The 72,089-nt window shown below is 40.1% G+C and overlaps 2 protein-coding genes across 9 annotated transcripts; both read left to right on the top strand.

Annotated features, from left to right (window-relative positions):
• Positions 1-31,791: 31,791 nt before the first annotated feature.
• On the top strand, positions 31,792-35,574 carry LOC131221110 (uncharacterized). Of its 2 annotated transcripts, XM_058216234.1 has the most exons (5): positions 31,792-32,120; positions 33,193-33,241; positions 33,642-33,724; positions 33,901-33,985; positions 35,347-35,574. In XM_058216234.1, exons 1-5 carry the CDS (start codon positions 32,061-32,063, stop codon positions 35,349-35,351), a joined length of 282 nt encoding a protein of 93 aa, XP_058072217.1. In that variant the 5' UTR covers positions 31,792-32,060; the 3' UTR covers positions 35,352-35,574. The 2 variants fall into 2 exon arrangements, with proteins under 2 accessions (XP_058072217.1, XP_058072216.1); XM_058216233.1 differs by lacking the exon at positions 35,347-35,574 and having other exon boundaries at positions 33,901-34,466.
• A 7,612-nt stretch (positions 35,575-43,186) lies between these two features.
• LOC131221107 (vegetative cell wall protein gp1-like) lies at positions 43,187-44,853 on the top strand. 7 transcript variants are annotated; one of them, XM_058216229.1, is made up of 3 exons: positions 43,187-43,989; positions 44,020-44,073; positions 44,104-44,853. In XM_058216229.1, exons 1-3 carry the CDS (start codon positions 43,248-43,250, stop codon positions 44,442-44,444), a joined length of 1,137 nt encoding a protein of 378 aa, XP_058072212.1. In that variant the 5' UTR covers positions 43,187-43,247; the 3' UTR covers positions 44,445-44,853. The 7 variants fall into 7 exon arrangements, with proteins under 7 accessions (XP_058072212.1, XP_058072211.1, XP_058072210.1 ...); XM_058216228.1 differs by having other exon boundaries at positions 43,187-44,184; positions 44,215-44,241; positions 44,272-44,853; XM_058216227.1 differs by having other exon boundaries at positions 43,187-44,073.
• Positions 44,854-72,089: the final 27,236 nt, after the last annotated feature.

Here is a 72,089-nt window from a genome sequence, read left to right as displayed (position 1 = left end):
ATGTAAAGGAATACATGTGGAAGTAAAGTAAGTGCAAATTCCATAGAAAATAATATATAGTGCAAAGTCTTTTTGGACAAATGTAAAGCATTGAAAATTTAATAGCTTGAGCAGATTTTTTTTTTTTTTTGAGAAGCTTTAATTCGTTAAACTGAAAAACCAAATACAGCTTTTCGGGAGGGACCTTACAAAGAGAAAGAGGACCCGCCTATCGTATGCACCTACGGATGAGCTAAATATGAACAGGGGAGGGAGTCCAGCTCAAAGGAACCTCCTGAGGAATACAAAACAGAGGAAAACTAGGGGGGCTATTAGTTCTCCCGGGATCTCCTGACAGCACCCAACCCAACCTTATCCAAGAATAGGAGGCCGCGGATAGTTGCAGGAAGGTTGTCCAGACTTTTCCTCACCATAAGCAGTTGGGTGTTACTCCCTTCATGGGCCATCCAGTCAGCCGGGCCATTCCCTTCCCTTGGGATAAGCTGGAGAGTGGAGGAGCAGCCTTGCCTCAACTTGCTGATTTTGCAGACCCAATAGTTCCAGATCCAGAGGGTGCGGGACTTACCCGAGAGAAGATCAACAACAAAATTCGAGTCGGATTCTATTGCTATATTGTCGAATCCCGATTGCAAACACAATGAGAGACCGTCGAAGATGGCTCTAAGCTCAGCTCTGTTGTTTGTCCCTGTTCCATACCCGAATGAGAAAGCAAATATGACGGACCCGTTCTCGTCCCTGCAAATCCCACCACCTCTCGATAAACTTCAGTTACCTCTTACCGAACCGTCGACGTTCAACTTGATCCACCTGCTCTCAGGCCTGCTATATTTGATAATGTTGGAGCCGAATTGCAGAGGAGGGGCTGAGAGTGCAATACCCCAGGAAGGATCCCGAAAGCGCGGGGGAGAAGTGTAAGACCCGTGTCCTAATCCGTACCATTCCATTGGCTTCCGCGGTTCTCCCGGTCAAATTCCGGCAACCTTCGCACTGTATTCGGTGTTTGCGCACGATCCTAAGCCAGGTCCCGCGCACCGATGTCGGCTTGATCCGAAAGTTGTATCATAGCGACCGCGTCGTCGCTGCGGTTCCAACGCCGTGACTTGCGCACCGAACCGATACCCAGGTAAGAAGATGCTGATCAGCGTTTATTCCGAAGAAACACCGCGCATTGTGGATTTCGAGGGAATCTCTACGCAATAAGTCCCATCAATCAACCATTAAATACAACCTTATCTCAAGTACAACAACCCATCCCTCTTTCTCTAAAGTCAACTCTCTCTCTCTCTTCACCCATCCTTCTTTTACACACTTTTCAAACAAACCCATGCTTCATTAATTACACCCATCACTCCATCACCTCATATCACTCCCATCCTCTCATTTTCTCTCTCATTTTCTCAAATCTCTTCAAGCAACCAAGCCTCATACGTCCAAGCTCCCATCTCCCTCTCAAGTGTGGTCCACCTTCCATCATCCATCTACACCCTCCCATCTCTCATCCCCACCATCAAGAGTCCATCAACCTCCATCAAAGTTGAAGCTAAGGTGCTAAGGAGTTCAAGGGAGCAAGGAGAAGGAAGATAAGGTGGGTGATTTGCCATTATTTTAAACTTTAGGGCCCACTTGTTGGTGGGACCCATTTGGATGTATGTGATCTAATCAAGAGGGCCCATAGTGGTGGGGTTCCTCTATCTCACCGTATATCTCTCTTTCTATCTCTCTCTTCCTTTGTGATGGTGTGGATCCCACCAATACGTGTTGCATCTACCCGTCCATCTACATTAGACGATGTGGCCCATCTTATTGTAGGTGATGATCCACACCATCCACCGTTTAAGTGGGCCAAATGCTTTATATATATAAATATATGTTATATTTTATATAATATATATAATATATATAATATAATATGTATTATATATTATATTATATAATATGTATTATATATATAATATAATATAATATATATATTATATGTATAAATGTTGGTGGGCCACATTTGCGTGGGACCCACCAATTGATGTGATTATGTATGCCGTCCAGCGTCCAGGGACGCTGGACGTTGGCGAGCAGTGCAGTTAAAATTGGCATGGAGTGTACTAGTGAGCTAGCAAAAGAGAAGTTTTTGGGGTAGGCCATTCAAGTAGGCCCCACCTTGATGTATCAGTTAGATCCAAGCCGTCCATCCTCTTCCTCAGATCATTCTAAGCGTTGAACCAGAAAATGAGATTGATTTGGTTTCCTGGTGGGCCATGGTATAGGAAACAGTGTTCCTACCTTTGATTTACTCCCTGATGCTCCTGTATATCTGAAAAAGGCTCAATATTGGACCCTATGGGTTTGTATCGAGCCACAGGGACCAATGGATGGAGTGGATCTTCTTGATACGGGCCCCATCTACTAAAAACCGTACAAAATCATAAAATCAAAAAAAAAAAACAGCAACGTCAACGAGCTGCAGCAGCGCTGCTGCTGCTGTCAGTGAATGCAGGCGCTGCCTGCGCTGCCTATTGACGGACGACCGGGCTGGGGCTCACGGCCCCAGCTGTGGGCCCCACGTGATGTGTTTCGGACATCCAAGCCACGCATTCGGTGGGTCCCCACGTGCCACCCATCCATCTCAAAAATCAGCCGTAACCAGAACTCAGGCGGGCCATACCATCTAAAATCATGTGAAGATATGTCTAAACACATAAAAACCCTTGGTGGGGCCTACCTGGAATTTAGATACGGTTGAAACTTGGTCTGAACCCTCATTCAAGTGGGACACACATAATGGGTGGGCTGGATTGTGAATCACATCTCGGTGGGCCCCAAAACAAAAAAAATATATATATAATAATTTTGACGAGCGGACGGTCACTGGGGCCTCACGGCTCCAGCTGTGGGCCCCCACGGTGATGACTCTCGATCATCAACACCGAGAATTCGATGGGTCCCCTTTGATTATGGTCTGTCCCCAAAAAAATCGGCCGTATACTGATCTCAAGTGGGCCACACCATCCAAAAATCATGTGAATATATGCCTAAAACATATAAAATTAATTGGTGGGGCCGACCTGAAATTTGGATACGGTTGAAACTTGGTTTGGATGGTCAACCAGGTGGGACACACATGATGGGTGGACTGGATTTGCAAATCACATTACAGTGGACCCCCAGGTCCACGTGACCTTACAAACAGGTTGGCTGGCAAATAAATATTACCGTGGGCTAGGCCCACGTGACCCTATCCACGGGCTGCATGGCAAATAAACATCCTGGTGGGCCCCCTGGTCCCGTGACCTTATGAATAAGTTGGATTTCAAATGAACATTTCAGTGGGCCTTATCCAAGGTCCAAGTGACCTTATGAATAGGTTGGATTTCAAATAAATATTATGGTGGGCCCTAGGCCCATGTGATGGAGCCATATTAATGTATTTCTGGCCGTTAGGGAGGCCCACCTTGATATATATATAAGGCCCATGAGATTAGGCCCATTCGACGTATTGGTGGCCCGTTGTCGAGGCCCATGTTACAAGACCCATTGTGATGTTTTCAAAGGCCCATGGAGTATGACCCATTGCAATGTACATGAGGCCATTGATGCGGACCACTTGACTTATATAAGGCCCATATGAGGCAGCCCACTTAATGAACCTAAGGCCGTTGGGACGAGGCCCAATAAGATGTAAATAGGTCCATTACAATATGTGATTCATGGAAGGCCATTCCTTGGGAGCGATGTTGGTTTGACGTCCACATTGATAATGTTGGTTAAATGTCCGCATTATAGCTCTCCCTAAGGCCCTCTGATAGGCCCAAACTTGTGGTAAGTAGGCCGTCTAGGCCCATCTCCATTATACCTAGAACCCATCTCTTATTACATGTTTAGTATAGATGCATGAGTCATGATTATTCGCACCATATGTATGCCTGATGTGAGGAATGACCGATCATAGCATATACCTTTGGATAGACTGTTTAGGGACTCCCTGATAGGCGGAGTTGCCTCATATAAGTGCATGGTATATACAGGGCTGTTGCATGATTGATAAGTATGATTCATGCACTTGCATTTGTGTGATTATAGTTACTGTATGCCCTAGCGACATCAGGGCCATAGCCTCCACAGATACATCGTGGATGGCAGGATTGGAGACCGGAAACATTTGGTTCTAGCATACGGGCACCATAGATGTCCCTGGGTGAAAATTCCTAAACCTAATGGTACCAGAGGATGACTCCAATGTCGAGACCGAGTGGATATATGAGCGCACGAGGGCCAAATACCAGGAGGCCGCGTCTCCCACTGTGTCGTGGTCGGTTGGAAAGGGGTGTGGCCTTACTCGCCCGAGGGTAGGGGCAATACTAGGCTGAGTTTGACCAGCTCGTGAATGGGTCCGCTATCGACGTGCCGGATAGGTATTGGCAGACTATTGGCCAGGCGGATAGTGAGGTTTCTTACGCTCACTTGGACTGTGCGGCTAGGAGAGCGACAGTGCCATTTGGAGTGTATTGAACCCCGGTGATTATCCAGAATGAGAACTGTACTGATACATGATGAAGATTGGCATGCTTGAGTTGCATCTCGCATCGCATGGCTGTGTTATGGCCGATAGCATTCATATCTTGCACCGCATAGCCTTGGTACGGCTGATTGCATTCATGTGCTCATCACCATGATTCCGCATCACTCTGACCTTGCATTTTGAGCACGTTTATATTGTGCACACACTTACACCACCCTCTAAGCTTTCCATAAGCTTATGCACGATTGATGCGTGCAGGTGACGCCAGGACGCAGCCGCAGCCATAGTCTCACTGTAGTTGGAGCGTGCAGCTGAGCTTCTGGAGTTTTGCTTCTTTTGTTACATTGTATTTCCCCTTTCTGTCGCATTGTACTAAAAAGTTTTTGATCATAGTGGATTTTGTGGTGGTGTTCTTGTGCTTATTGTTGTGGGTTATGCTTTTGGTTATGCTCATTATGAATCAGACTAATGATTTGAAACTCTCCTTGTAGTATCCCAGGATCGGAACCTGGTAAATGGGTGTCGGGACCCGAGAATGGGATTGCAGAGGGGCTGAGAGTGCAATACCCCAGGAAGGATCCCAAAAGCGCGGGGGAGAAGGTCTGTCCCCAAGGATCGCCTGGCTCTACTTAGCGATACAAGCAATGGATTTTTGAGGGCTCATGGGGCTCTCACTATATTTAGCATTGTTCCTGGATCTCCATAATTCCCAGAGGATAAGGATGGGGAAGATCCGGCAGGAGAGGGTTGGCGCACATCCAGCGGCCGTAACACTACGCCAGTATGACAATCTTCCTTCGATAGAGAGGTGGGATAAAGGGGCAATACCACATAAGCTGTTAAAGTGATGCCAGATCCTGTTGGCGAGACGGCCATGGAGAAATAAATGCTGAAGAGTTTCCTGCGCAAGTTCTGTTCACGAATCTACCTCACAACAGTTACATTTAGAGGCCAGGGAAACTCCCTTGGACTATGCTCTCTCATCCACTGGGATTGCTCGATGGATTAATCGCCACAGGAAGATTGACAGCTTGGGGTGAATCAGCTTATGCCAGAGCCAGTTGGACCAAGGGGAAGCCGGTGACGGGTTTCTGAAGATTCTCCAAGAAGATTTGAACGTGAAACAGCCAGAAGAGTCATAGGGCCAGACTCGGTCCGGTCTGGTGTCAGATGTAGCAAAACCTCCCTGGATGATGAACTGCATGACATGTTGAGGAAGGATGGAAGACACCACGGAAGGAGGGAAGGGACCTGTCGGCCCTATAAAATCTTTCACTTAAAGGTTACGCAGAGAATCAGGAATGGGGCTGTCAATCGTTTGAGAGAGGGGACCAAGACCGGTCTAGTTGTCCTGCCATAAGTTGAGATCCCCATTACCAACTATCCATTGAACCTCCGAGTTAAGAAAAGGAAGGAGGGCCTTGATCTTCTTCCAGATGGGAGAGGCCTTACTGGGCTCTTGAGTAGAGGCATCGACCGCCAAGTCACGATCATATTTGGCTCTCATAAGAGTCACCCAAGGGCTAGCCGAATCTGCTTTTCTGACATCCCAAGCCATTTTCAGTCGGAGAGCAATCAAGACTTCTTTGAAACTTCTGATCCCCAAACCATCTTCCTCGATGGGAGCGGTGATCCTATTCCATGCAATCCACTAGAATTTACGACGACCCTCAGCCCATCCCCAAAAGAACTGGGCGAAAATACGGTCCAACTGCATAAGGATCAGGGAGGGGACGAGTGTGGCAGCCATTACGTGGAGGGGCGTTGAACTGAGGACATGCTTTATAAGTGTCAATCTACCGGCTTGAGATAGATATCTGGCTCTCCACCCACTGATTCTACTGTTGACCTTATCAAGGAGAAATTGAAAGTTTACCCTATTTGATCTGCGTATAGAGAGGGGAACTCTGAGATAAAGAGCATCCTCACGAGCTCTGCCGAACCCCAGATGACGTTGACTAGTTTTGACTCTGGCGGCTGGCAACTTGGCGGAGCATAGGAAAGCGCTTTGTTGTTGTTAATTTTTTGGTCCGATGCTTCCTGATAGGAGGAGAGGAATTTGTTGACTATAGAGAGATATTTCCTGCTACCATTGACAAAAATGAGGGTGTCATCAACAAAAAGTAAGTGTGAAATCAGCGGGCTACCCCGGTAGAGCTTAAAGGGTTGGCATCATCCTCTTGCAATCAGTTGCTTGAAGCTTTTAGAGAAAGCTTCTGTCACTAGAATGAAAAGCACCGGGGATAGGGGGTTGCCTTGTCTCAGGCCTCTATAAGATTTAAAGAATCTTATCGCTTCACCGTTGACCAGCATGGAAAACCAGTTGTTGCCCCAGCAGGCTTCCATGACGGCCACCCATCATTAAAGCCGAACTTGAGAAGGACCTTTTTTAAGAAAGTCCAGTCCACTCTGTCATAGGCCTTCTCTAGGTCTAACTTGATGATAACATTACCCCCACGGACCTTTCTATTGATTTCTCACAGAGCCTCTTGAGCCAGCGCAACATTCTCAGTGATCAACTTGCTCTTAACGAAGGCACCTTGCTCGACAGATATCAGTTTTGGAAGCAGGTTACTGAGTCTGTTAGCCAGGACTTTGGCGAGGATTTTGTAGACGACGTTACACAGACTGATCGAGCGGAAGTGAAAGAACTTGGAGGGAGAGGCAATTTTCATAATTAGGCAAATAAGGGTAGAGGTAATTGCCCTGGGGAGGGCACTGCCTTCCACTAAGAATTTGTAGCGTTGAGGACATCAAGTCCCACCGTCTACCAGTAGGCCACAAAGAAAGCGGCGAAGAATCCGTCGGGGCCCGGAGCCTCGTCAACTGGAATGAAATGGACTGCCACCTGCACTTCTACGAGACTGGGCATGGACAGGTGGTCGGCATTGTCTTGTGGGGTGAGGATAGACGGAATGGTAGCAATGAAGTCATGGTGGTGGGAAGTGGGGGCAGCAGTGAATAAGTCTTGAAAAAAGGAGACCGCCGCAGCTTTGATCTCACCTTGGTCGGAGATGAGGTTCTCGAGCTCGTCTTGGATGGAGGAAATTGCCACTCGTCTGAATTTTTTGCTGGCTGACGCATGAAAGTGCTTGGTATTTCTGTCTCCCTCTTGGAGCCAATGACATCTCGCTTTCTGCTTCCAATATACCTCTTCCATGATCTCTAAATTGGCTAGACACTGTCTAGCTTCCTGGCTTTGTTGGAGGAGATCATCGCTAAGGGAATTCTGCATTTTGAATTCAATGTTCATTAGGTCTTCTTCAGCTTTCTTGGTCTGTTGGAAGATGTTACCGAACACCTCTTTGTTCCAGACTTTGAGTAGTTGTTTCGCTTTCTTTAACTTGAGCTGGATGTTGATCATAGGTGGCTGGAATAGGAACCTTCCCAAGCATGATTGATGACTTGTTGGATGGATTCATGAAGGGTCCACATCCTGCGAAAAGGTTTGATCGTTGGGGGGTGTTGAGAAGGGAGAGACAGCAGCAGCAGAGCATGGTCCGAGTTGGCCCTGGGTAAGTGCTCTACCTGAAACGATAGGAACGAGTTTGCCTAATCTGCATTAATGAGGACCCTATCAAGCCTGGCCCAAACGCGGGTTGATCCCAGACGATTATTGCTCCAAGTGAATTTGCTACCGGCAAAACCCGCGTCCAACAGGGCAGCTAAGTGGATAGCATTGGCGAATTCTGATATACTAGAAGTATCCAGAGGCCTGGAACCTAATCTTTCATCAACAGCAGCTATGGCATTGAAATGTAACACCCCGTACTTTCAGTACTCGGGTGTTACCTTTTAAACCCATACTAAACTAAAAAATTACTTAGGTTAACCAAAACGTGAACTCGACATACGCAGGATGGGGATTCTCGTCAACATTAGAGCCATCCATCAGGGTCTCCAGGAGCCAGAATACTCCCTACGACAGTCGGGAAGGTGAGACCACTCGAATACTCAAAGATTTATGTAACGGGCCACCTAGGGCTCACTATCAACCCAAAATGAACTAGGATCCCTGGGTAATGTCCCCCAATACAAATGAACAAAGTAGATCATGGTAATCACATTTCAGTGGGCCCCTACACAATGCATGTACACAAAGAGTGCTTAGGCACGAGGTGTACTAAACCCAATGGCTCAGTCAAACTAGCCTGACCAAGCATTTCACAAATATCTTCCCGCCCTTCCTCTCTCTGTTTCAAACCGACCCACTTCAAACCTATAAGTGGGCCACCACGATCGTTTTCCGAGCATTCTAAACCATTCAAATCATTCATGGAACCCACACCATCAAAACGGTATAGTCGTTTGACCCGTTGTATTCAGAGAAAGGAGATTGAATGCCACCGTCCATCTTAGCCTAAAAACCGTCCGACCAAGAACCTGCAGGTAAAGAGAGAGAAACTGCCCTTCCTCTCTGGGAAGGACAAATCTCAGCCGTCCATGGTGAGGATGATCACAACCGTCCATCCCTCTCTCATTGACTATAAAAGGAGGGCACTGTAGCCCTTAAAATCTACGCCAAGAGAAAGAGAAAGAGAGTGTAGGAGAAACAGAGAGTTGGGAGTTGAGAGTGTGAGAAGGTGAGAGAGACAAACCTGGTGCCGCACTGCGTCGACCCGACCCATGCAGGTTGAGTCGAGTCAGTGCAGTCCGGTCGAGTCAAGTTAAGAAAGAGAGTGAGTGAGGGAAGAAGAAAAAAGAGAAAAAGGGGAACCGACCCAGGTGAGATAGGCTGTAACTGTTCCAGGGGAAGACATTTTTCTTTTACTCGTTTCTCATTTCTTGATAGCCCCTCCTCTAGTTGCTTCTCATTTTTCCTCTGTAGCATTAGATAGTGGTAGATAATGTTCACCTGGAAACAAATGGTGGCTGTAACTCGGGTCTGAGATCAGCCAAATAATGGCTGAAATTCGACCGAGAGAGAGACTGGAAGACGACCCAGTCTCAAACCGAGATCGAGCCAATCAATGGCCGTGGGACGGTCTGAGGAAGTGGTGTTGGTGGGTCCCTGTTTTGGGCTAGGACTGAGCCAATGAATGGCCCTGTTCCGGGCTGAAATCCGACCCAACCAGAGCCTCTATTTCGGGTTGAGATCCAGCCAAACAATGACTGGGATCGAAGCCAAACCAAAGCTCTGTTTAGAGCTAGTAGCACGTGTTGCAAACAGGCCATGCAACGGCCCTGTTCGGGAGCTGAAACCGACCGAGCAATGGTTGGGTTTCAGTCAGGCAACGGACCTAAATGGTAACCGTATGCCAGGCTAAGGTCGAGTGGTGTGAAGCTCTGCTTTGTGTTGGAGACAAGCCAAGCAATGGCTGCCTTTCGAACTAAGAAGTCGGGCTAAACAATGGCTAGGAAGATGGACTGAAAATAGCCCCCTCAGCTGCTGCAAAGTGCAGTCCATAGCTGGCCTTCATCAGGCCCTACTTGGGGCCGAACCATGATCTATATGGTCCCAGCTTGGGGCTGAAAAACGGCCAGGATCGAAGCCAGGAATAGCTCCTATAACGTGCAGCAGAAGGATTGTTTCACGTCTAAAACTGATGGACCGTGGACTGTCTGGCGCCGGGCCCTGCATAAATGCAGGTGGGCTGCTCTTGGGCTCCGCAAAAATTACAGGTGGGCCTCACCCAACGTTAACGGGCTGCACCTTGCATTCGGGCCAGGTGCTGCTCAATGATTTGGTCTTCCATCAGACCAGGTGGACCCCACCATATAAAGGTTATGGGCGGCATCAAGCCACCACGGTCCAGCATCCTTGCTGGTGGGCGGCACCAACCTCCAGGTGGGTCGTACGTCAGGGGCTGTCCAAAGTCAGGACGTGGTCCACTTTGATGCTTATCCACACCGTCTACCTGTGTGACCAGCTAGGTGGGACCCACCCTGCACCTGGTACACTATGTACGTGGGGCCCACCAATCACATGGGACCCACCTGTGAAGGAAATACACGGTGCATGCATGCACCAGAACGAACAGAGGACGCCGAACGCTCCTCTGTCAATCAGTTCACGTAAACTGATTGCAAAAAGTTGAGATCTCATCTGCTATGATGAGTCTAGGAAATCCGAATGGTCCACATGAAGCAACACCTCATAAAACCCCTTGGTTTTAAATTTTACTTTAAACCGAAACTTCGGTGGGCTACAAGGAATGCAAACAGTTTCTTCCTTTAAAATTGAAATTATTCTTGCTATGGCCCACCAGAATCTTGGATCATGGTGAAAACTCATGTCCTGAGGTTTCTTGGTATTCTACATCTTATGGACCGTTCGGATTTGACACCCATGTTTACGCGGGACCCACACGTGAAGTAAATTGGCGGTGCATGCATGCACCAGGGAGTGAAGACATAATATGTCACAGTCCACGTAAGCCACTGCAAAATTTTGAGATCTCCCCATAGCTGATGAATCTGGAAAATCTGAATGGTCCACTTGGAGCAGAACCTCATAAAACCCCCTGGTTCCCATTTTTACCTTGAACCAAAACTTGGGTGGGCCATGATTAATGCAAACAGTTTCTTCCCTTGAAAGTGCATTTATCTTTGCTATGGCCCACCAGAATCTTAGATCAGGATGAAAATTTACCTCCTAGGGTTTCTTGGGATTCCACATCTTATGGACCGTTTGGATTTGACACCCATGTCACAAGTGTGAAGGAGCGCACGTGTATTCATGTCTGCATGGTGAGTCCTACACGTGTCGAACCCACTTTTGTGCTCTGGACATAAACTACCCAGGGGCTAGACGTGATGCACCAGGACGCTCGGTATTTATATACGTACCATATAATATACATACTGTAAACATAAATATACTATGTGATATATCTATAATGTATATAATATATACATACATACCGTATGGTACAAATATAATATGCATACTTTGTACATAGATATACTGTGTGACGCACCCATATTGTACATAATGTATACACAGATATACTATGGGATGTATATAGTGGGCAAGCTCATCTATATGGCAGTGGGCCATATATGGGGGCCCCTCCATGATATAAATGCTTATCTTCCCATCTTGAAATGGACCCCACCAACTAGGTAACTATATATTGTGCTCACTTATTGGGACAAGTATTGTCGGGCCTGTACTCCTCTCAATAAGCACCAAACCATCACGATTTGGGCCTTTCGACCAACCATGGCGTCCTGGAATCTTAAAACTTATTAGCTAATGCAAGGGATTACTCTAGAAATCTGTTCAAGTGACGTAGAGACGCTAGCTTCTCAAGAGGGCTCACACCAAAGGATGCCCTACAACTTGTCTGGTGATGATTCTTCCCTTTGAGCTTTCCATCTTCTCATTAGCTTAAGTTATAGTTTTTATTTAAATTCATAATTGATATCTCTCTTTATAATCACATGTGTTAGCTGGTGAAAATTGAATTGTTGTATTATATGCTTTATGATTATCCTGTATAATTGTTCATGCTTGTGGATTGCTTATGGAACTTAAACTGGTACATTAGTGGGAAATTCCCACATATGAATGTACACCCATACTTGGGATGTAACTTGACTAGTTGTGATCGTAATGGACCTTCGACTTGGGGGTTATTGAGTGGTGATCTAGATGGATCATTGATGTGGGCTTACCATCTAGGGTTGTTGTGCCCAATGGTTTTTAAGGATGATCTTTATCGTATGGTTTTGATATTGGCCCTATGTGGCATATTTTGATACTCGCCCTACGTGGTTTTGTTTTGGTATTTACCTAGATGGGTTCGATGTTTTATATTGTCCAACCATGCGATGGTAAGCCCCATATATTGGAATATGATTGGCCACTAGTAGAAGGGGTACCATTAAACATCCTAAGGTGGTAGTCTCATGGGCCGGGGATGGTAGTCATGGGATACTATGCCAGAGCCGTCGGCCTACGCTGGGCCATGTACTCCCCGTAGTGACCTTTGAGCTTACCTAAATTGGCTGGTTGTAAATGGATTAATAATGACTTGGCTAATCATGCATACATGGCATATTTCGATGACTTGGATTACTCTGCCCTGCGATTATGCTGAATGTTGCGCTTATGACCAGTCATTCGATGATGATGTTGACTCGGATTATCATGCCCTGCGATTACACTGAATGTTGCGCTGATGACCAGTCTTATCCCTGGGTGACGACCCCAATGTCCGTCCGGATGTTTTTCCCGGGACATTGCCTGTCTGGATGTTTTACCCGGGGCACAGACCGTCTGGATGTTTTACCCGGGTCGATCATTACATTCATGCATCCATGTATCTAACAAGACTGCATTTATTTTGTTTTGGTTGTCTGTATGTTTTATACTATTTCTTACCTAATGCGGCGGTGTGTAATCTTGAGGGAAATTCACACTGAGTTGGTCACTCATCCATCAAATATAAAATCATACAGGTAGTACAGGTGACTTAAGGAATTTACATGTTCAGACTTGATAAGGAGCAGGGTACGATCACCAGGAATACATGACTGTATGCTTGGAGGAGTTATGTGATCTCGCGGCTTATATTTATATGCTTTCTATTATTTTTCATGTATTAGATCATGTAATTCTTGTATTTGTAAATTTTGGAGACATTGGTTTGTATAAGTCATTATGGGCATATTTGAATGATAATAAAATTTTCCTTTATGTCGATTTGTCCACACTACGCTCATTTGCTTACTCTGATGAAAGAAAAAAATATATATACTCGAATTTAACCATCCTTTAAGGTTAACACTCGGGTTTTTAGGAAACGGGTCGTGTACTCGGGTTCTGAAAAGTCGGGGCGTTACAGTTGGTATCAGAGCATAGTTTGGATAAACTTGGCCTTGGGAAATGTTCTTATACAAACTTCAAATGTCTCAAGTTAGGATGTTTGGAACTAGAAATTTGAACTTAGGAAAATTTCCCTTAAGACTTAGAAGAATGATTGAGAATGTAAAGACCCAAACTTAGGTTCCCTTAGAATTATTAGAGCAACTATTGAGAATTTCCTCTATAGCTAGGAGGAATTGAGAACATAGAAAATCAAAATGTTAGGCCCCCTGAACAGTTGTTTGGATAACCATGGAACTTAGAAATGGACTTAAGTTCCCTTTGAAATTGTTGGAGTACCATTCAAACTTATGTGAGAGTCCCTAGAGATTAGAGGAGGTTGAGAACTTAGAAACTTAAAACTTTAGGACATTTGAACATCTCAGGTTTAGTCATACCTTGATTTCCATGAAAACTACCAGCATCGTTGTTGGACTTAGAAATTAAACTCATGCACTGTGGAAAAACGAACACTCAAAGAACACTTTAGGAATTTAGGATCCAAACCCTTTCTTTGATCTCCCTTAGTCAAAGATGACATGGACATAACATTTGGTAAATAAAAAGAACTTACGCATTGTAAGAATTTCCGTGATCACCAGATGGTACACTCGATTGGACACAGGTGCCCTCTAAGCTTAAGAACTGCAACGGGAAATGTAGTTTGAAATCCTTAAACACATCTCTTTGCTTAGAATTACTATTCCCTACAAATTCTGGCACATGAAATTAATTAGAGGTGAAGTTTTAGGGTTTTGGGTAAGTGGTTAAGCCTAGATTGAACATATTGAGCCTAGATTCGAGAAATGGGATAAGTTTAATGGCATTCAAATAAAAAAAATTTATGTTGAAACTCTGGTCTTGAAATTTGTGTGAGTACTTGGGTACTCAGAGTGTGCGCCAGAAGCATGATGGTCATTCGCGTCTATTCACGTAGATCTTGGGTGCTCTCATTTTCAGGATAGGAGATTTCATAGTATTTCCAGTGAGTCTGGAATAATCAGGATTATGGACTGATGCAATAATGCATATGCGATGTGTACACGGTTTGATCCGAATTTCATATCCTAGTAGATTCTAATGGTCTCAATGCCCTGATCAGGCAGAAGTTCGGGATTTATTAGGACTTGGAGATGATACGGTGGGCCCTCTGTTTTGCACATACAGATGGTCGATGTATCGGGCTCAAACCTATTATGACAATCTATTTGTGTCACTCGGAACGCTACAAAAATAGAAATTAGTAATACACTTTGGGCACCTAAGGACTATCATTAGAAGAAAAAAAAGAAAAGAAAAAGAAAAAGAGAAAGGCAGGATGTTATCATTAGTGGTCGCCTAACTCTTAGTGGAGGCGATGAGACATTTGATATAGGTAAACCTTTAAATAAATCCTTAGTATTGGTTAATGCTAGGATGGTTTCAAATGTTTAGTAGGAATTGATATGCTAAGACTAGATGCTTAGGGGTATAGTACGTTGGAATATGTCTTGTTGACAGTGCAGGACGTGATTGCACAAGTGAGAAGTAGAATGCACTATTAAAATGAAATTACTACTTCTAATGTTAACATTTAGGGATACACATAACAAATCTCGGGATGAGATTTCTGTTAAGGGGGGTAGATTGTAACACCCCGTACTTTCAGTACTCGGGTGTTACCTTTTAAACCTACACTAAACTAAAAAATTACTTGGGTTAACCAAAACGTGAACTCGACATACGCAGGATGGGGATTCCCGTCGACATTAGAGCCATCCATCAGGGTCTCTAGGAGCCAGAATATTCCCTACGACAGTCGGAAAGGTGAGACCACTCGAACACTCAAAGATTGAAGCTATTATGCTAGTTAATTCTGATGCAACACACTTGTCACCAACACTTTAGAATCCGTTAGTGACAAACAAAGCCTCCATCATAACTAATACCCTATATTAACCGTTGAAAAAGTCTATCAGGCCCACCTGATCAACGGATCTCGACATATGGGCAACTGACGGCCTAAGGATTTATGTAACGGGCCACCTAGGGCTCACTATCAACCCAAAATGAACCAGGATCCCTGGTTAATGTCCCCCAATACAAATGAACGAAGTAGACCATGGTAATCACATTTCAGTGGGCCCCTCCACAATGCATGTACACAAAGAGTGCTTGGGCACGAGGTGTACTAAACCTAATGGCTCGGTCAAACTATCTCTGACCGAGCATTTCACAAATATCTTCCCGCCCTTCCTCTCTCTGTTTCAAACCGACCCACTTCAAACCTATAAGTGGGCCACCATGATCATTTTCCGAGCATTCTAAACCGTTCAAATCATTCATGGAACCCACACCATCAAAATGGTATAGCCGTTTGACCCGTTGTATTCGGAGAAAGGAGATTGAATGCCACCGTCCATCTTAGCCTAAAAACCGTCCGACCAAGAACCTGCAGGTAAAGAGAGAGAAACTGCCCTTCCTCTCTGGGAAGGGCAAATCTCAGCCGTCCATGGTGAGGACGATCACAACCGTCCATCCCTCTCTCACTGACTATAAAAGGAGGGCACTGTAGCCCTTAAAATCTACGCCAAGAGAAAGAGAAAGAGAGTGTAGGAGAAACAGAGAGTTGGGAGCTGAGAGTGTGAGAAGGTGAGAGAGACAAACTTGGTGCCGCACTGCGTTGACCCGACCCATGCAGGTTGAGTCGAGTTAGTGCAGTCCGGTCGAGTCAAGTTAAGAAAGAGAGTGAGTGAGGGAAGAAGAAAAAAGAGAAAAAGGGGAACCGACCCAGGTGAGATAGGCTGTAACTGTTCCAGGGGAAAACATTTTCCTTTTGCTCGTTTCTCATTTCTTGATAGCCCCTCCTCTAATTGCTTCTCATTTTTCCTCTGTAACATTAGCTAATGGTAGATAATGTTCACCTGAAAACAAATGGTGGCTGTAACTCGGGTCTGAGATCAGCCAAATAATGGCTGAAATCCGACCGAGAGAGAGACTGGAAGACGACCCAGTCTCAGACTGAGATCGAGCCAATCAATGGCCGTGGGACGGTCTGAAGAAGTGGTGTTGGTGGGTCCCTATTTTGGGCTAGGACTGAGCCAATGAATGGCCCTGTTTTGGGCTGAAATCTGACCCAACCAGAGCCTCTATTTCGGGCTGAGATCCAGCCAAACAATGACTGGGATCGGAGCCAAGCCAAAGCTCTGTTTAGAGCTAGTAGCATGTGTTGCAAATAGGCCATGCAACGGCCCTTTTCGAGAGCTGAAACCGACCGAGCAATGGTTGGGTTTCAGTCAGGCAACGGACCTAAATGGTGACCGTATGCCAGGTTAAGGTCGAGTGGTGTGAAGCTTTGCTTTGTGTTAGAGACAAGCCAAGCAATGGCTGCCTTCCGAACTAAGAAGTCGGGCTAAACAATGGCTGGGAAGATGGATTGAAAACAGCCCCCTTAGCTGCTGCAAAGTGCAGTCCATAGCTGGCCTTTATCAGGCCCTACTTGGGGCCAAACCGTGATCTATATGGTCCCAGCTTAGGGCTGAAAAACGGCCAAGGTCGAAGCCAGGAACAGCTCCTGTAACGTGCAGCAGAAGGACTGTTTCACGTCTAAAACTAATGGACCGTGGACTATCTGGCGCCGGGCCCTGCATAAATGCAGGTGGGCTGCTCTTGGGCTCTGTAAAAATTGCAGGTGGGCCTCACCCAACGTTACCTAAATTGGCTGGTTGTAAATGGATTAATAATGACTGGGCTAATCATGCATACATGGCATATTTCGATGACTTGGATCACTCTGCCCTGCAATTACACTGAATGTTGCACTTATGACCAGTCATTTGATGATGATATTGACTCGGATTATCATGCCCTACGATTACACTGAATGTTGCACTGATGACTAGTCTTATCCCTGGGTGACGACCCCAATGTCCGTCCGGATGTTTTTCCCGGGACATTGCCCGTCTGGATGTTTTACCCGGGGCACAGACCGTCTGGATGTTTTACCCGGGTCGATCATTACATTCATGCATCCATGCATCTAATAAGACTGCATCTACTCTGTTTTGGTTGTCTGTATGTTTTATACTATTTCTTACCTAATGCGGCGGTGAGTAATCTTGAGGAAAATTCACACTGAGTTGGTCACTCATCCATCAAATATAAAACCGTACAGGTAGTACAGGTGACTTAAGGAATTTACATGTTCAGACTTGATAAGGAGCAGCGTACGATCACCAGGAATGCATGACTGTATGCTTGGAGGAGTTATGTGATCTTGCGGCTTATATTTATATACTTTCTATTATTTTTCATGTATTAGATCATGTAATTCTTGTATTTGTAAATTTTAGATACATTGGTTTGTATAAGTCATTATGGGCATATTTGAATGATAATGAAATTTTCCTTTATGTCGATTTATCCACACTACGCTCATTTGCTTACTCTGATGAAAGAAAAAAATATATATACTCGAATTTGACCATCCTTTAAGGTTAACACTCGGGTTTTTGGGAAACGGGTCGTGTACTCGAGTCCTGAAAAGTCGGGGCGTTACATGAAATCTCCCCCAATAGCCCAAGGGCCAGAGATGGTTCGACTCATGCCAGCCAGATCATTCCATAGGGATCGTCTCTGGATTTTGGAGCAACGGGCATACACAATGGACATGAAGATGGGATACCTGAGGTGCTGCATACAAATACTAAGGGAGAGCATTTGTTTAGATAAGGAATGGACTAATATGTTGAGGAGGTTATGGAAAAATATCCAAAATTTTCCCCCTGAACCGCTGTTGGAGAGAAAGAGGAGTGGAAGCTAAGTTTTAAGCCCACAACAGTCCACTGATCCTCCCGGATCATTGGTTCCAGGATGGCCAACAAAAGAGGGTTGTGTTTCCTGACCAACCTCTTGACATGATGATTGGTAGGAGAGTTTCCTACCCCACAGGCATTCCAGATGATGGCATTATCCATTAGTAAAACAACCTGAATTTATGGCCCTCCGCTTCAACTTGTGAAGTCTATTGTACCATTCCCCATTTTCCATCTGCTTGGGAATTTTCCTGCAAATTGTCTTACTTCTCTTGATTTTTTTTTCTCCCTTTTCTGTCTCCTTCGTAAATGGGACTATGTTTCTGTTGCTGAGGTGTACTCCTAGAAGGAGTTGAGGGTTGGGGGCCATAACATACATAGCTTGCCCCAGGGTTGGAGAGATGGGGGGGTCCAGGGGATCTGAACTTTGCTCACTGTTTTTTTCTGGATTATGATGTAGCTGGCTATCGTTAATGGAGTGTTGAGCAAAGTAAGGGGATAGGTCAATACCGATGTGCCTTGCTCTCACTGAATTTTTTGGGAGCTCGGAGTGGAAGCTCCTGGCCACCCAAGGTCGGGTAGGTGTTGGGACTGGGATGATATACCGCTCTGTTTCGAGTAAGCTGCCCTGGTTGTCATTCATTGGCTGCAACGGAGAGCATCCCACTGAGCGGGCTTTCTTCTTAATGTGGCCCCTGGTGCTAGACATGTGAGATAACATCCTTGATGCAATGGGCTAGTGGAGATCCATACCTGTTAGCTGTTCAGAGGGCTCGGGGGGGCTATCTAAGTGTTCAACAGGGCTTGGACCATGGGCTGGCTGGGGACCGATAGGAGTCTGATAGTTTCATGGAAGTTGAGCTGGGCGGAAGTTGGCAGGAGTGTCGTTGGGCTCCTCTTGAGCCCCAGGAGATTCTTCACTACTAGTGATGTCCAAGGCTCGAGACGCACCGAGGGATCGAATTTCTTCGGTAGCAGGTACCCCCGAGTATTGGTTCTACCCTTGGGGAGATGGGGAGATGAAGGAAGTCCTTTCAGCTATAGCATAGGAAGAAGGGCCTTCAGGCTGACCTCGGATAGGGATTAAAGGGGTGAGGTTAAGACGGGCTGGGAAACAACAGGAAAGATGATCGAGGTTCTGGGTGAGGCTAAAAGGCTCTACTGTGAAACGGAGTGGAGAAGGGGCTAGGGTATCACTACAGATGATCTGAGGGTCAGGGTCCAGTGGAAGAGGATTGGTAGAGGTGGTTACATTAGAAGGGTCAGGGGCAGAATTGCAAACAGGTGGGATGCAGTCCGGGATCGGGTCTTGCTAAAGAGGGACATTGTCGCTGGTAGGTGGGATATAGTCAGGGTTAGGCTCAGGGATCGGCTTAGAGGTATCATAGCAAACAGGTTGAATATAGGCTTGGATCGGTTCTTGTTGAGGGGGGACATTAACACAAACAGGTGGGAGACCAACAGGGATCGAATCAGGCTCAGGGGCATTTTCGCGAACAGGTGGGATACAGGCCGAGATAGGGTTTTGCTTAAGAGGGAAAGATCGGAGAACCCAATTTTTGGTGGATTCCGGTTCTTTGGAAGTTACTTCTGAGGGCTTTGTGATGTAGCCTGCTCTGCATTGACTCTCCAGCACCCCAGCGATCGGGAAGGAACGACCGTTGACCAGAAGGATTCTAGGGGTGAGGAGATTTGATCCCGGTTTGGGATTGATTCTAACTTTGGCAAACACTTGAAATGCCCCCCGAAGAGCCACGTTGTCGATCTCCATCACTTGGCCAAAGGTGCTAGCTGAATCTGCAATGGTCGATGGGAACCAAGAGTGAGCCGGGATGCCCATGAGGCGGATCCAGACACCTTGGTGAAGAGGGGGTGAGGTAGCGCACCACGGAACAACACCAGATACCCCCATTTGGGCGAGAAGGAGATGGTCAGCCCTGAAAGCATCTCTTTCTTGAGGGGATTTGAATCGGAGGAGAAAGTGCTGGGGACCGATTCTGGTGATGGACACCTGTCTAGCGGAGAAGGTGGATTCTCGGATAGCCTCTTGGAGGTAACGGATCGAGGTCGATTCATTGATGGTGGTCACAATGAGAGCCGAGGTGAGGGACGACTTCATCTGATCAACCTGTCTGTAATCTGCAACGACTGTGAATGGGGCCAGAATGGGGGGAGGGGGTGGAGGGGTGGGGTTGATCGGCGCGGCAGCATTTGAATGAGTCCAGGTCGTCGGGATCAGGGTATTGGGCTTTATTGCAAGGGATATGTGGGATGAGTTAATGGGGATTTGGGATTTGGTCTTCTCAGCATAGGAATCTCGGGGTGAGATTTTGGGGATTGGGTGGTGGGTGAGGGTTTTATCTCCCATTAGTGGGTTGCATTGTGCATTTGCTTTGGCAATGACGACGATGCGCCCGTCGATTATACGCCCGTTGAGGTAGTTTATCGCATGGAATGCGTCTTGCTCATACTGGAATCGGATGAAGCCATAACCCTTAGACTTGAGGATAACTCGCTCCCGAGGGATGTAGACGTCAGTTACTTTCCCAAACTTTCTGAAGATTCGAAGGAGGTCTTCCTCGTTAGTGTCATATGCTAGGTTCGCAGTGAAGATGGTGAAGTAAGACGACGAAGATCGGCAGCGGCAAATAGTCTGCCACGCTCGCTCACCTACCATCTCACTTCTTCAGCATAAGCTCACCTCACTCGTTGCCACTACAAGGTTCAATACTGATTTTTTTCACCGATTCGACAACAACTCTCCATTCCTTACTGTAGAAAAGGAAAGGAAAATTGCTTCTTTCTAGCTCGAGCAGATGACTTGGCTAGTCTATCATTTATGTATTTGTTCATTACCTTCACAGCAGGGAAAGTTCTCTAATTTCTATAATTCTAGTTGAAAAGGGAATGCATAATCTACCGTATAACTGTTTGTTTGAGCAGATTATCAATTTTGACTCATCACCATCTTCTTAATAGCCTTGTCCGAGCTATTATAAGGTTGGCTTGGGTATCTATTTTGGCTAAAGAGTAATTGTGAATATATAAGTAGAAGGAACGGGTTCCTTTTTTCTATTTGGGCAGTTGGGGATCTATTTTTAACCCATCACTGTAACCTTGTCCCAGCTATTTTGGGCTGTCCTGGATATTTATTTCGACTAAGAGTTTCTATGAACACAGGCAGTAGGAGTGGATCATGTGATTTCAGAACTTGTGGGGGTAGTTGTCAGGGAAAGAGCGATTATTGAAGAATGCAGAGATCTATTGTCCAAGGTGCATATAATACAAGTATGTCTTCTACATTATATATGGGGGTTGGTCATGCTAGATAAGGTGGGGTTGGGTTCTATAAGAGAATCTAGGGTGGGGAAGGCAGCGGGTCCGCTGCGTACGCTGGTGTAAATGGATATGATAGGTAGTCTCAGATTACGTTTCTGGTCCGGTGTGTTGGACACGGTGGTGGATTGTGCAAACCCAAAATCGTGTAAGGATCTCTTATGCTAGCTGTTAACAACGTGTGAATGCCGTGTATGCTAGCTGTGGTGTTGAGATTTTTTTTCTAAGTTTAGATTGCTAGCTGGGTTAAGATAATAGTAGATATTATTCTGGATTTCTTCTATGTTTAGCTGCCCCTAGGATGTATCTAGACAAGGATAAATTAGTCATTTCACCTAAGTAGAAAAGCCTATAAAAGGCACCACTGTAATCGTTCCAATTCATTCAAATAAAAACACCGCAATTCAGCAGGTCTCTCTTCCTCTTTAAAGTTTCAGTTTTTTTTTCATGGTGGCTGCAGCCACACGTCAGTAAGAGTTGGGGCTTTAAACCCAACAAAAATGACTTAACTCATGCTGTCCATCTATACCGAACCCATTATGGGGCTCTAATCACAAAATTCAGGATGATTCAACACTTAACTAAAAAAATCAGATTGCAAGTGCATATCTTTTCAAAAAATTCTGTTTTTTTTTTTAAAAAATCAGCTTGCAAAGCCAACAGTTTCTTTTCAGCAAAAAATCAGATTTTAAGCAAACAAAAAATCTGTTCTTCTAGTCCATCCCTCTCTCCCTTTAAAAAAAATAGAAAAAGATGGCCAACACAATCCAGCCGCAGGTTCCTAAGTTGTCAAAGGACAACTATGAAAAGTGGTGCATCCAAATGAAGGCGTTGTTCGGATCGTAAGAACTATGGGAGATCGTCATCAATGGGTATGAAGAACCCATTATGGAAGAAGAAGCCGCCTTCACCAACGAAGAAAAGACCGCTCTAAAAAATCAAATAAAGAGAGACAACAAGGCTTTGTTCCTCTTCTATCAAGGGTTAGATGAATCAACCTTTAAAAAGATTGCCGAAGCAACATCAAGCAAGAAAGCTTGGGATACCCTTGGCACCATCTTCAAGTGTGTTGATCGAGTGAAGCGGGTTCGCCTTCAAACACTAAGAGCCGAGTTCGAAGTGGTGCACATGAAGGAAGGTGAAAGTATCTCTGACTACTTCTCACGTCTAATTGTTATTATTAACAGTTTAAAAAGAAATAGTGAAAAAGTTGAAGACATACATTTCATGGAAAAGGCACTGCTATCTCTCACAACCAAGTTTGAACATGTGGTTATGGTGATCAAAGAATCAAAGGACTTGAAAAAATTGTCCATTAAAGAGTTGACGGAATCATTGCAAGTGTATGAGCAACGAATGCAAAAGAATACTGCTTCAATGCTTGAACATGCCTTAGAGTCTAAGTTGACTCTAAATGAACAAAAGAATGACCATGCACAACGAGGGGGCCATGGCACTAGCAATCGTGCAAGAGGCAGAGGGCGTGGATATAATCCAAGCCATCAACAAAACCAGCAAACAAATTTCAATTTTTGTGAAAGAGGAAATGGTAGAGGCAGATCGATGCGTGGACAGGGAAGTACAAAGAACATCCAGTGCTATAATTGTAACAAGCTTGGCCACCATGCATCTAATTGTTGGAGCAAGCCGGTGAATCAAGACGAACGATCCAACTATGCCGAAGCATCACACCATGAACAAGAAGACTCCACACTCCTCGCATAAGAAAAGGCATGTGAACGACCAGATGTGTGGTATCTCGACACTGGTGTAAGCAACCACATTAGTGGTAACAAAGAACTGTTCGTGGAACTCACGGAAGGAGTTCGTGGCAACGTGAGTTTTGGCGACTCATCAAAGGTACCCGTGATAGATAAAGGAAAATTTAAACTCTATCAGAAGAATGGTGAGCCAAATTACATCTCTAATGTGTATTACATACCAAATATGAAAAATAACATCCTCAGTATCGGCCAACTCCTTAAGAAGGGGTATCTTGTACACATGGAGAACTCTTCTCTTTCCATAAGAGATATGCATGGACGTTTGATTGTGAAAGTCCAGATGGCGAATAATCATATGTTTCCTCTCCATATAAACACAATGCTCAAGAAATATTTTTATGGAAAAGCAAAGAATGATTCTTGGATGTGACATCTTCGCTTTGGACATCTAAATTTCAGTGGCCTGAAACTTCTGTCCTCATCAAACATGGTGCATGGCTTGCCTGCTATTGAAGCTCCAGAACATGTGTGTGAGGCAAGCACACTTGGAAAACGGCAAAGGAACTCATTTTCGAGTGGAGTATCCCGAAGAGCAAGAGAACCGTTGCAACTGGTTTACACGGACATCTGTGGACTATTGGACCCAATCTCTCTTGGAGGTAATAAATACTTTATTGCCTTCATTGATAATTTCAGTAGAAAATTGTGGGTGTATGTAATCAAAGAGAAGTCTATTGCTTTTACTATTTTTAAAAATTTTAAGGCCCTTGTTGAAAAAGAAAGTGGTCTTAAAATCAAAACCCTTAGATCTGACAGAGGTAGGGAGTATACCTCAAATGTTTTCGAGAATATTGCAGGAAACATGGCATTAAGCAACAACACAATGCATCTTACACACCACAATAGAACAGAATTGTGAAACGGAAAAATTGCACCATCCTCGACATGACGAGGACCATGCTGAAGGAGAAAAGTCTGCCAAAGAATTTCTGGGCAGAGGCAGTTGCATGTACGGCTTATCTGCTCAATAGGTATCCGACCAAGAGTGTCAGGTTTATGACACCATAGGAAGCATGGAGTGGATAAAAGCTGAGCGTAGCGCACCTTAAGATCTTTGGGTGTATAGCCTACGCTCAAGTTCCAGACAAGAAGGAAAAAGCGTGATGATCGTGGCGAGAAGTGCATCTTCATCGGCTACAGTGAAGAATCAAAGGCGTACAAGCTCTACAACCCACTAACTAATAAAGTAGTGGTAAGTAGAGATGTGGTCTTTAGTGAGGAAGAAGCTTGGAAATGGAACGATAAAGAATCGACCAAAGATATTCAAATCGAAACAGAAGAACATGAAGAAAGGCATGACCATCAAGAGCAAACGCCCGCAACACCTCTTTCGGCTGCATCATCAGTACACAGAAGTCCAGGAGTACATTCTATCACTCCTGAAAGTACTACATCAAGTCAAAATTCAGCCAGTTCGTCCTCACCCATGGCACATATAAAAATGAGAAGCTTAAGCGACATCTATGAACAAACTGAAGAGGTCAATCTTTTCTACCTGTATACAAATCACAAGCCTCTAACATTTCAGGAGGCCATAAAAGAAGAATGTTGGAGAATCGCTATGAAAGAAGAAATCCATGCCATTGAGAAAAATAACACATGGGAGTTGACTACACTTCCTAATGGTCAGAAAACTATTGGCATCAAATGGGTGTACAAGATTAAGCAAAATGTTGATGGTAAGATAGATCGCTACAAGGCAAGGCTCATAGTAAAGGGCTACAAACAGAAGTTCAGGGTGGACTATGAAGAAGTCTTCACTCCTGTTGCTCGCCTTGATACTGTGAGGATGATTATCTCCCTTGCAGCCCATCATAGTTGGATAATCTACCAACTATATGTGAAATCTGCATTCCTGAATGGAATTCTAGAAGAAGAGGTCTATGTTGACCAGCCTGAAGGCTTTATTATGAAAGGGGAGGAACACAAGGTGTATCGACTGAAGAAATCCCTCTATGGGTTGAAGCAAGCTCCACGTGCTTGGAATGCACACATTAACAACTATCTTTAAGAGAACAGCTTCGCCTGATGTTCATATGAGCATGCAGTTTATATCAAGAAGAACGCTCATGGCAATATGCTTATAGTGTGCCTGTATGTTGATAATTTGTTATTTACAGGAAACAGCCGACGGATGTTTGATGAATTCAAGAAGGCCATGTTTAAGGAGTTCGAGATTACCGACGGAGGTCTGATGTCCTTTCTTCTGGGCATTGAAGTGAAGCAACAACATGGTGGCATCTATATATCTCAGAAAAGGTATGCCAAGGAATTACTTGAAAAGTTCAAGATGGCCAATTGCAATGACGTAAACACACCTATTGCAACAGGCTTAAAACTAAGGACAGAGAAGGGAGAAGTGTTGACTCGACTATGTTCAATAGTCTGATTGTAAGCCTAAGGTACCTAACAATCACAAGGCTAGATATTGTCTACAGTGTTGGGCTTCTAAGTAGGTACATGAAAGCACCAAAAGAATCACACTTGCTAGCCGTAAAAAGAATCCTCGGGTACGTCAAAAGAATAATGGAATTTGGTCTTTTCTATTCATATGATGATGAAGCAATGCCGTATGGATGCTCGGACAATGATTGGGGAGGTGACCAAGATGAAAGAAAGAGCACCATTAGCTATGTATTCTATCTCGGAACGACTGATTTCACATGGAATTCGAATAAGCAGAGTGTGGTCACCCTATCCACATGTGAAGCAGAGTACGTGCAGCATCGTCCACCGTCTGTGAGGGAATTTGGTTGAGAAATTTGCTAAAGGAGCTGAAGCATCCGCAGGAAGAATCCACAGTCATATATGTGGATAACAAGTCGACAATCGAGCTAGCCAAAAATCCGGTGTAACATGGAAAAAGCAAACACATTAATACCCAATACCATTTTCTGAGAGATCATGTGAAGCAGAAAATGATGAAATTAGAGTATTGTCATACTACGGAATAGGTGGCAAATATTTTCACAAAGGCATTGCCAACAGATGTATTCAAATGACTAAGAACGATGCTCGAAATAAAGTCAGTTTTGGTTTGAAGGGGAGTGTTGGACACGATGGTGGATTGTGCAAATCCAAAACTGTGTAAGGATCTCTTGTGCTAGCTGTTGATAACGTGTGAATGTCATGTATGCTAGCTGTAGTGTTGAGATTTTTTTCTAAGTTTAAATTGCTAGCTGGGTTAAGATAACAGTAGATATTATTCTGGATTTCTTGTATGTTTAGCTACCCCTAGGTTGTATTTAGACAGGGATAAATTAGTCATTTCACCTAAATAGAAAAGCCTATAAAAGGCACCACTGTAATCGTTCCAATTCATTTAAATAAAAACACAGCAATTTAGCAGGTCTCTCTTCCTCTTTAAAGTTTCAGTTTTTTTTTTTTTTTTCATGGTGACTGTAGCCACACGTCAGCAAGAGTTGGGGCTTTAAACCCAACATGGTGGCAGCCCGAAATGTCTAGTCTTGTATAGTTTGTTTTTTCCCCTCGGAAAAAAAAGTGTCTTCCTTGTGTGTGTCTTCACTTGTATAAGATAAAAAGCACACCTTAAAAATTGATGAGTATGACCTCTCAGTATGGTTTTTTACTTGTACATCACTATGATAATTTATGTAATAAGGACACATTTTGTCCAAGTTAACACACTGTCAATCAGTAAATAAAAAAATAAAAAATAAAAACACTCACCAATATCTCTCTCTCAAAAGTGGGTCTTTTACCATAAAAGGGAACTTAAAATTTGCACAAAATTCAATAGCAATCTCTATTTCTTATCATTCTCTAGTTCATTTCAAAATATCTCCATTGACCATGCATAACAAGTGATTTCTTGTTTAGAAGCCTGAAATATAACTTCATGCAAGCCATGTACTCTCTATTCATTCCCTCACATTTATGTAATATAGTTTGTTATTCCTGTAGCTAATAATGTTTGCATTTAACTAGCTTGATTTAAAGACGACTATGAACCATCTCTAAAATTTCAGACAACTCTTAACCGTCTATAATATGAACCAAAATCGTCTTCTAAATGTTGAACATCCACAAATCATTTAAGACAGTCAAAATTCATCGATAACTGTGGAGAAAAGACGGTTATCGACCGTCTGGAATAAAAGCCGGTCCTTAGTTGTCTTATTAGGCAGTCATCTGAGACTGTCAAAGATCGTCCACATTAGAGACGGTCATTAGTTGTCTTATAGTGGTCATTTGAGACTGTCAAAGACCGTCTGCATTAAAGACGGTCCTTAGCTATCTTATAGGCAGTCATCCGAGACAGTCAAAGACTGTCTGCATTAGAGACGGTCATTAGTTGTCTTTTTGCGGTCATCTGAGACTGTCAAAGACTGTCTACATTAGAGACGGTCCTTAGCTGTCTTATAGTGATCATTTGAGACTGTCCAAGACCGTCTGCATTAGAGACAGTCCTTAACTGTCTTATAGTGGTCATATGAGACTGTCAAAGACTGTCTTACCCTTCCACTACCATGAGCATGCTTTAATGTGGGGTTACTGTGGAGGCCTCGTTCATGTATGTATTACGTATCTATGCTGTCTAATAGTTTCTCACTCTACATCCTTCTTATTTTATTAAAAATCGAAATTTTAGGAAATGAAGTTCGAAAGAAAATGAGATTAAAAATAGAGATTTTGATATATAATTGACATTTTGAAAAAGAAAATTGAGAAGTTCAAAAAAAATTATGAATTTAAAAAAAAAGTTGAAAAGCTTAGAAAAATAATTAACAATGTTTGCAAATAATTTAGATTTTGAAAAAAATGAAAATTAAAAAAAAAAAACTATGATTTTATAAAAATCTAGATTTTGGAAAAAAAAAAATTAAGAACTTTGAATAATGTTGATAATTTTGAAAAAAAAAATGATATTTTGAAAAAGAAAATTAAAAAGATTAACAAAATTGTGAGAAAATTGACAACTATGAAAAAATATATATTTTTTAGAAAAAGAAAATGAGATTTTGTATTTTGAAAAGAAAATTTGAAAAGTTAGATAACAAAAGTGAGATTTTGATGATATGTTGTATATCCTTGCCGCCCATATGTTTCTTCAACCCATTTTTGGGTGGGGTATAAAAAATTCTGTAGATTTAAATCTTAAGTAGACCACACCATTGGAAAGAGTGGTAATATAGTACCTCGCCATTAAAAATTATAAAGAGTCCATCGTAAGGTTTTAGTAATGTTTATTTGCAATCCAACTTGTTGATAATGTAAAGAAGATCTGGATGAAGGTAAACTACAAAGATCAAATTGATCCAAAACTTTCGTGGCCTTCAAAAGGTTTTTAATGGTTATTCATCACTGTTTTGATTGGTATGGCCCACCTAAGATTATTGAGTCCTTTTGATTTGAAATCACATCATATGATGGAAAAATATATGGACAATGTCAATATACATAAAATATATCAAGGTGGGCCCTACATAGTTAAAGTAACACCCATGAAGGAGTTACCTAAATAGTGAAATGGTACTATAAGGTCACCTCATGGGAACTTCCCATGAGGTTAATCTGCGTGGGCTTCACCATGATGTGTGTAGAACATCAACACCATGCATTTGATGTGTCCCCCTTAAGTTATGGGATATCTCAAAAATCAGTCGTATACGAAACTCAGGTGCGCCATAGCATCTAAAACTATGTGAAGACATATCCCTAAAACATATAAAAGCATTTGGTGGGGCCCACATGAGTTTTGAACGCGTATGAAACTTGGTCTGACTCCTCATCCAAGTGGGACACACATAATGAATGGGTTGGATCTATGAAACACATTTAGGTGGTCCCAATAAATGATTATGAATGTTTTAATGGGAGGGTAACCCTCTCAACTATAGTATGTGGTGTGGCCCACCTGATATTTATTTTTAAGCTCGTGGCCCACCATGGAATGGTGCATCTGATTGATGGGGCAGATCCAAAGTTCAAGTGGACCCCACCATAGAAAAGAGTGGGATAGTGACACTCACCGTTGAGATCCAACTTGTTTATAAGTTAATACGGACATAGAATAAGGGAAACATAAATATTAGCTTGATTGAAAACTTCTATGGCCCAAAGAAGGTTTTAATGGTAGGAACTCAATCCCCACTGTTGTTTGTGATGGGGTCCACTCGAACTTTGAATCTGCCTCATACTTTGGCTCAATCACAGGAAGTTTTTAATGTTGGATATTTAATCAACAATGTTTCATGTAGTGTGGTCCAAGTACCTGGATGAATAGGAAAAACAAATTTCATATTGATCTAAAACTTTCATGACCCCATAAGGGTTTCGATGGTAGACGTTCAATCCCCCTTCTTAGGCGGTGGAATTCGAAAGTACGTGGATTGCATCCTATACCTCGCCGTATTCAATTAGCAATGATACAGTGAATGCATTTGGTTTATCCACACCGTCGATCCATTTTTTTCAGATCATTTTAGTGGTTGAGCTCAAAATTGAAGCATATCCAAAGCTCAAGTGGACCATACCATAGAAAAACAATGGGAATAATGATTTCCACTGTTGAAATCTTCCTCTGGCCCGCAGTGATGTTTATTTGTCACCCAACCTGGTCATAAGATCACAAATATATGGATAAAGGGAAAACTAAAATATCAACTTGATCCAAAACTACCGTGGCCTTCCAGAATTTTTCAATAGTAGGCGTTCAGTTCATATTGTTTCCTATGATGTGGTCCACTTCAGATTTTTATCGGCTTCATTTTTTAGCTCATGCAATAAAATTATATGTTAAAATGGATAGATGGAGTGGATAAAATAAATAAATCATAGTGGGCCCATAGGATTTACTCAGTATGTTTAGTGTACCGAGTCTATGCAATCCGCTTCCATCCAGAATCCAGGGCGCGGATTAGCTACTGACAGGTTGAGTAGCGAGACTCGCTACTGAAGTGATGTCACCAAGTTTCATGGGCCCCACCATAATGTATGTTTTATATCCACACCTTCCATCCATTTGTAGATATCATTTTAGAGCAATATCCAAAGAATGAGTTAAATCCAAAGCTCCAGTGGACCCCACCACGGAAAACAGTGGGGACAGTGATGCCCACCATTAAAAACTTCTAAAGGCCACAAAAGCTTTAGATCAATATGATATTTGTATTTTACCTTATTTCATATCTTTTTTAACTTTTGAATAGGTTGGATTTCAAATAAAAATTATGGTGGGCCTTAGGATAGTTTCAACGGTGGGAATCACTCTCCCCACTGTTTTCTGTGGTGGGGTCCACTACATTTTTTTCTGCCTCGTTCTTTGGTTGATGCCCTAAAATAATATCTCAAAATGGATGGACGGTGTGGATACAACACATACATCATAGTGGGGCCCGCAGAAGTTGGTGACGTCACTTCAGTAGCCGACTCGCTACTCAACCTGTCAGTATCTAATCCGCATCCCAGAATCCGGACGTGGTTTGGCCAGTTACGCTGCCACTATATCCAGGTGGCTAGTGGTCCGTGCTAAGTGGACCCCACCATGATGTATGTGTTTTATTCATGCCGTCCATCCATTTTGAAAGATAATTTTACGTCTTAATCCCAAAATTAGAGAGATCTAAATCTCAGGTGGACCACACCATGAAATTTATTTTTTTCATTGAATGTCCACCATTAAAAACCTCCTAGGGCCCACTATAACGGTTATTTGACATCTAACTTATTGATTAGGTCATAAAAAATGGATGAAGTGGAGAAATATATATCAACTTGATCCAAAACTTTTGTGGCCCCGAGAAGTTTTTTATGGTAGCGTTCAACCAATACTTTGCGGTCCACTTGAGATTTGGATCAACCTCGGTTTTGGGCTTATACCATAAAATGATTGGTAAGAATGGGTGGACCGCATGGATGAAACACATACATCATGGCGGGCCCACAGAGCACCGACTACTTGCCATTGCAGGGTGAGAAGGAAATCGGATTGCCTCCGGAGTTATTCAGTGTGCTCTTATGGTACTGAGTAAACTCTGTTGGACCCATTGTGAACTCATATGGTTCATCCACGCCGTCCATCCGTTTTTCCGGATCATTTTAGGGGTTGAGCCGAAAATTAAAGTATATCAAAATCTCAAGTAGACCATATCAAAGGAAACAATGTAAATATTGATTTCCACCGTTGAAATATTTCTAAGGTCCCCAGTGATGTTTATTTGTCATCCAAACTGTTCATAAGAACAAAAGACCTGGATGAATGGAAAACAAAAATATCATCTTGATCTAAAATTCTATGGGCCCCAAAGAACTTTTCAATGGTAGACTTTAATTCACACTGTTTCAGGTAGTGTGGTCCACTTCAACTTTTTATATGATTAATTTTCGGTTTAAAGCACTAAAATTATATGATAAAACGGACGGACGGATTTGATAAAATGTATGAATGACGGTGGGCCCCACAGAGTTTACTCAGTACGCTTAGCCTACTGATAGTACGCATACTGCTTTCGGTGAGAAGCCGATCCATTTCCTCTCCGTCTCGATTTCCTCTTTCGTCTCTCCCTCTCGATCAAAATCGGTTTGTCTCTCTCTCTCTCTCTCTCTCTCTCTCTCTCTCTCCTGTGAAGCACTCTGGGATGCCATTGCAGCCCTTTGCAACTCAGATCCAGCGAGACGACAGCCGGCGATGAAGCCAACCTTCTAACTTTTTGATTTATGCGTATTTATCCATCTTCTGTTTGCATTTTTGTTTTGGAATTTTTTATTTGTGGGTTTTCAGAGATTAGAGATGGTTTCCAACAAATGCGCAACCCTTATCAAGTAAGGGGTTTTCGGAGATTGGAGATGGTGAGTTGGAGATGCAGCGGCAAGGGTTTCGGATTTGCGGCTGGACATGGGTTTGGAGCTTGCGACTAGAGGTGAGTTTGGATATTAAAAAAATCCCCATTAACATGCATTTCAAATGTATGTTTAAATGCTTTAATGAAAAAGAGATAATTTAGTATCCTCTCTTTGATAAATTTATATTTATAGTTTTTTTACTGGTTTTTCTTAGATGATATTAACCGTTTATTTTTTTTGTTTTGTGTTTTTATTTTTTTTATTTCTTCATCTGTAGATCTGGATATGATTTTATTTTATTTTATTATATATTTTTTGGATTTTTTTTTTTTTTTTTACCTGTTTGGGTTTGGGATTGGTTTATATGTGGATGCCTTAAATCTCTCGGTGAATGGTATGATATGCAAATTCATTTTTTAATCCTTGGTTTTTGTTGCTACGTCTGTTTCAATGCATTTTGTTTGATTGGTAAGGCAATGAAAAATACAACGTGGACATGCACGCCCCCTGTTTGAAAGTTGATGTAGAAATCATCCATCTATGCGAAACACAATATTTCAACCAGTTAAATGTAGCGCTTTCACAGTGGAAATCTAATTCATCTTCTTCCAAATAATTGCACTTATCCAGCCGACTTAAGCCACAGATATGTTATCAACTTCCCAAGCTTTTCTTGCTTCTTTTTTTTTTTTTTTTTTTTTGTTTTTGTGATCTATTAGAAATGATTGAATGAAGGTTCACATTGATGGAAGGACATATCAAATATCTATGAAATGGGTGTGGAGGTGGTATGATTCCTGTTGATTGGTACATGAACCTCATATGTTGAATGTTACATGGCCGTAATGAACGTTACAGGGGCCATAACGGCTGTTACAGTCTATATTGTAATGGTCATAAGGTTGGCTGTTGCAGCTACTGTTACTGTTTGAATACCTTAATATCTATCTTCCCACAGCATGTCATTACTGTTTTATCTATTTTTGCAAGTTTTCTTGTTTCATTGTTCACATAAGTACTTGGAAAGAACAAAGAATATTTTCATATGAAACATGGATTGATTTTATCTAATTAAATAATGGGGAAACTAATTTTTGATATTAGTATCTTGTTTAATTACTGACTCGCTTAAGGGTGGCTTCTTCTCAGGAAGTTTACCATGCATTTCGTGGGGGATTCTGGAACTACTTTAGCCTGGGTATGAACTTTCCTTTGCCCAATTATTTATAGTACCACTTATCCTTGTGAAAGTTTATAGGACCACTGGTCAAGGGTGGCCCCATTCAAGATGCTTTTGGCATGCTGAGATCTGTTTGTCACTGTCAGTTCTGTAGTGGCTCTGTCACTTCTTTTTTTCATTTTTTTTTTTTAATCATGGTATGTAATAGCCTTTAAAGTACAAAGCATCTTTCTTATGTAGCTTCAGATGTGTAGAAATTTCATTGTTATGTTTTCTTCATTTTATTTAGCTTGATAAAGATAAGTTTTCTAGTCCTAACATAAATGTATCTTTGAAAGTGGTTCTTATAAATGGGTATCAGATGTTATATCAAAATACTCTCATGACATAGCAAACAATTCTGTCTTGTTTCATACAGGAATGGACGCTCAAGTATCTTATGCATTTCACTCGGAGCGAAAGTTGCTTCCTAAAAAATTCAAAAATCAGATAGTTAATCAGGTAAAAACCAATTTGATCCATTCATTGGTTGGGCCATTTACATGTATTGCATATGGACCATTGATCGTGTTTTCCCTATATGTCCACTTTTCTCATACACTAAAAACAGGGGACTGATGCAATTGAGAATGTAATGGAGGATTTATCTGAAATTTGTTTTGTTTTGTTTTTTGTAGGGGGATTTATCTGGTAACTTGCTATATGGATATATTCCGTTCTCGACATCTAGGCTCAAACAGCTTGCTATATGGAGATATTCCGGTAACTTGCTATGTATGACCTTGAAATGAAACCCACCTTTGTTCCTAAGTCTGTCAAGGCTATTGCCATGTTATTCTTGGCAATCTCAAAATTTGGAGACACTGTCAAACACGTGACACAGCAAAACATCCATCACTAAAGATAAATATCAATCAAAATGTTTATAGTTGTCTTTTTTTCTTTGTTCCTTGTTTTTCTTTTTTAGAGTTTCACTCTCATAGTTTTATTTTTATTTATTTTAGTTGGTAATGGGTGTAGCATGTCACTATCTTGGTGCTAGTAGAAGACAACTATATTCATGGTAAAAAGTTTGGAAGCGGTCAACTATCTTAGTGTTAGTTGTTAATACTTGAAAAACCATGTTGTTGTTGTTGTTGTTGTTTTTCCTTGTAGAATTATACATACGAATGTCGAGCCTTTCAGCTGTTAGTTGCTTTCTGTTCCACATACAAAATTGTTTCCTATCACTTCTTATGTTGTTAGTCTCCCTATATATTGTTACACATAATTTGTTATTGGTAGACTCTCATGTCTTATCTAATGGCACAATACAGGCTACTAATCAGCCATTTGCATTGATTAGTTAGGGTTTGAAAAGTTCAACCTGATTGGTTCGGGTTGAGCAAATTCAACACGATTTGTGTAGGGTTCAGCCCCTTTAGGGTTAAGCATAGAGGAATTGGGGTTGGGTTCAGTTTTTCTGATTGAAATTCAGGTTAGGTCAAGTTGCGGGCCACGGTTTTGAACCGAGGCTAAAGCCCCCTTTTCTTGTAGTGTTGGGAGTAAGACAGATGTGGCTAGTGATTTAGAGGTCTATAATGGGTTATGGAAGTTGCTATGGATTTGACTTTTGGCTATGGAAATGCTAAAAGTTGATTTGACTAAACACTTGCCAATAATAATAGTTTGCCAATATCGTGAAAATAAATTTCCAAAACTTTATAAATGCTTCACGGTTGAAAATTCACGTGGACCATAGAACCCATGAATTTAATAGCCTTTTGTTTTATACTACTAGATTTTATAATGTCATTATATTAGAAGTTTGTAGACTGTGAAGGCCATCTCATTAAATGAATACTGTTGTTTCTATTTTTTTCAAACCTTCTTTTAATTCATTGATTAGTTTTCATAAGATTGTACATATTTTGTTGCAAAGGAAAAGAAAGGGCTTGATTAGTTTTTGAGCTCTTCTAAGCTTCCTTATCATTCATGTATGGTAGTGCAAACCTTTGCTAAACTGTAGCTCTAATCCGAACTTTGTATGCAATCTGATCAAGTACATTAATGGTTCAATTTGATCAAGTGCATTAACATCTAATACTACAGTTAACATCTAATACTATCCTATTTCTTTGCAGGATAACATTGTCGTATTTATGGACCCTTGTGCGGCAATTCCTGTTCTCATCATCGTTGGACTCTTATGCATGAGAATCAACGAGCTATCCCTATAACACATGCCTCTTTTTACGAAGCCTTAATTTTTGTTGTTGTTTCTAGTAACTTGAATTGGAATATTTTTCTTTATTATTTTCTTGTCCACTTAAGCTTCTATTTAAGCTTAACAATTCTTCTTAATTCTAAATTATAACCATGTTTTGTTGGTTGAATATTTTTTTATTAGATGAAATAAACACCAAAATAAAATTGCCGCTGATTTTTTAAGGCAAGAATTCCGAGACGGTCCATAACCGTCCTTTTTCAAAGACATTAAATGTACACTGAAGGCCACATACTGTCAGTGTTTTAGACGGTTTGTAACCGTCTATCATCAGAGACGGTCCATAAGAGTCCTTTTATTGTCCATCTTTACTGATGAACCATGACCATCCTTCTTTACAGACAGTCTATAACAGACCTTTTAACGTCTATCTTTAATGACGGTCCATGACCGTCCTTTAACTAATATGACAGCAAAATAGGACGGCCCATGTGACGGTTCAAAACCATCATTTATTGAGATTTGAGATGGTTTTCAGCTATCCTTTTTGTCCAGTTTTGGCGTAGTGCCAGTTGCCAATTTGCCATATGATGTCAAGTTTCCTTGATGTTTTCTAGTAGTCATTGATTGTCTTAATATTGGGGCATGTTGTTTGCTTGCAATCGGTCAGAGTGCATCTTTAACATTCCCAGTGCCTCTAAAAGGGCTAATAATGAAGACGAGTTTCTTATAGACAATGTTGTTTTGACTATAGTTGACCTGACATCATTGTTGATACGGTTGTAGCCTAATACTATTATATTGTTTCAACCTTGCAATTGATGGTTTGTTTTTTAATTCATTGATTCTATCCTTGTGTAATGCCACTTTTTGACTTTTTTTCCCTCAATGTGTAGGGCATTGATCAACTGCGCCTAAATTTAGGCCCACAAGCACAAAAACCTTTTGACGCCACTCAAACTAGAGGCAAGATGAAGGAATTATTATTATTATTATGTATTTATAACTATTTAAAACTTATTGTTGTAAATATTATATATTTTTTGTTGTAAAGTGATACAAATTTTATTTCGGGTTAATATTCATTTTTAATTCTATTGTGTAATATTATATTTTACGTTTTAAATATGTAAAAATAAAAATACAGGATTTGCACATTTTCCCTGATGTTGATAGTTGTCTTAAATCTGTTAAATCAACAGTCTGTCAATGACAGGTTCGATGTCATCGAAGCTAACTCGATGCCATCAAGGATTTCCCGGATTTCATCTGTTAGTTCCTGGACATATTGGTGTCATTTTTCGTTGACATCAAGGAGTGTTCGATGACATCGGAGTGTTCGATGACATTGAAGATGTATTCGATGCCATCGAAGCTGGGCCGAGCAATCAAAGATTTCTAAAAAATCCATATTTTGTCGCTGGATAATTTTGTTCATTGTTCGATGCCATCGAAGCTGGGCCGAGCAATCAAAGATTTCTAAAAAATCCATATTTTGTCGTTGGATAATTTTGCTCATTGTTCGATGCCATTGAAGGGTGTTCGATGACAACGAATGTTTTCGTGCAAAATTTTGCCGATCCGCTGGATTTGCGAAATTTGTTTCCGATTTTGTTTGGGATTCTTTCCAAAGCTATATATATATATATATATATATATATATATATATATATATATATATATATATATATATATATATATAGGTGTAAATAGGATTGGGAGGTATTCTAAGAGTTTCTAAATCATCTTAGAGTTTCAAAGGGGTGTAGCAAGGGTGAGCTTCGAGGATTGTGTGAATCGGGTAAGGCTTTTCTCTTTGTAATTTCTACTTTTATAGTGATTATTTGTCGCTCTGTGCTGTGGTTTTTTTCTGAAAGGGTTTTTCCATGTTAAATCATTGTATTCTTCTTCCTTTTGCTTGGTCCCATTGGATTGCTATCCTAAATCCATCTTTGTGTGCTTCTGCAGTCCTTCAACAAGTGGTATCTGAGAAACATTGGGGTGCAAACTTGAATCTGAATGATTAGTCTCAATGGGAAACACTAAGTATGATATTAACAAGTACTCGGGAAAAAATAATTTTGAGTTATAGAAGATTAAGATGATTAGTCTATTAACTAAGCAAGGCGAAGAGAGGGCTCTTGAAGAGCGATCACAGTCTATGAGTGACGAAGACTGGAATATTCTTGATAAAAGCATCTTATCCTCTATCCGTTGTGTCTCATGAATGAGGTTCTCTACAATGTTTTGAAGGAGAAAACCGTAGCGAGTTTGTGGGCAAAGTTAGAGGATTTTTATGCTAAAAAGTCCACTGAGAATTACCTACACTTGAAGCTATAGTTGTTTAACTTTAGGATGGCAGAAGGTGGAGATATGGAGGCCCACATCAGTAGTTTTAATAAATTGATTTACAAGTTGTTGGACATGGAGGAAGTGGTCAAAGATGAAGATCAGGTATGTATATATGTATTGAATTCTCTTCATGCATCATATGAGTCATTCAAGGACTCATTGTGCACCAGTAACAAGTCCTTGAGTGTAGATATCGTTATCTCATCGCTTCAAGGAAAGGTCATGAGAAAGATAAACAATGGCGTAGGAACATCTTCTGATGTACTGTTTACGAGGGGCCGGAATACTGAGCGAGGTATAAGATCTTCAAGACTTAGATCCAAATTCAAGGGAAAGAGCAAAGGAAAATTAAAGTGCTAGAACTGCGGGATGACTAGACACATGAAAAAGGATTGTACAAATCCTAAGTCGAAGAAAGAAAACTCAGAGACTTCTTCCAAGGAGGCCAATATTGTCACATCTGATGAAGTGGCAAACACATGTAATGTTTTGTTTATGATCGGACACTTGTATGATGATCATAGAGACGAGTGGATCCTTGATACAAGAGCTTCATATCACATGACTCCTCATTGGAGTTAGTTCGCCAGTTACAGAGAGTGCGATGGTAGACAGGTCTTTATGGGCGATGACAATGCATGTAAAGTTATGGCTATTGGTACGGTGCGCATCAAGATGTTTGATGGGATGGAGTGTACCTTGACTGAGGTCAGGCACATTCCTAACATGAAGAAGAACTTGGTTTCTCTCGTGCACTCGAGGCTATAGGATGCAAGTTCACCAGTCTTAATGGTGCCCTTAAAGTTTCAAAAGGGGCACTCGTGGTTATGAGAGCGTAGAGGCATGGAAACCTTTACAGGTTGATCGGAAGCACTTCAGTAGGTGGAGCGGCAACAACTATTGCAGATTCCACGTCTGCACGTATGTGGCATGCTCGTCTAGCCACATGCGTCTGCACGTATGTGGCATGCTCGTTTGGCCACATAAACGAATGAGGCATGAAGGTACTCTTTGATTGATGCTTGATTCCAGCTTTTTAGAATTCTGATTTAGATATATGCGAGCATTGTATATATGGTAAACAATCTAGATTATCTTTTAAATCTGGAAAACATGTATGTAAGGGAGTGCTTGATTATGTACACTCTGATGTATGAGGACCATCGCCAAAGGTTTTCGTTAGAGGGTCGTCATGGTTTGTCTCATTCATTGATGACTACTCCTGAAAAGTTTGGGTTTACTTCATGAAACGTAAATCCGAAGTTTTCACTATATTCAAACAATGGAAGGCAATTGTGAAAAAACAGTCAGGGTGAAAAATAAAAGTTTTAAGAACTAACGATGGTAGAGAATTTACTTCCACTGAGTTTAATGAATATTGCAAAGATGAAGGGATCGTTAGGCACAACACAATGCACCACACGCTCAAACAAAACGGTGTGCCTGAATGGATAAATCGAACTCTCTTGGAGAAGGCCCGATGCATGTTAAGTAATGATGGATTGGGAAATGACCTATTGACTGAGGTCGTTAACACGGCCTGCTATTTGGTGAATCGGTCCCCTTCTACGAAAATTAATTGTAGAATCCCAAAGGAAGTATGGAGTGGTCACAAGATGGACTACTCAGATTTGTGCATATTTGGTTGTGAGGCTTATTCTCATGTACCGTTAGTTGAGAGAGATAAGCTAGACCATAGAGCCAAAAAGTACATCTTTGTTGATTATGGTGTTGGTGTGAAAGATTATAGGTTATTCGACAAGGTCACACGCAAGGTCATCACTAGCCGTGACGTCAGATTCGATGAAAGCTCCCTATTCTACAAGAATGATCAAGAGGAGCAAGAGGAACCAGAAAGGTTAATCGTAGACGTCCAAATTGACACAAATAATACTCAGAAAGAGACAAATGCGTAGACAGGGGTACAGGAGCAAGTATAGTAGCCACCAGTGAGAAGAAATTCACTGCAAGATCGTAGGTTACTGGCAAGATACAAGGATGATTCTAATATCGCATATGCCCTCGTTACAGATGAGGGGGGCCCGTCTACTATTTAGGAGACTCTTGATGAGACTGATGCAGAAAAGTGGAAGGCAGTTATGGAAGATGAGATGGACTCGTTGCACAAAAAAAACACATGGGAGTGGGCCGAAAAGCGATAGGATGCAAGTGGTTATTTAAAAGGAAACAGAATAGATACAAAGCGAGAGTAATAGTGAAGGGGTATGGTTAGAGAGAAGAAATCAACTTCATAGAGATATTTGCGCCGGTGGTTAAGCAAGTGTCTATCAGATTCGCATTAGCTTTGCTTGTCCAATACGATCTCGAGTTGGAACAAATGGATGTCAAGACTGCTTTTCTACAAGGAGACTTGAAAGAAAAGATCTACATAAAAGCAACTAGAAGGTTAGGAAGTTAAAGGGGCAGAGAATAAAGTTTGAAGATTAATGAGGTTATTGTATGGCCTAAAACAGTCACCTAGGCAGTGGTATAAAAATTTTGGTTCTTTCATATTGAGTCAGAAATTTACTAGGAGTGAATACGATCATTGTATTTATTACAAGGCATTGAGTGATGAAAAATTCATCATCCTAGTATTGTATGTTGATGATATGTTAATCGCCAGTCATGATATATCCGAAATTGACGTACTGAAGACTCAGTTATCGTGGACATTCGAGATGAAAGATCTGGGGGCTGCAAAGAGAGTTCTTAGCATAGATATTCATAGAAACAGGAAGAGGAGTAGGCTTTGGTTATCATAGGTAGAATATCTTGAAAAGGTGTCGATCAAGTATGAGATGGACCAAGCAAAGTCGGTTAGCGTTCCCCACACAGTTTACTTTAAGCTTTCATTAAAATAATGTCCTAAATTAAATAAGGAAAAACAGGTTATGTCTCATGTGCCTTATTTGAATGCAGTTAGCAACTTAATGTATGTCATGGTCTGTATGAGACAGGATATTTTACAGGCAGTCGGTGTTATGAGCAGATACATGTCAAACCCCAACAAGCATCATTGGGAAGCGGTGAAATAGCTACTTTGATACATTCGAGGTACAAAATACTACGACTTAACTTTTGAGAAGACAAAGGTAAAGTTAGTAGTGTATGTGGATTCAGACTATGCAGGTAGTGTGGATTCCAAAAAGTCAACTTCAGGTTACTTGTTTGTACTAGTGGGTGAAGTAATTAGTTGGATGTCAAAGCTTCAATCTATTATGGCTCTTTCTACAACTAAAGTAGAGTATATGGCAGTGATAGAAGCGTTTGAGGAAGGTGTTTGGTTAAGAGGCATGATAAATCAATTGCAGCTTCAGCAGGAGGTCGTGCCGGTTAACTGTGATAACGAGAGCACAATCAATTTGGCTAAAAATTATGTTTATTACTCACGTACTAAACACGTTGATGTTCGTCACCATTTTATCTGACAGGTGCTTGAGGAATAAGGCGTAATACTAGAGAAGATTCACACCAGCGTGAATCCGACAGACATGCTCACTAATGTGCAACTTCTCTAGGCTTGGCAATGGCGTAAAAGGAGGACGGAGTATGCACGAGAAGCATTGATGAAGCTATAATGCGAGACAAAGATAAGAAAAGAAGACAAAAAGCTACACATTTGAAGATTGAAGACATGGTTGAGATTATTGTTGATAGATGTCTTAAATCTGTTAAATCAACAGTCTATCGATAACAGGTTCGATGTCATCAAGCAGGCTTTAATGTCATTGAAGTCAGCTCGATGCAATTGAGTATTTCACGGATTTCCTCTGTTGGTTGTTGGACAAATTGGTGCCATTTTTCGATGACATCGAGGAGTATTCGATGACATCGGAGATGTGTTCGATGCCATCGAAGCTAGGTCGAGCAATCGACGATTTTCGAAAATTCCATGTTTTGTTGTTGGACAATTTTGTTCATTATTCAATGCTAAGGGTGTTCAATGACATCGAACATTTTCGTGCAAAATTTTACGGATCCGCCGGATTTTTGAAATTTGTTTCCGATTTTGTTTGGGATTCTTTCCAAAGCTATATATATATATATATATATAAAGAGTTTCTAAATCGTCCTAGGGTTTCAAAGGGGTGTAGCAAGGGTGATATTCGAGGATTGTTCGAATCGGGTAAGGCTTTTCTCTTTGTAATTTTCTACTTTCAAAGTGATTATCTGTCGCTCTATGCCATGGTTTTTTCTTGAAAGGGTTTTTTCACATTAAATCGTTGTTTTCTTCTTCCTTTTGCTTGGTCCCATTAGATTGTTATCCTTGATTTATCTCTGTGTGCTTCTGCGGTCCCCCCAATATTCCCTATGCTTAAAAAGTCAATATCGTGCTTCAGTAGACTTTTAGTTGGGCTTTGAGATACCTTTATCGGTGCTTTCTAGGGAATTTTCTGGGTTTGTAAAAGCGCCGGTAAAAGGTGTAGACCGCTAGTAAAAGCATAAAGTATAGTAGCAACCAATATAGATGCCAGTAAAGCATGCTAACTGCCGATATAGTCTTTACCAACACTACCTTTACCAGCAGTTATCTGACCGCGGTTTTTTATGTCTTAACCGGCGGTTTTGGACGTCGGTAAAGACTAACTTTCTTGTTGTGACCACACACGAACAAACAGATCTCAAGCCCAACCGTTTGGACGGTAAGGTTTCCATCCACCCAGCCCATAACGTCCAAACTTGTATGTGAGCTTGACATCCAAACCGTCCAATAGGCTGGCCCCAGCATGACGAATTCCATATGCAAAAATAAGCCTCCTTCATTCATCCGGTGGAGCACACGGTAGGAAAAAAAATAAATATACCTGATGATAAATAATAAAATATAAGCAGGGTCCACCTAAAAAGCAGATGGTTCTGATTTTTGCATAAAATGATCTTGATGGATGAACCAACCTACTCAACGGGTTGGATGCTGCACGCACATGAGGGTTTGGAAATTATCCACTGTGTGAACAGTTACTCGCCGGGTAACTAATCAAAGCATGGCCTTAGTAAAGAGTACGACAACCAATCGTGATTAGGTATGGATGGGGCCCACTTGGCTCTACGAATAGATGTACAGGGTGGGCCCTATATTGGTATTAGCAGCTGTACGTAACATAACACGTTATGTTGCACAGCGTTATCAATTTGGGGAGTGGATTAGGTGCGGCCCTACCGTGGGGCCCACCTTGATGCATATATTGTATTTCCACGTACAGCTTGTATTACAAAGGACAAAGCTCCATTAGCTAGACCAGTGTTTTTCAAGTCAATGCACTATGACAAACACCTCAATTAAAGGAAAAAAAAGAAAGAAAATAAAAGATGGTGTTGATTCAATCAAAAGTAATGGTTGTGATGGGGTGGGCCACCTTCCTTGCTCTTCTATAAAAATGGTCTAATTTGTGTAATGGGACTTCATTAACTTGTAGTAGTTGTGTTTGAGAGGGAGGGTGAGGGAGCTTTAATCCTACGCAAATGGGAAAGTTTGTTGTGGTACATCTCTTGCTTCTAGTGGTGTATTTAGGGTCACTGTTTCCTTCTCTTGCATGTCCTTATTGCCATCACCCAACTCATCCTACTAAACCACCTAAGGTGCCACCGAAGTTCCACCCCAAGCACCCACCAAAGGTTAAGCCACCACCGAAGTTCCACCCGAAGCACCCACCAAAGGTTACACCATTGCCGCACCCACCAAAGGTTAAGCCATTGCAACCACCCCCAGTTGTGATCAAGCCACCCTACATTAAGCCGCCCAGCCGGCCGAAGGTGAGCCCCAAACCACCACCCTATGTCAAGCCACCCCATTTAAAGCCACCCTATGTTAAACCACCCTACGTAAAGCCCCCTCCAGTTGAAAAGCCATGCCTGACACCCCCTCATGGAGTTAAGCCTAAGCCTCCGAGCCCATCGCTGGTGGTGCCCATGCCGCCCTCACCTCCGAAAGTAGTCCCCATGCCGCCATCGCCTCCGAAAGTGGTGCCCACACCGCCATCACCTCCAATAGTAGTCCCTACACCACCATCACCTCCAAAAGTACTCCCGCCATCACCTCCGAAAGTAGTCCCCACACCGCCATCACCTCCAATTGTGGTCCCCACACCACGGTGCCCTCCGAAAGTACTCCCGCCATCGCCTCCAAAAGTAGTCCCCACACCGCCATCACCTCCAATTGTGGTCCCCACACCACCGTGCCCTCCGAAAGTACTCCCGCCATCGCCTCCAAAAGTAGTCCCCACACCGCCATCACCTCCAATTGTGGTCCCCACACCACCGTGCCCTCCGAAAGTACTCCCGCCATCGCCTCCAAAAGTAGTCCCCACACCGCCATCACCTCCAATTGTGTTCCCCACACCACCGTGCCCTCCGAAAGTACTCCCGCCATCGCCTCCAAAAGTAGTCCCCACACCGCCATCGCCTCCAATTGTGGTCCCCACACCACCGTGCCCTCCGAAAGTACTCCCGCCATCACCTCCGATTGTAGTCCCCACACCGCCATCACCTCCAATTGTGGTCCCCACACCACAGTGCCCTCCGAAAGTACTCCCGCCATCGCCTCCGAAAGCAGCCCCCACACCGCCATCACCTCCAATTGTGGTCCCCACACCTCAGTCCCCTCCGAAGGTTGCCCCACCACCTTTCCAGAAGCCGTGCCCGCCACCGCCAGCACAGTAAACATACCCCATTGACACACTCAAGCTAGGCGCATGTGTGGCCATCTTGGGTAGTCCGATCCACATTGGCATAGGCAGTGTGGCCAAAGATGCATGTTGCCCAGTGCTAAAAGGGCTGGCAGACTTGGATGCAGCTCTTTGCCTTTGCACCACCATCAAGGCCACTTTCCTAAACATCAATATCGTCCTACCCTTTGCTTTTAAGGTCTTGCTTGACTGTGGGAAGACCCTTCCACCAGGTTACCAGTGTCCTGCGTAAGGTACACCGCCAAGTGGCATTTTAGTAATTTTTCATGTTTTTTGTATGAAAGGTTCAAAAGATGTGGATAGACAATCAAAGACTAACCCATGGATCAGCTGGGAGTGTAGGAGATGGAGTTTTTGTTTTGGAATGTATGTGAGTTTCTCAACACGTGGGAAATTTGGAAAGAATAATCCATGGATGAGGGGTTGTTTTGGTGCAGCCGGGAGTGTAAGAAATGGAGTTTGTTTTGTTATGTATGTGAGTTTCCCAGGCCATGTGGGAGACTTGGACAGAATAATCAATGCTTAGAGACTTGAAAAGCCTAGGTTTCTCTTTTTTACTTCTTTTCTTTTTCTTTTTTTCCTTTGAAATGTATGCGAAGGTTGTTTGGTTGATGATAAAGGGTTGTAACCGGTGGTAAATGAATAACATGATAAAAAGGGTCATTTGGCTGATGATAAACAACAGTAATTGGAATCAATATGAAATAAAATGCAGAAAAATCATGTAAATTGGGATCCTCCGGTAAGGCTAAGGCTCGGATGCAAATGTTAGAAATGGTCAGATTTTTTAAAATAAGCCTAATTCTATCGTACACCTGAGAAGAAAACTTTTCTTTTTTTTAGTAAAGTATATATTTTAATAGACTTATTACAATTATTATGTCAAATGTCACGTGCACTAATTTACAGTGTTAGAACTGATTGCCGTAATGTATTCCAATTACTGGAATCTAAAAACAAACTAATTGACTTAATGTATTCTAATTGTTGGAATATAAAAATAAACCTATTGACTTAATGTATTCCAATTATTGGAATCTAAAAACTACTTAGTTGATCCTACTATAGTTCTTTTATACAATGTACAGGGATGGTAACCTACACTACTCTTAGCTTACATTGTGTGGTGGGAGATAATCCCACCTACCCTCTTGATGGATCTGAAGTTAGTGCTTCTACTTTTTAACTCCAAATAAAAGCTCTTCGAAATGATATTTGATGTCATGAAAAACCCTTGGGCTCTCACCTTTTTGTAATTGGTTCAAGAGCTTGGTGGGGGCCCAGTATTTTGTTTTAGACAGGTTCTCATCAAAGTGCTTGGGTATGTAGTCCATTATTATTTGGACAACCTCAGGATTAAAAAGATAATTTGATTGATCTAACGACCGTTTTCCACATATATTACAAACATCTAAACAAAAATTTTGGATTTCATGTATTCTAATTACAAGCATCTAAACACAATTTTTAAATTTCGATGTATTATAATTGCAAGCATCCAAATACGTACAATAGAGGATTCCAATTCACATTGATTTCATTTACCACGTGATTTAGATTCCATGTATTCCAATTACAAGCATCTAAACCAGACCAACTTGTCCAAGTCAGCTTAGACTCTGTGGGACCTGACCTTGTTGGCACTATGGTCAGCCCGGACTTGGGTGAGATACCGATTGACTCACGACCAAAGGATTTCCAAGTCGCCGAGTCTGTTAGCGATGATCCATCATGCTTGAACTGGTTCCGTTGGAAGTCACCGTAGACTAAGGTATTCTGCATGTGCTACTCATGCGGCCCACCTAGCCGTGTGTATGGCATCCAACCTGTTCAAGAGGGTCAGTACCCCACAATGAAATTAATTAGGACTTCTTTGTTGGAAAATTGTGTTGGATATACCGAAAAATAAAAAATAAAATAAGGTTTAATTATTTCATCTCACTAGGTCGAATCACGTAAAATATACGTTGTCCTTAAAGCATGATTCGCCCCTTTATCAATTGCTGATGGGTTACAGGCGAATTGCTTCCAGGATAAGACAATGCTTTCTAGATCCGGCGTACAACAATCACGATGGGTCCACTTAGGAACAATTCAACGAAGCAGATCTTCTGGCAAAATCAAACCAAACCGTGGATGTGTTTACAATATTCTACGAAGGAGATGCTATCTGGAGGATCTGATGGAAGCGGAGAGATTTAAGTTCGAGTTGATGGAATTTGGACCGAAATGGTCCAGTTTATATTAGCACCGGGGAGTGGACTGTTGCTATTTAGCCATCAATGGTTCGGAACATTTGAAAAAAGTTTCTGACCGTTGATCATTAATCCAGCTATTTCTGGTCGTCGAATCGGAAGATCTAACCGTTTAATCAACATGGCCCATCCATTTTCGAACCATTGTGGCTTTCAAGGCAGCTAGCCATTTTCAGAAAGGGGTGACCATTTCGAATTAATAATTAGACCGTTCTTAATCGCCTATAAAGCACTGTCTCATTTCAGACCCATCACACCTAGGCTCATACTAGACCACTCGCACCGCGATCGCACCGTCTCGCGAGAGACCGATCCCTCTGCAACACGATGCGCATGTGCAAAGTGCGCCAAGTAGTGCCACTATAACCACACTACCGATGCTCTTGTCCATGCCCGTACCCAAGCCCACGCGCCTGCATGCGTGCGTGTGTTCCACCCGAGTGTTACAATCTCCAAAGCTCTAAGTAAGAATACTATACAAACATCCTCATATAAAACACGATTTTCTTCTTTTCATTTTCAATGTGGGACAAAAGCACACATAGTACTTTTCGACTAGAAATTCCCCAAAAACATTTTGGCGGCAAAATTCCAAAATATTGAATATTTGATTTTTTTCAAAAAACTACAAATCTCAACAATCCCCCACTGGTTTTTTTTTTTTTTTTTTTTTTTTTTTTTAACAATAGAAAATATCTGCTACAGATGAAGAACAGTCATTATGCATAGAGAAAGATATCTTACGATTTAAATCTTTCCTTAGTGTATCTTAAAGTTATGTCGAAATTTCTAGTTATCACAACATTGAACCATTTATTCCAAAATGACATAACCGAAAACACTACACACATAATAGCTTCTGTGTTATATATTTCTTTATAATACTCGCTTAGCACTTTTAACGGCCTTGTGTTTATCTTATTCATGAACGATCCCGAAATAACTCTAACTCTCATGAGAAGCGACTTCTATGTTCACATAGGTGAAATCCTTCCATTGTTTCCATTACTCAAAACACTTGTCCTATTTAACTGGATTTCATTAAGAGTTCTAAGACTCAGCCCTCTTGTTTGTACTGGTCAGTACTTTCAACCTGGATAAGGTTATTTTTAGATTTAATGCTGAAACTTTCCACTTATTAGTGATTTCTTGTTTCCCATTGAACCCAATCTTTAGAGATTTTCTAAGTTTGGGTTAGGTTTTTATCACTAGTGGAACTTTGATTAAAGAGTTTCAATCCCATCATTCTTTATGTTATCCTTACTACCTCTGTCGTTAGAAGTTTAGTAAAGGAATCAGTCAAGTTATTACTTGACTTCACAAATGAGATCGCAATAATTCCATCCTTAATCAATTGTCTTATATAATCATGTCTCAAACTTATCTGTTTGCACTTTCCATTATAGGTACCATTGTAGACTCTCGATAGAGTGACTTCACTATCACAATGAAGTGAAACAGCCGGTATAAGCTTCGCATAGAACGAGATTTCTAATAGAAGATCCATTAATCACTCAGCCTCTTTGCCCGTTGCAGCCAATACTATGAACTCATATTTCATTGTTGAGTGTATTATACAAGTTTGTTTCTTGGATCCCGAAGATATAATTGTACCTCCTAAGGTGAATATCCATCCTGTAGTGGACTTGTTGTCCCCCGCACTCGATATCCAACTTGCAACGATATATCTTTCCAGCACTGCTAGAAATTCTTAGTAAAATAGCCATAGTTCTTTGGTTTCTTTTAGATAACTTAGAACTCTACGTATAGTTTTCCAGTGTTCAACACTTGGATTACTAATAAACCTACTTAGTTTACTCACAGCGTATGCTATATCCAGTCTCGTGCATTGCATAGCATACATAAGACTGCCTATAGCACTAGCATACTCTAGTTGTGCAACCGCTCTTCTATTGTTTTCTTTCAACTTGATACTTGGATCAAATGGAGTTTTTGCCTCTTTGGTTTTCAAGTTGTTAAACTTGTTTAATATTTTCTCAATATAATGAGATAGGCACAATGCATAACCCTTATTATATTTTTAAACTTTGATACCTAATATAATATACACTTGTCCAAGATCCTTCATTTTGAAAATTGAAGAGAGAAAAACTTCTTTGTTATAGTTACACATTCCATTTTGTTACTAATTATTAACATATCATATATATACAAGCATGTAATTACAATATAATCACTACAAACTTTTGAGTATATGCATTTATCAACAATGTTATGTACAAAACCACAAAAATTTTAAAATCAAATTTATCATACCACTATTTTGGTGTTTATTTTAATCCATACAAAGACTTAACAAGTTTACACACTTTCCTTTCATTGCCTGGTATAATAAACCCTTCCGATTGCTCCATATATACCTCTTTTTCGAGGTCTTCATTTAGGAATGCTATCGAGGTCTCCATTCAAGAATGTTATCTTCACGTCCATTTGATGGATATGAAAATAATGTATAGATGCTTAAGAAAATAAAATCTTAATCAATGTTATTCTAGCCACTCGTGAATATGTGTCAAAATAATTAATTCATTCTTTCTGTCGGAAACCCTCAGCAACTAATCTTTCCTTAAAGGTTTGAATTGTACCATCAGCGTAATATTTTTTTTTATTAAATACCCACTTACATCCTATCGGTTTAGAACCTGGAGGTAGATCCACCAGTTCTCATGTTTAGTTTGATATTTAATAACCTCTTTCCAAAAAGCAGAGTCTCTTGAAGTCATAGCTTCACTAAAGGTTTTAGGTTCATCTTCTATAGTTAAAACCATAGTTAATTTCCTAATGACATTCTCTCCATCACCCTCTACTAGATGAAAAGAGAGTCGTTGAAAGTCTATTTGATTAGGATCAACTCTTTTCTACTCTTGCTCTTTAACTCTTACGAGGTTCACTTGGTGTTTGAACTTCTTGTCACATAAATCTGGGTGTGTTTGGATGGCTGCTCCTTGTTCTCCATGAGGGGCCCATTGAGTTGTGTTTATGCCATCCGAACCATTCATTACATGATCCCTAAAACGATGAGGATGAATTCCCAAAAAATCAGGCCTATGATATCATTAGGTTGTCGACATCATTGAAAGCAATGGATGGCTATTCAGAAAACTCCATTTTCAGTGGCGGCTCTCAAATGATAGTTAGGAACTTTCGCGGTGAGGTGACTCTTCTAAGATAAGTTTGGATACTATACACACATCATGTTGGGCCACCCACAGGTGAAGAAGTTTATTCTACCACGAATTTTGCTAAGTGAACTCATTAAAGTGTCTCACACGTGGAAACAATTCACACGTGCAAAATCAGAGCTACTCACCAAGAAAAAAAAAAAAAACTCTAAGAGTGATGACGTATCTCAAAAATCAGGCTGATGTTTTTGTCAAGTGGGTCTCCTGTGTACACAGTTTTGTGAGGTTGAAGAGCAATTCCAAGTTCTGTGAACAAGTGCGCTCACTACGTAAGCGCATCCTAGCATTTCTCTACAGAGCTCTGTGACAATACATGCAGGTGTATTTGAAAGTTTACAGCTCCTTTATAGCTGTTGGATCTAAGGTCATGATGCAATGATCCGAACCGTTCATATGATGAGAATTACTACTGATGGGAAATATCAAGTAAAACTATCAGATCGGAGTATGTCAACCATTTGATCGTTTAATTATTTTCTTTGAATATTGGCACTCCTTTAACCGTTGTTTCATCAACTATTGGTAAGATCTTCCACCCTGAAGACTTTCTTTTTTTGGTATAGTTGATTAGGCCCATCAGATAAATGGGTTAGATCAATGCAAAATGACCCAGATCCAACGGATGGTCCTATTTGAAGTAAAATATATCAATACAGGAGAATGTATCATAGTTAACATATTCTAAAAATATCATATGGGAGCACTGTAACAAAATCTCTGATTTTTAAAAATATTGTAATATTCTGGCAAAATTTTAGGTTGCGTTTGGTTGTACCAAAATTTACGATATTTCAAGATTATTCGGTCTGATGTAGCAAAAACTTTCATGATATTTCATGAAATTTTGTACAACCGAACACACCCTAAATAAAAGGGTTTCATGAGAAGGCAAATGAGTCCATGGCCTCCAGACCTCTCTAGCTTGTGTGGAGACCATTATGGCGTGTGCATCTCACAACCCATCCAATGGAGTACCATGCTGAAAATGGGAAGTCCCATAATTCAGGCTGATCTAACCATTAAGTGGGTCAAATCATTGAAAATACTTCTAAAACACCTATAAGATAAAAGTCGGATTGGATTAGCTTTTGAGATGTCCCTTCAATGTGGTGGGGCGAAAGCATTGGATGCCATTACAAATCCATCTGGACCCCCTTTTTTTTTTTAATCATGGTTTTTTTTATTGTTGAACATTATTTTCTATGAGGTGGCCCACCAAGTAATTAGATCAGTAAATTTTTCAAATACGGTGGACCCAATGGTTTGATGAACGTGTTTGATAGGTTGGATGTTCATTCATATACATTTGAAGTCCATTATAAGTAGCTATTGCACCATACCAGCTAGGGAGCAAGGTGACCCCAAAAGTCTATGCCATCATTCCCCACTGCGAAACCATGGCATGAATAGCACAAGATTTCATATTTCCTAATTTTTATCATTTTAAACATCGAATGATAGGCTTTTTAATTAATTATACATATAGCAAAATATTTTGAAGTGCACATAATGGTTCAGTGAACTTGTTGGATGGATTGGATGTCATTCACATATTATGCGCCCCATAATTAGTCCAGCTAGGGAGCATGGTGATCTTAGAAATCGACCTCATCATTCCCCACCGGGAAACCATCCATGGCATGAGTAACACAACATTTCAAACCTTCTAATATTTATAAACTTAAACCTCAAATAACAGATTATATATGTAGAGAGATGCTCACATGCAACTAGTTGGCATGTCGGGCCACCATGGTGTTTGTATGATATCGTGTCCATCCAACAAGGTTGTCCCACCATGAAAATAGAATGCTGCAAAAATCAGGACAATCCAATCATAAGAATGAGATGATGCTCCACCTGAATGTCAAATTTTTAAGTGTTGTTTTATAGTTTCCGAAGGTGTACCCCACCTAATAGTTGGATCAACCTGACTTTTGGGGGCATCTTTTTTCTTCTGTTTTTTTCAAAGAACCGTTTCATTCCATATCACAAAGCTATACAGCTGTAAAATTACAATTTCGGGTTCCCCAGGAGGAAAATGCCCTTGATGGAACCTATCATAAGAAAAGGAACTGAAAATAAATGCCCGACGAACCAAGGAAAGGAAACCAGGCCGTCACGCACCTAGCTCCTAACTGCTCCCAGATCCACTCTGTCAAGGAAGATCTGACCCCTGACATCTTTTGGAAGATCGGCCATGACGTGAAACAGGGCTGAAAGTTGATATCTGCTACCCAATCTAGCCATCCCGTCAGTCAGGCCATTCCCTTCCCTGGGAATGTGCTGAAACTTTACATTGCCTTTCTGCAAAAGGCCGTTAATCATATCCAACCAGTACTTCCACTGCCAACCCGGCCCTGTCAACCCCATAAGAAAATTGACCACCAACTGGGAATCGGATTCAATGATAACGTGATGGAGCCCCTACTGAAACAAAGGAACAGGCCATCATGGACTGCCCTGATTTTCGCCCTTGTATTTGATGCCATCCCATAACCCACGTAGAAACCAAAAATAAATTCCCCCTTATCTCCTCTACATATTCCCCCACCACCCGCCTTTCCTGGGTTGCCCCTGGCCGACCCATCCACATTCACCTTAACCCAGCCCGAGGGTGGCTTGAGCCACTTAATCACCTAGATCATCTTACATGGGAGGGGGTGGATTGCAATCCCCAATGCCGAGAGGGCCTGACTGTTGGCCCTAGATTGGGACTGAGAATGATTCCATCTATTCGCAATAGCTTTTATCCACCCTCTAACCCATGAAATCTGGACCCTGACTGACAAGCGCCTCCCTTCAAACCTCGCTTCATTCCTACCTTTGCAAATCTCCCACAGGATTACACACGGGATCAGCTTATCCAATGAACCCGCCCAACCTCCTGGAGAAGGGCCCTACCACCAATGGACCAACCTGTCCTCAACCGAAAGGGCCCCCCCAGCGTACCACCAAAAATATCTGCAAAGTGGGACCAAATGGCTTTCGCCCGAGTGCTGTGGAGGAAGAGGTGGACTAAGGATGCTTGTACTAACCCCTGACCCAGGTCCCAGTCATAGCAGACACACCAAGAAGCTAGGTGGACGCCTCGGGACTGGACAACTATGTCAACCGGGACCGTACCCTTGAGGATTTTCTAGACGAACATTGAAATCTTCGGGGGCAGGTGAGGGTGCCACACTTTCTTACCCCAGCTGACTCGTGGCCTGGGACTTTGTCCAACTCCCAAGCAGATTTAACTGAGAAAGATCTAGAGGGATTCAGAGGCCAGAACGACAAGTTCGGGCCCTCTGATAGAATAATCTTAATGGATGGGCAAAAGGTCATACAAACACCACAGTGGGCCCCACATGCCAACTAGTTGGACATATAAGTAGTTGCATGTGAGCATATTATTTATATATATATATATATAGAGAGAGAGAGAGAGAGAGAGAGAGAGAGAGAGAGAGAAGTTTATATGCGAGCTTTCATATAAGCGTAAGATGATGAGAACGGGTGGGATTCAACTTCATCGAGAGAGGGAGAGTCTTTAAAAAAAAAAAAAAAAAAAAAGACTCTCTCCTACACTCTTGGACAGAAATTTGGAATTGCAAGAGAAGTTTATATGTGAGCTTTCATATAAGCGTAAGATGATGAGAACGGGTGGGATTCAACTTCATCGAGAGAGCGAGAGTCTTTAAAAAAAAAGACTCTCTCCTACACTCACGGATAGAAATTTGGAACTGCAAGAGAAGTTTATATGCGAGCTTTCATATAAGCGTAAGATGATGAGAACGGGTGGGATTCAACTTCATTGAGAGAGGGAGAGTCTTAAAAAAAAAAAAAAAAAGACTCTCTCCTACACTCACGGACAGAAATTTGGAACTACAAGAGAATTTTCCACCAAAGATCATGCGAAAGCCTTACTATGTGGGGCCTACTATGATGTTTTTGATAAATCTAACCCATCCATCCGGTTTTTTTTTTTTTTTTTAAAAAAAAAAAAAAAATCATTTTAGGATATATGACCAAGAATGAGGAGGTTCCAAAAATTAAATGAGCCACATGAGAGGAAACAGTGGGAATTTAGTGACCACTTATGAAATTTAAGGTATTGAGCCTATAATTGAAGCACATACATAGATCAATTGGATCATACCCTTTATAGGCCCATAGTGATGTTTATTTGTCATCCAACATGTTCATAAGATTATACAAAATAGACGAAGGTAAAATGTAAAATATAAGCTTGATCCAAAACTTCTGTGGCTCTCAAGAATTTTTCAACGGTAGATGTTCAATGCAACTGTTTCCAGTGGTGTGGTCAATTTGAACATTTAATATGTCTGATATTTTGTGTCAATCCCTAAAATTATCTGGTAAAATGAATGGACAGAGAGGATAAAATATATAAATCATGGTGGACCCCACAGAGTTTACTCAGTACGCTAAGCGTAGGAGTTTGGATCCTCCGTTCTCCGAAAACGGATTGGCTACTCCCCTGCCACCAGCCCCATGGCTGATGTTTGGTGCTCTGTGGGACCCACCATGATGTATGTATTTCATCCATTCCGTTCATCCATTTTTACAGATCATTTTAGGGCTTCATCCCAAAAATGAGAGGGATATAAACCTCAGGTGGAACACACTACAGGAAAACAATAGTGATTAGATATCCACCATTTAAATGCTCCTACGGCCCACTGTACTGTTTATTTGACATCCAATATGTTGATTAGGTCATACAGACCCAGATGAAGGGGAAAAACAAATATCATCTTGATCCAAAACTTTTATAGCCCCCAAAGGGTTTTTAGTGGTCGACGTTCATTCAACACTGTTTTGTAATGTGGTCTACTTGAGATTGGGATATATCTCATTTTTAATATCATACCATAAAATGATTTAGAAAAATAGATGGAAGGCATGGATGAAACGCATACATCATGGTGGAGCCCACAAAGCACCGACCATCGTCCAATCGCTGGTGGCAGGAGTAGCCAATCCGTTTCCCGACTCTCTGGGCGCAGATTAGATACTGACAGGTTGTGCAGCGAGGAAATAGGATTGTGTACTCAGTACGCTTGAGTAACCTCAGTTGGGACTACTATCAATGTATGTGGGTTATCCACGCCGTCCATCCGTTCTTCCAGATCATTTTAGCGGTTGAGTTCAAAATAGAAATATGCCCAAAGTTCAAGTAGACCACACCAAAGGAAACAGTGGGAATAATGACTTCACCGTTGAAACCTTGCTAGGGCCAGAGTGATGTTTATTTGTCATCCAACCTGTTCATAAGATCACAAGCAGATGGATGAAGGAAAAACACAAATATCAGCTTAATCTAAAACTTCTATAGGCCCCAAGAAATTTTCAACGGTAAAATTTCAATTCACACTGTTACCCGTGGTGAGGTCCACTTGAGATTTAGATATATTTCATTTTTGGAATCGAGCCATCAAATCATATGTTAAAATGGATGGGCCGAGTACATAAAATATGTAAATCACGGTGGACCCCACAGAGTTTACCCAGCACGCAATCCGCTAGCTTCCGGCAGCGAGACTTGCTAAGTGACATAACCAATTTCCTTGGGCCCACCATGATGTATGTTTTGTATCCATGCCTTTCATGCATTTGGAGAGATCATTTTAGGGTAACATCCAAAGAATGAGTTAAATTCAAATCTCGACCCTAGCACAGAAAACAGTGGGGACAGTGACGCCCACCATTAAAAACTTCTAAAGGGCACGGAAGTTTTAGATCAAGCTCATATTTGTGTTTTCCCTTCTTTCATGTATTTTCTAACTTTTGAACAGGTTAGATTTCAGAAAAAACATTATGGTGGGCCTTAGGATAGTTTCAACGGTGGGAATCACTTCCTCACTGTTTTCTGTGGTGGGTCCACTACAGCTTTTTATCTACCTCATTCTTTAGTCATGCCCTAAAATGATATCTCAAAATGGATGGACAGTGTGGATACAACACATACATCATAGTAAGACCCACAGAATTAGTGACGTCACTTCAACAGCTGGACTCGCTACTCAACCTGTCAGTATCTAATCCGCGTCCCCACTTACATGCGTTTTTCCTCGTTTGCTGAACAGTGATCGGTCCATCCCAATCACTGATGCAATTACACAATCACATGGTCCAATTAAATTACAACAAATACAGGATCTGTATTGTAAGCGTAATCCGCTTCCCATGTTGTAGCCACCGCCTGAATCCGGGGAAGCGGATTGGCTGGTGTACCTCACGCCAGCTATACAACTATAGTATCGGCGTCAGCAAGTCCTATTATGAGGCATGTGTTATATCCAAACCGTCCAATCATTTGTCGAGCTTGTCTTAAGGCTTGAGATTAAAAATAAGACAAATATAACTATCAAGCAGACCACACTGCAAAAAGCAGTGGGAGATTGAACATATACCATTGAAATCATTTTTGGGGTCACAGAAGTTTTGGATTAATATGATTTTTTTTCCTCTTTATTTAGGTCTTTGTAACCTTATGATCATATTGGATAGAAAATAAATGCTATGGTGGGACCTACGAATTATTTAATGGTGAAAATCATGATCTCCGCTGCTATTTGTGGTGTGGTCTATGTGATCTTTGAATATGATTAATTTTTTGGATAATGCTCTAAAATGCTCTCTAAGAAAAGATGGACGGTGTAGATATAATAAATACATCATTGTTGGGCCATGGAACTTTAATCTCCTTTGAACCGTTGGTACAACCCAGAGCTCGAGGAGTGTCAGTGCTCCTATACGGGCGACACGTACATACAGCAGCTATACAGGGTTGTGTGGTACACCAGCCAATCCGCTTCCGTGAATCTGGAGGTTTTTGCCCGATTGTCCCTTGTTTTTATTGTGGTGGGCCCAAAATATTGTGTACAATGTTCTCAATTAGGGCAACACTGACTATATAAATTGTGGGGTATATTACGGATGGCACAAATGTAAGAGAAAATCCCTTGTTAGATGGACACATCACATCTACCAACATCCAAAGTTCCCAATTGAGCTTAAACTGGTAACATTGTCACCAATGTGGCATCTTCTGGCTTAAAACATGCATCCAACATCCTCTCATATGGCCCATTTAATTTTTGGAACCTCTTCATTCTTGGTCGCATATCCTAAAAAGGATTTCAAGAAACGGATGGACGGGTTGGATTTATCATAAACATCATGGTAGGCCCCACACAAAAAGGCTTTGGCATGATCTTCATGCGAAAGGCTTTCATGGGAAATTCTCATGCAGTTCTCCTCATCCTACATCTTATATGAAGGCTCGCATATAAACTTCTTGTGGTACGGTGCACAGGCCATTACTCTATGTGTGTGTGTGTGTGATGGACACCTATCCCATTAATCAGATGCACCCTTCAATGGTGAGACACGAACCTAAATATTAGGCCAATCAAGGCCTTAGGTGGGCCACACCACGGATAACAATTAAGAGTGGATGCTTGCCCATTGTAACCTTCTTGATTGTATATAAGGCTTAGTGAGATGTTGGAAAGGCTAGCTCTAAGTCCTAGAGGGGGAGGGGGGATGAATAGGACTATGTTAAAAAAAGTAAATGCGGAGTACAAAGATAGATATCACAAATAAATAACAACCTCGAATGCACTAGTCTTGAGAGGTTGATACAAACTGAGTTTTAAGGACAACCTAACACCAAAAACCAAAGGCTTATAGCAGGAAAACCTTACTAGAACATTGGTAAGTATCAAAAACTCAAACCAATAAAGAGGCAAATGAAATAAACTAAGTTATTACAACATTCACCACAAGTGCATAAAAGGAAATTACAATATTCATCACACATACATCACCATCAACATCAACCAAACACCAGGAATTATAGTAGTTCGTGTGTATACACCGACTGTTTAAGAACAGCCACCCAACTACTCCACTCCCAATATCCACACCCATGGGATATTGGCTTTCACTAAGAAATAAGGTTTTCCAAGGTTCACCTTAAAACCTTCACAATTGTGTCTTTCAAATGGGCTTACACAATCACAAAAACCCCACAATGAGTTTTTCCTGGCTGAATCTCACAAACCAAAAATGCATAAAATTGAAATACTTGTCTGAAGATTCTGATGTAGCCCGGTAGAACCAATTCGATGTAGACGTAGATATTCAATGTCCAATCTCACAAATAAAAGGATTTTAAGTCTAAATGATTTTTAAATTAAATCAACATGGGGCTAGCTTGATTTGATTTTGATCTCAAAAGGGTAAATCACAATTTCTCCTTTTAATACAATAGAGTTGAATAGAGATCACAAAATCAAATATAAAAAGCTATAAATAAAATCTAAAATTAATAAGAAATAGCTTTACAATTGCAGGGACTTACTCTCAGAGTGATGACTTGATTGGGCTTGGAATGAATGAAAAACTCTGAAATTTGTCCTCTATTTATAGGTAAAAATTTTGTTCCCTCGATTGGTCTAAGGGTTGGTTCAACTGGTTGAAGCACCAATCAATTTTCAAAATTTCTGACACGATAAGATAAACCCATTACTCGACTGGTCGAGTGGCTTGTGATTACTTGCCTCTAAGTGCAGAGGTTCGTAAGTAATATTCTGTAAATACAGGGTTGATCCCACAGGGAGATGAATTACGAGAAGGAGAAAATCAAATGTAAAGCAAACTAAGTAATAAAATTTATTTAAAAAAAAAAAAAAAAAACTAAACTGATGATTTGATTTTAGGAGTTTTGAATGGATGTAATTCAACTGAATTAAAATAACGTCCAAGCTTCAAAGTTCCACACATAGGTTAATGTTCCAAAATCATGATGATTTGGATAACACAACTAGGATCTGAGCACTATGGTCAGCCTAATCGGAAAATAAAATAATTTTAATATTTTGATAAATGATATAAAAGATTAGAAAATCATGAATTTGCACCATTGATATATATTTTCAAGCGCTAGTAATTTTAAGAATTCAATATCAATGAGATAATGAAAATCAAAGAAATATAATAGGTTGAGAACCTCTCCTATCTAGGAAATCTGATTGATCTAGGGTAAGCCTATTCATCAATATGGATCTGAGGAGAGTTGAATGAATTAGAGAAGCTGAGGAGAGACTATTATGAAAATTTTAAAATCTACAAAGAGATGACCAAAGCTTTTCATGACAAAAACATCTTGAGGAAGAATTTTGAGCCTCAGCTAAAGGTCTTATTGTACAATTCTCATCTCCAGTTCTTTCCGGAAAAGTTAAGATCAAGATGGATAGGCCCTTTCATTGTAAAGAATGTTTATACTCATGGGGCTGTTGAAATTGAGAATCCACGTAATGACAATATGTACAAAGTTAATGGTCAGAGATTGAAGCCTTATGTGGAAAACCTTCATTTGGGAGAGGAGTCCTTCCCTCTTTATGAACCAGAATATTCAGATTGATGCTCTTAGTCTGACGGAGCATTTATGTAGGATCTGTATCATATTCAATTTTTTTTAGTGGCACCTAGCGGGTGAGTTCTTCATTGTAGGTACTATCCACCATTTCTTTTATTTTTCTTGTTCTCTGCATTACATTATCAATACATTGGGGATAATGTGGATTTTAGGTTGGAGGGTGTGGATAACTATCCATGTGGGTTTTTTTTTTTAAAGGTTTATAGGAAAAAAATTTCAACATTTTCAAAATAATATATACAAGAATGTGAACATGATATTATGCAAATTCCAAAGGCAAAGTTAATACTTAGTCTATGTCGATAGTAGTCAGAATTCTGACAACTGAAAATTAAAGACTTGAGTTCAATTATCTAATCACTAGTTTAAAGTGAGTTGTAATTTGATGTACTGAATTCACAATACACCCTAGCTAACTAAGTGAGGAATATGATATGTGAACTAGAATAACAAATTTTGATTTAAACAAGGTTGAATGAACTAGTATCATTGATATATACTTAAAAGAGAGAATATTAAAGAAAACAAAGTGATGGAAAAAGAAAATTTTATTATAGAGCATGAATGCAATGACCATAACAATCGTGTCAGTAATTTGAAGTAAGGATACCTAAATATCCATTACTGTGACCATTACAAGTACGATACCTTAGGTTATGAAGCAAACCCGGTGAGAATCTTTATCTAAGGGTGGTCTATAATAATGAGGATTTGATGATAAAAGAAGAAATGTCATAAAATGTAAGTGCTATACTTGATAGCCCCTTTTTGTTGTCAAATTTGTGGTGCCAAAGACACTGTTATAAAGCTTGCAGATGTGAAGAACAAAGCTCTACTCAAGATCAGCTTTGATTGACAAGCACTGTTCACAAGTCAAGATCTCAAGAAGCTTTCAAGTTCAACCTCAAGATCTCAAGAAGCTTTCAAGTTTGAGCTGCATCAAGACTTCAAGCTTCATTACTTTCAAAAGTCACTCGTTTCTAAGTTTTAATGTCTTTACTTCACTATTGAGGTATGACTGACCTTAGGTTGACCTTTAGAGTAGGCCATTTAGGATACATAAGTGAGTTTAGTCTGTTCTAAGACTAGTCCTGGACTTTGTTCGACTAGTCCTAGCACTGCTTCGACCTGTCTAAGAATTTCCTGGATCAGTCGTAAGTCTGTTGCAAAATTCAGAAATTTTCTGTTAGGCTTCGACTAGTCTTAGGGACTGTTCGACTAGTCATATGAACAATGTCGACTGTTGCTTTAACCAGTCGTAGACCTACGACTCAAAGTACAGTGTTAAAATTCGGTTAGCTTCGACTAGTCGTGAGCAACTTACGACCAGTCGAAGGAGACCTACGACCAGTCGTAGACCACCTACGACCAGTCGTGAAACTGCCAGATCTTATCGCGTCTGAATTTCAAATATTTGTTGGTTCTACGACCAGTCGTAGAGATTTTTAGACCAGTCGAAGACGTGATTTTCTCACCTATAAATAGAGTACGAATCTCAGAATAAAATATGAAATTCAAGCTGATTTAAATCGGCCTTCTGAGAGATAAGTCTACTCCATATAAGCTAAGTGTGCATATTTAATATTCTCTTTCTTTAGCTTTTCAAATTGATTTTGTTTCTTATATTCCAATCTGATCTGAAAAAGAGGAAGTTTCATTTTTCCTTTTTCTGGAATCAAAATCAATTATAGCTAGCCCCATTTGGTTTAATTTAAAATCTATTAGAACCTAGAATCATTATAAAGTGAGTATTGGACATTGAACTTTGACATTCAAATCTCTACTCTGACTTGGTTCTTCTGGGCTGCTACAACGAAGGAGAAATGCAGGTATTTTATGTTTATGTAATTTACTTTCATTTGGTTTTCTTTTGGGATTTACCAGAAAAATCTCATTATATTGGTTATTTGAGGAGAGCCAGGAAAACTCAGAAGAGGGGTTTTTTTAATTGTGTAAGCCCATAGAGAAAGACACAATTGTGAAGGTTTTGGGTGAACCTGGAAAACTTATCTTTGATAGTGAACGCTGATATCCCCTGTGTGAGGATATTAGGAGTGAAGTAGCTGTGTGGCTATTTATTAACAGTTGGTGTACACACAGGCGTACCATTATAATCCCTTATGTTTTGTGGTTGTGTGATTTATATTTCATATCTTAATTATTCATTTGTGGAATGTATATGTGAATGTGAATGCTGTAATCATTTTATTTCAAGCTCAGTGAGGAATGTTGTAATAGTTTAGATTTATATTTCTGCAATTTATTCCTTGCTATCTCTTTATTAGTTTGAGCTTTAGTTTCTCTATTTGTTCTAGTAAGGCTGCCCTGCCATTTTTATGGTGCATGGTTGTCCTTAGAACAATCAATATTTTAAGATTGCATTCAACATTGTGTATTGATTTATTTATTTGACTATCTCTCTTTTTTTATTTCCGCTGTATTTATTTTAAATTTGGTATAGTCCTATTTAAACCCCCCCCCCCCCCCCTCAGGACATAAAGCTTGGCCATTTCAAGTGGTTTCAAAGCTTAATAGCTCGCTCTTATTGCTTTTTATTTAGATTTAATTCCTGAGCTAACAATCTAAGCTTTATATAAGATGTTAAATTTTGATAGCCTTTCAGTTACTAGGCCTCCACCCTTTGATGGCTCCAACTATGCCTATTAGAAAGCCAGGATAAGGATCTTCCTCAAATCAATGGATGAGAGTGTATGACAAGCCACAGTGACTGAATGGAACCCTCCTACCACTGAAGTGACCGGTATCAATGGTTCAAAATCAATGAGAGTAACTCCTTATTTCTCTTGGACCACCCTTTAGAAAAATGAGAGTAGTGCCAATGCAAAAGCACTAAATGCAATCACTTACGCACTATCACCGGATGATTTCAAAAGAATCATATCCTATGATACTGCAAAGCAAGCTTGAGATATATTAGAAATGACACACGAGGGTACTACAATTGTCAAAAAATCTAAAGTCCAACTCCTCACAACCAAATTTAAAGAAATTCATATGGAGGAAAATGAAATATTTATGAACTTTTACACAAGATTAAATAACATTGTAAACTCAATGTGGGGTCTTGGAGATAAAATCCTAGAAAGTAAAGTGTGTGCAAAGATACTACGCTCTCTTCCTGAACAGTTCAACTCTAAGGTAACCGCGATCCAGGAACTTCGTGATACGGACAATATGAGGGTAGAAGAACTAGTTGGTTCTTTACAAACCTATGAGTTAAACTTTAAAGCTGCTAAAAGTAAATCTATCGCTCTTCAATCTTCCAAATGTATTTCTCAAGAAAACTCTGATTCTGAAGATGATATGGCTCTTTTAGCAAAAACGTTTTACAAGATTTTCAAGAGTAAAAAGAGGGTTGATTTTGAAAAATCAAATGATAAGAAAAGATCAAAACCTAAATTTAAAACTTGAAAGTCTTTGAAAGATAGTCAATGTTACAACTGCCAAGAATATGGGCATTTAGTAAACAAATGTCCTAAAATGGACAAACCAAAAAGGAAGGGTATGTTGGCTACTTGGGATGAATCGTCTGATTTAGAAGCTTCTTCTGAATCAGAAGATTCTAAAACCGAGTCGGGCAGTGAAGTTAAAGCCCTTATGACTCTAGCCAAATTTACTTTTTCAGATCATGATGATTCAACTAACGAAGAAAATCTGAATAGTGATTATGAAAATGAAGATGATCTTTAAGACGCTTACAATGCCCTATACAAGAAAAGTTGTAAAATTGATGTCAAACTTAAACTTCAAAAAGAAAAGTTTTTTAAACTCAAAGAAATTTATGAATCTCTTATTTTAGAAAAATCCCAAATTTTAGATTCTTTTAAAAAATTAAAATACGATTTAGAATTCAAAACCTCCCTGATTGAAAATCTGAAATTTGAAAATGAGAAACTTAAAAATGAAGTATCTTCTCTTTTGAGTTTAAAGGATACATGGAGGTATGCCCAAGGAGATCCAAAGTTAGAAAAACTTTTATCCGGATCTAGAAAATGTGGCGACAGATCTGGGTTGGGCTACGATAAAAATATTCCTCCTAAACAAAAGTATACTCCTCCTATGTTTGTGAAAGCAGAGTCCTCTAACTCAAAAGGAAAAAATACTAGTCAAGGTTTTTCTAAAAATACAAAAGCTTTTCAAAAATCTAAAAGCAGTTATGTCAACTTCAAAATTCAAAACAGAAACCCAGTAGCTAAAAAGATAATTGATTTACTCAAGGAGCTCTTAAAATCTAAATCAGTAGGTCATCCTTATAACAATAGACAGAAGAAGACCAACTTATTCCCAAACCCAAAACAGTTTTGAAATGGGTTCCTAAGGTTACTTGCTTGGTTGTTCACACCGCTTTCAAAGCTACAAGTCATTCAAAGTGGTACCTAGATAGTGGATGCTCCAGGCATATGACAGGCGACAAGGCTTTATTCATCGACCTTAAAGATATGACTGATAGGTCAGTTACTTTTGTTGATGGAAGCAATTGCAAGATAATTGGTCAAGGTACGGTTCAACTCTATAACTTTCCTTTGTTTAAAAATGTTTGTATGTTGAAAGACTGAAACATAATCTTCTAAGAATATCTCAAATTTGTGATAATAACCATAGTGTACGGTTTTCTAATCAAAGCTGTGAGATTCTAAACAATAAGGGTTCAGTAATATTAATTGGACGTAGAACGTCTAAAAACTGCTATATTGTTAGCGAATCCATCTCATCTAATCAATCGTGTTACATGATCCATACAGATGAGACTGATTTGTGGCACAAACGTCTTGGACATGTACACTACCAAAATCTATATAGATTGAGCAAACGGGAACTTATAAGAGGTCTACCCAAACTACAAAAATTAGATAAAATATGTGGTGAATGCTAGATTGGCAAACAAATGAGGAACTCACACAAAAAGGTGAATTCCGATACCACATCAAGACCACTCAAGCTTCTCCATATGGATCTTATATGACTTACCAGGACGAAAAGTCGAGGTGGCAAAAGATATATCTTGGTAATAGTAGATGACTTTACCAGATATACATTGGTTGTCTTCTTAAGGAACAAATCAGAAACCCTTGAAGAAGTGAAAAAAGTTCTCAAGTCAGTAAGATTCGTAGTGATCATGGATCTGAATTTGAGAATAGCGGTTTTGAGAAGTTCTGTAGTGACCAGGGAATATTACATGAATTCTCAGCGCCCAAAATTTCACAACAAAATGGTATAGTTGAAAGGAAAAATAGAGTGCTTCAAGAAATGGCTAATGTCATGTTGAATAGTATGAAGCTCTCTAAGAATCTTTGGGCTGAAGCAGTCAATACAGCTTGCTATATCATTAACCAGGTTTACACTAGTAAAGGTAATAATAAAATATCTTACGAAATGTGGTTCGATAAAAAGCCTACTGTCAAATACTTTCAAGTTTTTGGCAGCAAGTGCTATATTTTATGAGATCGTGAAAATCTAGGAAAGTTTGATACGAAGAGTGATGAAGGGATCTTTTTAGGATACTCTTTAAACAGTCGAGCTTATAGGGTTCTGAACAAAAGGACCAGTGTGATTCAAGAGTCTATCAATGTAGTCATTGATGATCACTTAAACACACCAGTCTCAAGTTCAGATAATGATGAAGTTCTAGTAATTGATAAATCTGATACCTCATCTAATTAAACTGATTCTGAACCGAGGACTGTTAAAGATCATCCAACCACACAGATTCTTGGAAACCCTCTCACTGGTATTCGTACTCATAGACAACTTAAGGATATATATAATTACGTATGTTTTACATCCCAGATAAAACCATCTAACATAAAAGAAGCTCTTGCTGATGAAAAATGGATTGTTGCGATGCAAGAAGAACTTAACCAATTTGTGAGAAATGATGTTTGGTATCTCGTAACTAGACCTAAAGATAAACACATCATTGGAATCAAATGGTTTTCAAAAATAAGTCTGACGAGCTTGGCAATATAATTAGAAACAAGGCTAGGTTAGTGGTACAAGGTTACACTCAAATTGAAGGTATTGATTATGATGAAACCTTCGCACCAGCAGCTCGTCTTGAATCAATTAGACTTTTTATATCCATTGCGTGTTTTAAAAAGTTTAAGATTTACCAAATGGATGTGAAAAGTGTATTTTTAAATGACGATCTGCATGAGAAAGTCTATGTTGAACAACCCATGGGTTTTGAAGACCCCAAAAATGTTGATCATGTGTATCGCCTCAAAAAGGCACTTTACGGTTTAAAACAAGCTCCAAGGGCATAGTACGAGAAACTAACTAAGTTTCTATTAAGCCATAATTGTCAAATGGGATGTGTTGATAAGACTCTGTTTATTAAAAAACATAATGATCACATTTTAATAGTACAGATTTATGTTGATGATATCATTTATGGATCTACCTGTACTGACATGACTATTGAGTTTGCAGATTTGATGAAATCTTAGTTTGAAATGAGCATGGTTGGGGAATTGAATTATTTCCTTAGGTTGCAAGTAAAACAAAAACTTGATGGAATGCTCATTTCTCAATCTAAATATGCTTTGAATTTAACTAAGAGATTTGGATTTGAGAATGGTAAGAATTTTGATACTCCTATGAGTACAACTTTGAAACTCTCAAAAGATTCTACTGATAAAAATGTGGATCCAAAATTATATCGGAGTATGATTGGTAGTTTACTGTATTTAACTACTAGTAGACCTGATATCGCTCTAAGTGTTGATATTTGCGCTAGATATCAGTCTGATCCTAAAGAGTCGCACTTGATTGCTGTCAAGCGGATTATGCGATATGTCACAAGTACTGTTAATCTCGGTCTCTGGTATCCACATGAGACTAGTATTCAATTAGCTGGGTACTCGGATGCTAACTAAGCTAGTAATCTTGATGATAGAAAATCAACCAATGGTGGTTGCTTTTATATTGGAAACTGTTTAGTTTCTTGGTTTAGCAAGAAACAAAGTTCTATATCACTTTCAACAGCTGAAGCTAAATATATCGCAGCTGGTAATGCGTGTACACAGCTTGTTTGGATGAAATGTATGCTAAGTGATTATGGAATTAAACAAGATTCTATGTTATTATATTGTGATAATTCCAGTGCCATAAATATTTTTAAAAATCCAATTCAGCATTCTCGTACTAAGCACATTGACATTAGATTTCATTATATTCGAGAATTAGTAGAAGAAAAGGTTATATCTTTAGAATATATCCCTACCGAGAATCAACGTGCTGACATTTTCACTAAACCGCTCGACAAAAGCAGGTTTAACAAAATGAAATTTGATCTTGGCATGTGCATTTTTAAATGAGTATTTATGCCTATTTGTATCATATTGTATATAATTATTTGATTAGATTTCAATTTTTGTATATAATGCTGGAAATCAGATTTTTGGCCGGTACTCGACCAGTCGTGAGTATATACGACCAGTCGTGTTACGACCGGTCGTGTACATCCATGACCAGTCGTGTTACAACGGGTCATGTATATCCACGACCAGTAGTGAATCGCGTGAATCACTTAAAATTGGGAGAAATGCTTCATCTTCTTCATTTCCTCTTCACTCTCCAACGGGCCGACGCATGACTAGTCGAACCATTCCTTCAAAATCTTCAAGGTTAGTGCTTCATTTGCTTTTTTCTTGTAGATTTGGATCTAAATTACTTCTATTTTACTCTTGAAGTTATCTATTTCAAATTTCATTGAGATTTGGAAATTTTCTTTTGTAAAATCTGATTTGAGAAAACCCTCTTCTCAATCCTTTGCAACTCTTTATTTTCTTGAAATCTTTATTGCAAATAGCATCTAGAGGGAGAAAGACAACATCCCGTGATCCATCTTCTTCCTCTAAATCAGCCCCTATCACTAAGCGTCATCTTTGGGCTCCCGAGGACGATCCATCTTATGTTTGGAACATCAGATTGCGTAACGTTATTGTTGAACATCCTGTTGATACTAATCATGTTGCTCCATTTGAGATCCTTCCTATGTTCCAAGCTATAGGTTGGGATAACTTATTACATTGGGGTGGGCCTGCATACCGGTCCATTGCCCAATCTATGTTCGCATGCATATGTGATTTTTCATTAGAAAATATCTTTTAAGATAGCCACAAGAGAAGGATCATTTGACGTTGATCGTCATTTGATTTCAGCTCTTATGAAAATTCCTGTGAATGATGAGAGCATTCCTATCCATACCTTATCTGAAAAACCCTCAGTATCTAAAAAACGTATGCTCACTAAAGATTTATGCAATTTGGATGATCAATGGATACATATAGGGAATGCACTTCCTTCAAAGTATCTGTTACCCAAATACAGAGTTCTTCACAAAATCTTTGTGTCTAACTTGTATCCTCGATCGGGTAATAAATCTGAATTGACTTCCTTCATGGTTCCTGTTCTTCATGTTGTTGCCAGCGGTGCTCATGTTTGTCTACCATCCTTGATTTGTCACTCCATTATTCAGTTTCGACTCCATCCAGGTCACAGTAACATTCATTTTGGTTATTTGATGACTGTGTTAGCTACGCATATGCTAGTCGATATGCTAATTGGAGAGGTCCCTATCCATCATCTGATATTTAACAATTCCAATATCAATAAGATGAAACTTGATTTCCTTTCTGGTCAAGGTGATGGTGTTGGCAATGCTGAAGCTGAACATGAAGAAGAAGCTAGTGATCATCCTCCTGCTGATATTAACATGGATGATATTTTTGATGAAAATCTGATTCTGCAACTGATCCAGATTATGAGCCTTCTGAGTTTGATGCACATCTGCGTGCATTAGAAGATAAGGTTAAGATTATAAATGTTAAAGTAGAAAACATATCTGTTGCCCATGATTTATAATTCAAGTATATGCACAAATATCTTAGGCGCTTGAATAAAGGCATGCATCAACTTGATCCTTCCATCCCTACTCTTTCATCTGGTTCAGATTAGTTCTTTTAAGTTTACTAGTCTGTTATAACTTTATTACTCTTGTGCTAGCTTAACTGGTTTTGAGATTTTAACTATCTTTGACTTAGCTCAGTTTATGAATTATGTGGGTTATTTATGCTGATTACTCATATCTTGTCTTGTTCCGTCTCATATATCTCTTTACTTATTCCTCCCCAGTCATCTATTCTGTGCTTCCTTTGTCCTCTTGTGATAAAAAGGGAGAGAATGGATATGGATGTATGTGTCTAATGATTATGTTATGAGGAGGGAGTAGCATTGCGTTTTTGATGTATGTTATGTATGTTACTCAGGGGGAGTATGTGCAGAGAGGTGGACTGTATGTTATGTTGAATATTGATTTACAAGTTTACAGGATCATGTTAGTATGCCGGTTGATAACAACTGGTGCATGATTCTTTAATCAGATATTCTGCGTTATGTAACATATCTTGGAAGTGTGTTTTGTCACTAATTTGACAAAGAGGGAGATTGTAAGTTCTATAATTGATAGCCCCTTTTTGTTGTCAAATTTGTGGTGCCAAAGGCACTGTTATAAAGCTTACATATGTGAAGAACAAAGCTCTACTCAAGATCATCTTTAATTGACAAGTATTGTTCACAAGTCAAGATCTCAAGAAGCTTTTAAGTTTGAGTTGCATCAAGACTTCAAGCTTCATTACTTTCGAAGGTCACTCGTCTCTAAGTTTCAATGTCCTTACTTCACTATTGAGGTATGACTGACCTTAGGTTGACCTTTAGAGTAGGCCATTTAGGATACATAATGCATATGTTTTATATAAGTGAGTTTAGTCTGTTCTAAGACTAGTCCTGGACTTTGTTCGAATAGTCCTAGCACTGCTTTGACCTGTCTAAGAATTTTCTGGATCAGTCGTAAGTCTGTTGCAAAATTTGAAAATTTTCTGTTAGGCTTCGACTAGTCTTAAGGACTATTCGACTAGTCGTATGAACAGTGTCGATTGTTGCTTTAACTAGTCGTAGACCTACGACTCAAAGTACAGTGTTAAAATTTGGCTAGGTTCGACTAGTCGTGAGCAACCTACGACCAGTCGAAGGAGACCATGACCAGTCGTGAAACTGTCAGATCTTATCGCGCCTGAATTTTCAAAATCTGTTGGTTCTACAACCAGTTGTAGAGATCTTTAGAACAGTCGAAGACGTGATTTGCTCAACTATAAATAGAGCACGAATCTCAGAATAAAATATGAAATTCAAGCTAATTTAATTCGGCCTTCTAAGAGATAAATCTGTGCTCCATATAAGCTAAGTGTGCGTATTTAATATTCTCTTTCTTTAGCTTTTCAAATTGATTTTGTTTCTTATATTCCAATCTGATCTGAAAAAGAGGAAGTTTCATTTTTCCTTTTTCTGGAATCAAAATCAATTAGAGCTAGCCCCATTTGGTTTAATTTAAAATTTATTAGAACCTAGAACCATTATAAAGTGAGTATTGGACATTGAACTTTGACATTCAAATCTCTACTCTGACTTGGTTCTTTTGGGCTACTACAACGAAGGAGAAATTCAGGTATTTTACGTTTATGTAATTTACTTTCATTTGGTTTTCTTTTGGGATTTGTCAGAAAAATCTCATTGTATTGGTTATCTGAGGAGAGCCAGGAAAACTCAGAAGAGGGGTTTTTTTAATTGTGTAAGCCCATAGAGAAAGACACAATTGTGAAGGTTTTGGGTGAACCTGGAAAACCTATCTTTGATAGTGAACGCTAATATCCCCTGTGTGAGGATATTAGGAGTGAAGTAGCTGTGTGGCTGTTTATTAATAGTTGGTGTACACACAGGCGAACCACTATAATCCCTTATGTTTGTGGTTGTGTGATTTATATTTCATATCTTTAATTATTCATTTGTGGAATGTATATGTGAATGTGACTGTTGTAATCATTTTATTTCAAGCTCAGTGAGGAATGTTGTAATAGTTTAGATTTATATTTCTGCAATTTATTCCTTGCTATCTCTTTATCAGTTTGAGCTTTAGTTTCTCTATTTGTTCTAGTAAGGTTGCCCTGCCATTTTTATGGTGCATGGTTGTCCTTAGAACAATCAATATTTTGAGATTGCATTCAACATTATGTATCGATTTATTTATTTAGCTATCTCTCTTTCTTTATTTTCGCTGTATTTATTTTAAATTTGGCATAGTCCTATTCACCCTCCCCCCCGCCGGAGTTAGGATAGGGAACATGCATATTTCTCAAAGTTAGACTAGTGTCACAGAGCACTTAAGGATATTAAATCATAACTATTCTAAATTTTGATTAGGTCTCTGAACTCAACGATGTAATGGATTATGAAATTGGAATTTTAACTAACTTCAGGCTTAGGGTAAGTATTGTTTTGTTTTGGAATTCATATGATGAATGGAGGCATAATTGTATAAATTTCTGAATGTTGAACTATTTTTTATGTTTTCAATATTTGTGGGTAACATTTCTTTAAACCCTTCCAAGACTATAACTTGTCCACTAGGGTAAACCTAGGGATTTAAAGACTTGTTGCATATGTTAAATGCAATCGAGATTACCTACGAAAGTGGTGTAGATGGAATTTTTTTCATTTTAATTTTGTTTGTAGAATAAATTTTTATTCTTATTTTCAATTTTCTTTACTTATTTTGCTCGGGACTAGCAAAATGCTTGTTGAGAAGTGTGTTGAGACTCAAATATTGCATAATTTTCTCCATTTATATCTTGGTTTTATGAACATGAATCAGCTTAATGTTCTATTTTACTCATGTATATGTTGCAAGGTGAATTTAAGAGCTTGGATTGAAAAAGGGTGCTAAAAGCATGGATTTGATGCTTAAGAATCACCAAGGTAAGGGATGGAACTTAGGAGATCAAGATTGAAGAATTCACTTGCTAAAGATCCAAGAAAACCAAGTGAGGAATGAAAAATCAAAGATTCGAAGTGAAGAATCCTAAAATCGTTTTGAAAAAGTGTATTCTAAAGCTCTAAAGTCTATTTTGGAAAACTGTACAACGTAAAATCTATTTTAAACAAACTGTGCAGCGAGAAGTCTATTTTGAAAAACTGTGTAAATTTAAGGCGATTTCTAGAGTTTTCCAACTTTATACGAAAATTGGAGTTCCTCACTTATAAATAGGGCTTCTCAAGGCATCCTAAGCATCATTCAAGGCATCCCAAAGTAAAATCTAAGATTTTTAAAGAGTTTTATAGTTTTAATTTATTTTTCTTTATAAGCTTTTAGATATTTATTCTTTCTTATTGCTTTCTTTCTCTATTCTAGTTATGTTTTTCTAGTTTCCTCTAGCCCAAGCTAGAAGGGAAGCATATGGGTTTAATAATTCTTTAAATTATGATGATTGATTGTTTTGATGATGAAAAGAATAGTATATGCATGTTATCTATTTATTTAGGTTTTATTTTTTATCCTCATATGAGATCCATATGTTTCCATTATATGAGTGAGGATAAAAAAACAAAACCTAAACAAATAGATAACATGTATACACCATTCTTCTCATCATTAAAACAATCAATCATCATAACTTAAAGAATTATTAAACCCATATGCTTCCCTTCTAGTTTGGGCTAGAGGAAACTAGAAAAACATAACTAGAATAGAGAAAGAAAGCAACAAGAAAGAATAAATATCTAAAAGCTTCTAAAGAAAAATAAATTAAAACTATTAAACTCTTTAAAAACCCTAGATTTTACTTTGGGATGCC

Source organism: Magnolia sinica, chromosome 12, assembly GCF_029962835.1.
Source record: "Magnolia sinica isolate HGM2019 chromosome 12, MsV1, whole genome shotgun sequence".
Lineage (NCBI taxonomy): Eukaryota > Viridiplantae > Streptophyta > Magnoliopsida > Magnoliales > Magnoliaceae > Magnolia > Magnolia sinica.
This window is presented reverse-complemented; position numbering and strand designations above follow the sequence as displayed.

What these genes read in the sequence shown, in the direction of transcription:
- LOC131221110 (XM_058216233.1), top strand. Translation starts at nt 32,061, where the DNA reads ATGCAGCGGCAAGGGTTTCGGATTTGCGGCTGGACATGGGTTTGGAGC. An exon ending in TTTGGAGCTTGCGACTAGAG is followed by an intron (nt 32,121 to 33,192) that starts GTGAGTTTGGAT and finishes GCTTCTTCTCAG; the next exon opens with GAAGTTTACCATGCATTTCG. An exon ending in AAAATCAGATAGTTAATCAG is followed by an intron (nt 33,725 to 33,900) that starts GTAAAAACCAAT and finishes TGTTTTTTGTAG; the next exon opens with GGGGATTTATCTGGTAACTT.
- LOC131221107 (XM_058216224.1), top strand. Translation starts at nt 43,248, where the DNA reads ATGGGAAAGTTTGTTGTGGTACATCTCTTGCTTCTAGTGGTGTATTTA.